This window comes from Pelobates fuscus, chromosome 9 (assembly GCF_036172605.1).
Source record: "Pelobates fuscus isolate aPelFus1 chromosome 9, aPelFus1.pri, whole genome shotgun sequence".
NCBI classification, from domain to species: domain Eukaryota; kingdom Metazoa; phylum Chordata; class Amphibia; order Anura; family Pelobatidae; genus Pelobates; species Pelobates fuscus.
The window spans coordinates 10,460,607-10,513,841 of record NC_086325.1 but is presented as its reverse complement, the minus strand read 5'-3'; the positions used below and the strand labels follow the sequence as shown (position 1 = coordinate 10,513,841).

General features: G+C 39.4%; 2 protein-coding genes across 2 annotated transcripts in view; both read left to right on the top strand.

Annotated features, from left to right (window-relative positions):
• The first annotated feature begins 5,326 nt into the window (after positions 1–5,326).
• Positions 5,327–31,455, top strand: LOC134572309 (cytochrome P450 2A5-like). The gene is made up of 9 exons (XM_063431193.1): positions 5,327–5,513; positions 14,481–14,643; positions 14,745–14,894; positions 17,133–17,293; positions 17,867–18,043; positions 23,289–23,430; positions 23,936–24,123; positions 27,769–27,910; positions 31,208–31,455. The coding sequence occupies exons 1-9, from the start codon at positions 5,343–5,345 to the stop codon at positions 31,387–31,389; spliced, it is 1,476 nt and encodes a 491-aa protein (XP_063287263.1). The 5' UTR covers positions 5,327–5,342; the 3' UTR covers positions 31,390–31,455.
• A 5,534-nt stretch (positions 31,456–36,989) lies between these two features.
• The window catches only part of LOC134572283 (cytochrome P450 2A5-like), a 22,912-nt gene continuing 6,666 nt past the window's right edge, over positions 36,990–53,235 (top strand). Inside the window, exons 1-5 of the mRNA XM_063431158.1 lie at positions 36,990–37,243; positions 43,791–43,953; positions 47,665–47,814; positions 51,474–51,634; positions 53,177–53,235. The exon at positions 53,177–53,235 is cut by the window's right edge and continues 118 nt beyond it. Of these exons, the coding sequence (XP_063287228.1) occupies positions 37,073–37,243; positions 43,791–43,953; positions 47,665–47,814; positions 51,474–51,634; positions 53,177–53,235 (704 nt within the window). The 5' untranslated portion in view covers positions 36,990–37,072. The remainder of the gene's footprint in view (positions 37,244–43,790; positions 43,954–47,664; positions 47,815–51,473; positions 51,635–53,176) is intronic.

The following is a 53,235-nucleotide window of genomic DNA, read 5'->3' as shown; positions in this document are numbered from 1 at the left end:
AACAAATAATATATTACATTGTAATAAAATAATAATCTATAGCTATACTGCAAGCTGTAACAAAGCCATATAATCAAGATTAATAATAAATTACATTGTAATAAAATAATAATCTATAGCTATACCACAATGTATTGCATTGCAACAAAATAAGAAACGTTAACAATGTAATAATGTGTAATTATACAATAAACTAAAATATTATAACAAACTGCAGTGATACAATAATCTGTAACAATACAACATGCTGTAATTAAATATTAAACTTTAATAATACAATAACGGGGCGATAATGTACAGTCTTTTTAATAGCGACTTAGCCACTGAACCTGGCCAACGTTTATTTGATTCCTTGTTTATATAAATAATAAGAATAAAAAACGTCAGCTTGATCAGAGAGCCCTCTGATAACACTGATACAAATGCTGCACAGTACTGCGATCAAACAGCAACAAAGGGGTTAAACAGAACCTGCTGTAGCTGATAGAAATGGTAAAAAAAAAGACATAACTTTTACACTAAAAAAAAGTATCAATAGTAGAAAGTTACTAATCACCCTAATCAGACTGTTTACCGGGATTCCACCCATTGTACAGTGCTACGGAATCTGATGGTGCTATATAAATAATAAAATAATAATTAATAATGTTATCTGCAATGAAAGGGTTTAAAAAATCCCATTTTTTTTTCACATTAAAAGTGATGTCTCTGCATATTTTGCCGAAAATCAAAGTGAGGGAAAAGAGGGACAGAGAACAGTGTCTCAGCCATGACTCGAATCGCCCGGAGCTGGATTGCTTGCAGGAGGACTGCCTGGGTTGTCATGCAAGTTCCCCCGATCGTGATCAGCACCTTGGGTAAGAAGGCGGGCCAGAGGGAGGGCCATATGGGTAGGGTGTGCTATGCTGCCCTAAATTCATTAAAAACCTCCTATTAGAGGACGTCATAGCACTCTCTAATGATTGGAAGGGGTTAATGATTTTTTAAAATTATTATTATTTTAATTGTGGCTGCCTTAGGTCTATTTTAAAGCAAATGTCAGGAGTTTCCACTCTAATTGATCCTATGTTAATCTGGCTGTAATGAAACAATAAGATACGCTAATACAATAAGCTGTAACCACCCAACAAGCTGCAGTAATACAATACGCTGTAACCACACAACAAGCTGCAGTAATACATTAAGCTGTAACCACACAGCAATGCTATAGTAATACTATCAGCTGTAATGACACAATAAGATACACTAATACGATAAGCTGTAATGACACAACAAGCTACAATAATACAATAAGCTGTAATCACATAACAAGCTATAGTAATACAATAAGCTGTAATTACACAATAAGATACAATAATACAATAAGCTGTAATGACACAATAAGATACAATAATACAATAAGCTGTAATGATACAACGAGCTACAATAATACAATACGCTGTAATCACATAACAAGCTACAGTAATACAATAAGCTGTAATCAGGCAACAAGCTGCAGTAATACAATAAGCTGTAACCACACAACAAGCTACATTAATACAATAAGCTGTAACCACACAACAAGCTACATTAATGCAATAAGCTGTAATGACACAATAAGATACACTAATACAATACGCTGTAACCACACAACAAACTACAGTGATACAATAAGCTGTAATCAGGCAACAAGCTGCAATAATACAATAAGCTGTAACCACACAACAAGCTGCAGTAATACAATAAGCTGTAACCACACAACAAGCTACAGTAATACAATAAGCTGTAACCACACAACAAGCTATAGTAATGCAATAAGCTGTAATGACACAATAAGATACACTAATACAATAAGCTGTAACCGCACCACAACCTACAGTAATACAATAAGCTGTAACATAGAAACATAGAAACATAGAAACATAGAATGTGACGGCAGATAAGAACCATTCGGCCCATCTAGTCTGCCCAGTTTTCTAAATACTTTCATTAGTCCCTGGCCTTATCTTATAGTTAGGATAGCCTTATGCCTATCCCACGCATGCTTAAACTCCTTTACTGTGTTAACCTCTACCACTTCAGCTGGAAGGCTATTCCATGCATCCACTACCCTCTCAGTAAAGTAATACTTCCTGATATTATTTTTAAACCTTTGTCCCTCTAATTTAAGACTATGTCCTCTTGTTGTGGTAGTTTTTCTTCTTTTAAATATAGTCTCCTCCTTTACTGTGTTGATTCCCTTTATGTATTTAAATGTTTCTATCATATCCCCCCTGTCTCGTCTTTCCTCCATGCTAGACGAGACAGGGGGGATATGATAGAAACATTTAAATACATAAAGGGAATCAACACAGTAAAGGAGGAGACTATATTTAAAAGAAGAAAAACTACCACAACAAGAGGACATAGTCTTAAATTAGAGGGACAAAGGTTTAAAAATAATATCAGGAAGTATTACTTTACTGAGAGGGTAGTGGATGCATGGAATAGCCTTCCAGCTGAAGTGGTAGAGGTTAACACAGTAAAGGAGTAACCACCCAACAAGCTACATTAATACAATAAGCTGTAACCACACAACAAGCTATAGTAATGCAATTAGCTGTAATGACACAATAAGATACACTAATACAATAAGCTGTAACCGCACCACAACCTACAGTAATACAATAAGCTGTAACCTCCCAACAAGCTACATTAATACAATAAGCTGTAACCACACAATAAGCTATAGTAATGCAATAAGCTGTAACCACACAACAAGCTACAGTAATACAATAAGCTGTAACCACACAACAAGCTACAGTAATACAATAAGCTGTAATGATAAAACAAGCTACAGCAATACAATAAGCTGTAATCACACAACAAGCTCCAGCTGTATAAATACAATTAGCTGAATACATTTTAAAACCATAAAACTCTGTAGTAAACTGTGAGGACACAATAGACTGTAATGATTCAATAAGCTGTTATTATATAATAAACTGTAATGGTACAGTGCTCAGATATTCCCTTTAATTTATCCCTGAGATGCAATATCTGAGGTCAGAAATAAATAAAATTGAGTTGATTAAAAGTTAACGATACGGTACACGAAAATCAAGAATCCTAGAATTGGAATAAAATAAACCGTAAACATTTTTAAAAACGATATCGCCAAACTGGTTATATTTCACTGGAGTGACTACTCATGGAAACATAGTTAGTGTGCACGTTACCCACCACTGGTCATTAGTGTGTATGTTACCCATCACTGGTCGTTAGTGTGTATGTTACCCATCACTGGTCGTTAGTGTGTATGTTACCCATCACTGGTCGTTAGTGTGTATGTTACCCATCACTGGTCGTTAGTGTGTATGTTACCCATCACTGGTCGTTAGTGTGTATGTTACCCATCACTGGTCGTTAGTGTGGACGTTACCCATCACTGGTCGTTAGTGTGTATGTTACCCATCACTGGTCGTTAGTGTGGACGTTACCCATCACTGGTCGCTAGTGTGCACGTTACCCATCACTGGTGGTTAGTGTGGACGTTACCCATCACTGGTCGTTAGTGTGTATGTTACCCATCACTGGTGGTTAGTGTGTACGTTACCCATCACTGGTCGTTAGTGTGTATGTTACCCATCACTGGTCGTTAGTGTGGACGTTACCCATCACTGGTCGTTAGTGTGTATGTTACCCATCACTGGTCATTAGTGTGGACGTTACCCATCACTGGTCGTTAGTGTGTATGTTACCCATCACTGGTGGTTAGTGTGTATGTCACCCATCACTGGTCGTTAGTGTGTATGTTACCCATCACTGGTGGTTAGTGTGTACGTTACCCATCACTGGTCGTTAGTGTGTATGTTACCTATCACTGGCCGTTAGTGTGTATGTTACCCATCACTGGTCATTAGTGTGTATGTTACCCATCACTGGTCGTTAGTGTGTATGTTACCCATCACTGGTCGTTAGTGTGTATGTTACCCATCACTGGTCGTTAGTGTGTATGTTACCCATCACTGGTCGTTAGTGTGGACGTTACCCATCACTGGTCGTTAGTGTGTATGTTACCCATCACTGGTCGTTAGTGTGGACGTTACCCATCACTGGTCGCTAGTGTGCACGTTACCCATCACTGGTGGTTAGTGTGTACGTTACCCATCACTGGTCGTTAGTGTGTATGTTACCCATCACTGGTGGTTAGTGTGTACGTTACCCATCACTGGTCGTTAGTGTGTATGTTACCCATCACTGGTCGTTAGTGTGGACGTTACCCATCACTGGTCGTTAGTGTGTATGTTACCCATCACTGGTCATTAGTGTGGACGTTACCCATCACTGGTCGTTAGTGTGTATGTTACCCATCACTGGTGGTTAGTGTGTATGTCACCCATCACTGGTCGTTAGTGTGTATGTTACCCATCACTGGTGGTTAGTGTGTACGTTACCCATCACTGGTCGTTAGTGTGTATGTTACCTATCACTGGCCGTTAGTGTGTATGTTACCCATCACTGTGGTCATTAGTGTGGACGTTACCCATCACTGGTCATTAGTGTGGACGTTACCCATCACTGGTGGTTAGTGTGTATGTTACCCATCACTGGTGGTTAGTGTGTATGTTACCCATCACTGGTCGTTAGTGTGTATGTTACCCATCACTGGTCGTTAGTGTGGACGTTACCCATCACTGGTCGTTAGTGTGGACGTTACCCATCACTGGTCGTTAGTGTGTATGTTACCCATCACTGTGGTCATTAGTGTGGACGTTACCCATCACTGGTCGTTAGTGTGTATGTTACCCATCACTGGTGGTTAGTGTGTATGTTACCCATCACTGGTCGTTAGTGTGTATGTTACCCATCACTGGTCGTTAGTGTGTATGTTACCCATCACTGGTCGTTAGTGTGTATGTTACCTATCACTGGTCGTTAGTGTGGACGTTACCCATCACTGGTCGTTAGTGCGGACGTTACCCATCACTGGTGGTTAGTGTGTATGTTACCCATCACTGGTCTGTACATTGCAAAGGTCTCTCTGCCATCTGTATCCAGCAGAAGGTCCATACCTTTAGTCATTGTTTGCCACCTGACGGACAGCCACGTTGAAGTCAATTAAAATGCAATGAAAAAATTGGGAGTCTTGAAGGCAATTTTAGCCGGAGTTTTGATATTTCAATTTCAATTCATAACAATTTAGAGATCAGTGAATAAACCTTTTACAGCTCTCAGAGGAGCAAATTAGGGAAACTGGCTAATATTTATCCACGCCTTCTATACACATCAGCTCTGAGTGTCTCAGATTTCATCACTCTCTAACAACAGACATACCTGAGACTGTCAACAGAACTGATTCAGAGACAACACTCACAGCCAACATGGACATAGTGACTCTTCTCCTCATATTCCTGGTCTCCTGCGTCCTGTGTTTCTACACCTGGAACAGCATGTACAGGGGACAAAACCTGCCCCCTGGACCTACCCCACTGCCCATTCTCGGGAACCTTCTCCAGCTGAAGTCAGGGCAGATGCTGGAATGCCTGTCAAAGGTTGGTAATCTAATGGGACAAGTGCCAAGCTATTGGCTCATTGATAATGCTTATATTGCAGGAAAGATAGTTACACTGAAACACTGCAAGTTATTGATCACTACTTCTGCTTTTTATAAATTATGGAAACTCTGAGCAAAAGTTATTTCAGTTGAAATAAGCACAATATAGATACTCAACTAAAAATAATGAGTTCTATAGGACACAATATGGCTAACAAACAGGGGGATCAGATTTTACACATTCTTTCCCCCCAGATTCTTCCCCTGTCCTCTTTTCCAAACACCAACACTCTTTGTTTTGTCTTCCACTAAACCCATATGCTTTCTCTGCGCTGCTTACTCATGAGCACCTGTGTGATTGAGATTGGGATCTTAAAGTGCGATGGAGCCAAGACGTACAAAGCATTCTAAATAAATCGCTATGGCTGCCAAGCACAAACAGCCATGTTTCCGTCTATAAAAAGGCAGAACACAGAGCCAAATGGAAGTAAATGAAAAAGGTTTAAGAAAACACCCTGAAAACAGACCAAAACTCCGCCACTTGCCTTTTATTTAGTCCCAACTCATGTATTTATTTTAACTCGGTTGTACCTGTTACATGAGTGTCTCAGAATGATCCCACCCAAAAGGCTCCAGAAAGAAAAAGCCAATAAATCACAGAAAACAAGTCACAATGTACAGAATACACAGCAACCCCAACGCATGTTCTCTGCTAGTGTTCTTGTGAGTGAGGTGTTACTGAGACACCAATAGGTTCATTGAGCAGCGGGTACAAGACTGTATTGCACTTGTGACTACTAAGATTATAGACAGATGAGCCGTGGTGTAAGAGATTACTGGAAATGGGTAAAAACTCAATTAGTTAGCCCACATGTATGAATGCTAGCTCCCTAGTAGATGGAAGTCTTGTGCAAGCTGAAAAATTGCATTTATTTCTGGACGTTTGGGATTTCCTCCAAGGGGCGTTCGGTTTGGATGAATTTCAATCACGTTGTTGTTTGGGGATGAATGATTCGGATCAGTGATTCAGAAGTAAAAAAAAAATATCTGTATTTATATATTTATGCATTATGTATTTACACTTCTCACTTCATCTGTGAATAAAAAAAAACCAGTTATTAACCATCAACTATCTTTTATTTTCCACTAAACATTTTCATAAAAGAAACAAAAAGGTTGCTTCACTGTCTGGCTCACTTGTTTCTTGATTTAATTATATGGCTATTTGGAACTTGGAACTTCGAATGATTAGCATACACCCATCTTAAAACTAATAAGAAGAGTTGAGTACTTGGGATAACAAATACAGTAAGACCTATCGTGATACTTTCTACGAGCCTTCTAAGCAATATTCTTATTTTATGCTTATTTCTAATTTTTCTGCAGCTTGAGAACAGAAAAAGCTTATAATATAATAATAGTGCAGTAAATTATAAACTGGATACCTGCCCAAGTAGAATGATGGATTGCTTACTCACATGGTAGAGAGCCTTTAAAACGTGCTCCCACTTGTACTCACATGTTACAGTCGCAATGCTGAATTTCATGAAACACAACATAAACCGAATAGGAACATCTCTCTAATACAATTGTTAGAAGTGTGTTTACATTGGGAAATTGAAACAGTTTTGTTTTAAAACATTCTTCCAATTCTAACTGTAGTCCCAAATCCCTTTCCCATGCTATCATAAAATCAGATTTAGAAGCAGTGACTGAAAAGATATAGGAATAGTATAAAGAGATTGTGCACTTCATCATCATTGGAAATTCTTGACTATTCCATCGATGAAATACTTGATAACAAAATCTACAAACTGGAATTAAGGCAACACTCTCCCCAAAATGTCCAATTAACATACCATTGGGGCAACTGTGAAAATGATGTTAGGAAAAAATATCTCCTTTTATTTCATATAACCTGAATTATTTAAAAACATTTTATAGCAGCTGTCATGTTAACATTTTTAATAATATTCTTCTCCTCCTCCTACTCCACCTTCTTCCCTCTCACTCTATCCACTACTCATTCTTCCATCTCCCCACCACCATATCTATATCCTTTATATGCTTCCTCCCTTCTTATTCCTTACCAATTTCCTCCACTCATAGACAACTCTGCCTCTACCTGACAACATTATATTTTGAAGAAAAGTTGCTCTGGCCACTCTTCCGCCACTTCCCAGGGGGGAATACCACACTGAAAGAACTGTTTTGGGCACTCTCAAGGAAATAGTGCGGCCCTGACCCAGATTCCCATGGAAGTAAGGGAGGTGGCTGTCCCTCATGTTTTTTCTTCACTAAGTCCCCAGAAATCTCATGAAAGGAACTTGACTCATTAGAACAAAACATGAACATTCAATTTACAAATCTCTACAGAGGGGGGTCAGCAAGAGAACTGTGAATAGAAAGACAAAGTAGCTTTACCAGATCCTGACTCCACTCTGTTTGCGGATAAAGAGGAAAGGTACCATACTGGATTTGCTGTTGCTACAGAAGATCAGGTACGTCAAGCACCTTCACTTTCCTCACTCACATCTGCTCAAGACGCTGAATTGACAGCCTTCTCAGTGGCATACAAAATGCCTGAAGGAAGACATGCCAATATCTACACTGACTCAAGACATGCCCTGGGTGCAGCACATTATTTTGGATCAATCTGGAAGATAAGAAGCACCACTCAGCTGACTAAAAGCTGCCAACCAAGCCACAAGTGCACCAAGGGAAGTGGACAGAATGGTGTCCGCTAAAGAAACTTCTATACTCACCATGTAGATCCTACCTACAGATCTCAAGCTTCTAAAAGAATGACAAAGCAGTTACTGACCCTGAAGAAATACAAAGCTGGAAAAACAGAAAGGGGCAACCCTTGAAGACGGGCTGTACTCCAACGCTCTTAAGCTCTGTTTACCCAAAAACATGTACTGGGCAGTGAGCCCATGGAACTTTATACCTATCCAAGACCCTCATGAACTCTTTGATCTCTAAAATACCCCTAAGCACCTAGCTAACTCTCAATATCCCTTTCAAGAATCCAGATGACAAAGAGCTACTGGGTCAAATATGCACTAGTTATCATAGACATTTTGTCAGGATGGCCAGAAGTTTAGCCGGTCATCAATGTGACATCCAAGACCATATACCCAGTAGTGCATTGTGAAAGTTGCAGAGATCACTCAGTGGATTCATTGTTCCAGATTCAAGACTCTCTCTGCAACATGAGAAGTGACATTTGTTGATTTTGACACACTTTTGACTCTAAAGAAAAAAATGACTTGTTAAATAAAAAGATACCAGCAAGTAGGTGTTTGATGGCCATAATAATGCCTGACCACCTGCCATCAATGGAAAGCCGAGGACCCCAAAAGGAGACCTCGTGAAGCTAAAGAGATCCAAACGCCAAGCTCCCTCAGGATTATTTGCCCATCCTGAGTTTGTGGTGATATTAATATTGACTAAATGATCCGAGTCCACCTACGCTGATGTAGCGTGGGACAGGTTTAATACTACAATGCATAAGCAAATGCGCCCTAGCCAAGGTTATTATGTCCATACACATAATACATGACAAGGTACTCTTGACACACCACATTCATGCTTCAGAACATAAAAAGGAGCACCCCTCTAAAGGGAAAGTTTGATATATATATATATATATATATATTGATGCCATAGGTGTGCCAAGGGGGGTACCAGATGATTTTGCAGTAAAGGGAAAGTTTGAGTCCATTTTCCCAACCGTCACTGCTAATAATAATAATAATATTTTGATTTGCATTTATTATATCTATTGCAACCAACAACGTTTACCTGTCACCATGACTTGTTGTGCCTATATTCCAGATAACACAGGTCCATATGGTAATGTAAGCTTGTCTATTTATGATGTCCCTCTGAAGAACTAAGAAGACTTTAAGAACCGTTACTTCATAGGGTTTTGTGCCTTTGGGCTAACCTGTCTTCTGAAACTAACTAATAAAGTTTATCTCTTAGAATATTAACATTTCATAGGGGGGACTGATGTAGAATTATTAAAAATCTTTATTGAACTTGTATTGAATTATTGTACTAACTCCATTTTAACTGCATACTGTGAATCCTCCATTTTGTCCTCCTAACCTGACTTCTTCAATCCTCCATTTTGTCCTCATAACCTAACTTGTTCATTTTAAAACTACATTACATGACAGAATTTCCCAGCACATCTAATACAATAGACAAAGACTGTATTCTCTATAAAGACATGATTAACTCAGGAACTGCTGACTTTACTGACTTTCCCCTAACTTGCAACATAGTATAATTTGAAGGCCACGAGAACACAGTAGTAATGAAATGTTCTATTCATAAGAGACCTTGCACCTGGACATGAGGCCCGATATCACTGACTGTGTAAAATGACGCTCAAGCCCCCCTTTCCACCGAGTAAACCTCATGCTGGGAAAGATGGCGCCTGAGCCTTCTGTCCACACCCTTGTCCAGAACAATACCACCTCCCGGTGGGAGGACACCTAGCTGGTCACTCAAATCCCTGAGCCAATTAATAATATTGATGGGTGGACACTGATATAGTCACATAACGTTTAATCCAATTAATGATGTTTATTTGTTATTATCTGATATTCAATGATGATGTCATTTTGCTTTTAAAAAGATCTACACAACTGTTTTCCAACCAGATTGTATTAAATTTTCTGAAGTGCTTTTAACCTGAACTCCATGTGTCAGTGTGAGCTTACTTCTGCGTATACGCAATTTAATCATCTCAGATTTGGACAGGAACAGATAGACATTTAAACATATTTGTTTATTTCTAAATTAATCTACATCATATATATATATATATATATATATATATATATAATTATACAATTTAATAATATAATTATTAATAATGTCCAATTAACATACCATTGGGGCAACTGGGAAAATGATGTTAGGAAAAAATATCTCCTTTTATTTCATATAACCTGAATTATTTAAAAACATTTTATAGCAGCTGTCATGTTAAAATGTTTAATAATATTAATAATAATAATATTTTATATATATATATATATATATATATATATATATATATATATATATATACAAAGCAAAGCAGAACCTCTTGCACTCCTACTCAATATATATAACCAGGTGCCAGGTCCCAAAAATATAAAAATCAAAAAGAAGTATTACCGGCACTCTTGGAGTAGATTCATTCAATTTATTTGTTAGTAGAACCAGTCAACGTTTCAGCTCCCGATCGGAGCTTTCATCAGGACACACAAGGCATAAAACATTGCAAAAAACAAACTTATGTAAGACATCTCATCCAATAATCACTCACCAAATTGTGAGGACTGAGTTATATAGGAAAGACAGAGACAGCTCTGTGCGAGAGAATTAGAGGCCACAGGTCAAGTATCCGTCTATCGAGATGGCAGATCGGTCAAACCTGTGGCCAGACATTTCTTGGAAAAGCAACATCCACTCTCTGCTTTGCGGTGTGTGGCGTTTGATCATATCCCATTGGCAGCAAGAGGGGGAAATCGAGGAAAGCTGCTCTTGCAGAGAGAGACTTATTGGATATTGGAGTTGGACACTTTGGCCCCCAAAGGCCTAAATGAAAAATGTTCCTTTGTTTCATTCTTATAATTTTTTAACCACGATTGTATCACTATATCCTTCGAAACTATTGGAGTTTAAGGAAACAGTTTTTTCTATAGGGACCTCGATAGGGAAGATGATCCCCTGGCGATGATCCCGTGGAGAAACTGTTTCTGTAGTTTTAAAGCTTAAAATTGTAATTATTTAGTTATAAATTTAGCCTATGCATTGATAATCTGTCAAATATGGCAACCTAACACTCACCAAAGGCTGTATATATAAACATTAGGGCAGGTAGGGGTTGTTTTAAGTTAAATATTTTGTATATCACATCTAGTAGTTCTAGATTGCACTTTATGAGAGGGTGTGTATTAAATAACATATAACCCCTCCTTAACCATTAACACATTATCATGAGAATAATAATTTATCACATTTATTAATTATGTGGAAATACACTATGTAATTCTTAGTAGGTTTATATATATTTTGTGATTTTATATTAGGTAATACAGTATAGAGTAATATTTAGAATTTAACCTAGAACACTATATGATAGTAGAATTGCTGCACTTATGATTAAACTTTAGTGGCACAGTTTATTAATTGGGTGATGATTTCACTGCATGATTGCTAGTTTAACTTGTTTATGTTCACTTTTTTATTTTATTGCTTAGCTGCTTTGTATCTATGTGCTACAAATTAACAGTAAGTTCCCCTTATTCTGTAACATAATTTGTATTTTGGCTCTGCTTGTTTCCATCCGCTCCTGCTGACACGGCTAGAGCCGGTTGCCATAGCAACTGTCCGTTACGTTATGTAGTGGGTGGCGTTATTTATGAAAGGAGATTTTCTCCTACCGGTGGTTTTAAAAAATAGTAGCAACCATTGCCGATTGCATCGGAGGTTGCTAAGATACTATGACGCCTCCTGGACTAATACATGGCTCCCCCTCCATCATGTGACACGGAAGTGTGGATTGCTTTGACACATGCGCTGTAATGCCGGGCACACGCCGTGCAGGATGAGCGATGAGCTTCAGCTGATTTGGTGAGTGATTATTGGATGAGATGTCTTACATAAGTTTGTTTTTTGCAATGTTTTATGCCTTGTGTGTCCTGATGAAAGCTCCGATCGGGAGCTGAAACGTTGACTGGTTCTACTAACAAATAAATTGAATGAATCTACTCCAAGAGTGCCGGTAATACTTCTTTTTGATTTTTTATATATATATATATATATATATATATATATATATATATATATATATAATTATAATATTTAATAATATAATTATTAATAATATGTTTTTTTATTTATGTACAAAATATATTTAAAATGTATGTACTTATAGATGGAACCCCCTTTCCCTTTCCTTTTGTTATCCCCCTTCCTATTGTATTCACAAATTGTAATAGTTATATTTCTATGTTTTGAAAAATCTTCAGTAAAAAATTACTTGAAAAGGAACCGTTTTGTTTAGCATGTAGTGGAGTTAGAGTAAACAGAAAGCAGACTCTCCATAGATTTGTAGATGTTCACACAGGATAGATGAGGTGGGTGGTATCTGCTTTTAAACACAGCAAGGCAGCGAGTAGTTAGGCAGCCCTATTCTGTAACAGGAGATCCAGCAGTTATCAGCAAAGCTCAAAGTGCCGTCAAACAGTCTGGTTCAGCAGCAGCCGATGCAACTGTTGAATAAGCAAACAGGAAGGATAGCCAGGTAGTTCTGTTCAGCAGCAGTGACACATGGGGAGACACGGGAAGACATGGGAAGACACGGGAAGGAAAGTCCTTATCTCCCTCATCAAGTTATTGAATCTTTATTTTTATGGGTTTATATGTATACCTTGCAAATCTGTTTTATAAATCAGCTTTAATAAAAATGTAATTTGTTTTTCTTCAACGAATGAAACGTTGTTCCTTACCTTTTTGTTGACATTCGGCTGCAACTCAATCACAATGTGAATATTACATGACAAATCAACCTTCCCATTTTTTGATCCAGGGCGGTAAGTATTGACAAATTAAAACAAAACAAAAAAATAGACTCCAAGTGAAAAGGGTAGGATTTCTAGAGCTTGTTTCTTATACGTGTGGCAACTTGATCTTCCCAAACCAGAGTCTCTTCTTTCTGGAGATGTTTTAGATAAAAAGGAGATGTAGGGAAGCAGCGTCTTCAGAAGTGTTCTCAGATTGAAGTGGGGGTAAACCAATATAGGGAATATAAGGAGAAAGAAGAATATAGTGTGGTATATTTGAAACTTACAATTTTCTGTTGAGGATTCCCTGATGACCGGGGGTTTTACGGTGGACCACCATCTCTTTACCTGGAGAATTGAGCAATATATGGACAGACCCTTGTTGATTCAACCAGTTGGGAAGAATAATCCAACCGACAAAAAGAGTTTCTGGTTCAATTTGACAATTTGTCAATTTATTAATAAAAGTTTAGTGTTTATAAAGATATAGTTTCAATAGATCTCTATGAGCAGATCAGAATAAAAATAATACTAACAATTCATTGGTTAGAAAGTTATCTTTCATCTTCCAGAGTTCTGACGTATACCATATGTTGTCTTTGCCAAATTATGGATGTTGTATAATGCTTAACCCCTTATTTGCTGATCACCAAATAAATGCTTAATACTCTTATATGTTTATTATTTTATTACTGGAAACGTATAACACTGCACTGCAAACATTCTGCTCTATCATTAGATATATCTAGGCTCATGGTATCTATGAAATATTACTTAGCTTACAGTTTATTCATATAGTTTGTTTATGTCTTAAATGTAATCTTTAATCTTATGTAGCCAAATGTTGTGGCAGATGGGTACAGGAGAAAAGGAGAAAAACAAGCTAGCTTAGGTTACATGAAGGTTTGTGTACGGCTATATGAAACTCAGCATGAGTTATCATATTTAGTCGTTTCACTTGATAACGTGTTCCTGATTATTACAAATGTGTATTCCTGACCCTATAGTTTTTATTCCCTCCCCCCACCCCCATAACACCCTTAAATATGGTTAAAACTCAGCTTTATGCCAGCCGCCCCTTTGGCTGAGATCTTCAAAATTCACAATCTCAGCCAATCCAATGCTTTCCCATAGGAAAACATTTTGGAGGCTAACGTGAACGCATGGTAAAACACCATGCTGGCCATAGATTCCTAAGAAGTTATTTAATTTAACCTAAAATAATTTTCATTATTTCTTTATTTTCCATAATTTCAGTTAAGCTGTGGGTTGATGTTATATGATTACTTTTGCCTTCCTGTAGTGATTTATGGGAGATATAGCCAGTATCTAGGTATTGACACAACAGAAGCCCCTGTGTTTGCATATTTGATAACATGTCACATGATTGACAGATGCAAAAGAAGTACGGGGATGTGTATACTCTGTATCTCGGGCCCCGGAGAGTGGTGGTGCTATGTGGGTACGATGTTGTCAAGGAAGCCCTGGTGGACAACAGAGACGAATTTGGAATGAGAGGCCTCTTGCCAGTCATAGACCCATATACTATGAGCCATGGTAAGTAAAACCTCCAATCAGAATTTGTGTTAGCCAGATTACATTACGCACTACTCCTTGGCTTCCTTAACAGCATACTGGATGCTTATTGTGTCTTGCAGGTGTTATTTTCAGTAATGGGGACCGCTGGAAAGAACTCCGCCGCTTTTCCATCCAGACTTTGAAAAATTTTGGGATGGGAAAACGATCCGTTGAAGGGAGAACCAAGGAAGAGGTGCAATACCTAATAGATGAATTTAAAAGAAACAATGGTAAACAATCATGAGGACGTTTACTCATCGGGTTTGGGAACAATGGTGTGAATATGTAGGAAGCTACTACCCTACCATCCCAACAATATTCATTATAAAGCACTGATACTTGAAAATTTGATTAGATATTATCTTCCCAAGACATAGATTTAATATTGTTTGATAAACTTTTTATTTTGTTTATTTCTGGCATTTATAAAGCACCACCATATATAGTATTGCTCCACGATTAGGGGATGGGGGAATGATTTAATATTTTTGGATAAACGTAATTTTTATATTAAAAAAATATATCATATAAAAAAGGTATATGAATACAGAAAATTAAAAAAAATATGAATATATTGTTTTCTTTTCAAAATATTAAGTTATTTTAAATGTTTATACAAACATATTAAATCATTTGAAAAGCTTAAACAAAAATATCAAATTGAGGCCCAGGTTTTTAACATGAATCAAAATAGTAATACAGGGTTAGTTGCTAAAGGGAAAGTTATGTGGAAAAGGTGAATTCAAAGTGATTTTCAAATGTAAGGCCAAAATAGTTGTGTGCAAACTTCCAGAAGTAAGGAAGTGAGGTGGCATTGCTGGTTCCTCTAGAACAGGGGTTCTCAACGCAGTCCTCAAGGACCCCTTACCAGTCCAGGATTTAGGGATTACCTAGGCGTGTCTAAGGTGTTTAGAAAAAGAAAGAAAAAAACACCTCAGACACACCCAGGTAATCCCTAAATCCTGGACTGGTAGGGGGTCCTTGAGGACTGGGTTGAGAACCCCTGCTCTAGAAGAATCCTTCTCCCCTCTACCCATGGACCCTTTAATTTTCAAACATTTTTACACCCACACAAGTGCTCCAAACATGGCATATGTAGTCTATGAAGATATAAGACCTATTGCTCGTCTGCGATTGATTAGTCATGACACTAATTAAAGGAGCCATAAATTTAGTGGATCTTAAAGTCTACCTACATACATTCTTAAATAGAATGTGAGACCCTAGTATTTCTCGCACCTTGATCCAAGACTGACTGTTGAGACTATGATAAAATACCATGTCCCACATTCACCTAATTCAATTTCATTTCTTTGAATCATCATCCGACATTTTGCTATCTATTCGAAAGAACTTTCCAAACGATTTGTTTTCAAAAATCCCATTATACTTTAATGGCTCCCTCCATAGATAAAACATTTAACAGATTGTGATCACTTGAAAAGCTTACCCGCATGTTTTAAATTAAGAACAAAGTATTTCCTCCCATTGCAGAGATTAATACAGTAAACAGGTTTCTATAGTTAAAGAACCACTTCATTTTTTTTCAAAAATATTTTCATACAATCTTTGTTATAATAAGACCATATCGTCCATTTTTTGATTCCTTTATATTGAAATTTGTGGAGAAATCGCTTGACTGCCTTTCCCACTCCCCTTTCTGACGGCCATCTTTACGCACCATTGATCGAATTTCCATTTATGTGGCAAAATGCTCACTATTTGCTTTTGTTGCGTTCATTTGAACCTTTTGTTTGAAAGACAATGCCGTTGGCAGAAAGATCCGTCATTTTAAAAGGCAGTGGATCGTTGTAAAACAATGAGCTGGTGGTCAGATAACTGACAGTCTGACCCAAGGTGCATAAAGATGGCTGCCAGAAAGGGGAGTGGGAATGGTAGGCAAGTGATTTTTTTCAAAAATTTCAATATATATATAAATTGGAAATAAAAAGGTATGGTATATGATAACGCAAATAATCTATCAAGCTGCTAATAAAATGATAGTATACCTTCAATGTTATTTTTCAGACATCACTAATATAAATTTAAAATACAATAAATTATAGGAGACAGTAAAAATAATATTAAGATCCCTGCTCAGTCTCCATTTAAAGCCCTGATGCTGCACGTTCCTCTATGTGTATTGTGGAAAATAAATTTAACATCTGGGGAGCAATCCATAGACAACCTTAGGTCAAAACTCCAATATAACATTACTGAACCACCAGAGGGGACACATTTAAACAAACTGAAAAAAAATATCTAGAACTGGTGGTCTGAAATTCATCCCAGTGGCATTTGACAACTTGCCAGTCATCCAAAATTCTGAGAAATCAGTTTGTTTGAAACAGAATACACAAGTCTAGTTAAAAGATAAATGAGTCGATGAGGTTGAGATGGCCAGTCCTGACTACATTCCCACTAGCTCTAAATAAAAGTAATTATGTATCCCCTTTACTTTCTTTTAGGAGAACTGATTGACCCTATCTATCACTTCAGCCAGGTGGCATCTAATATCATATGCTCCATTATTTTTGGGAATAGATATAAGTACGATGACCCTGATTTCCGAAGACTCATGCAGATCATAAATGAAATATTTATAGGAATGTCGTCACCCTGGGGACAGGTAAAGGGCACTGTGTATACCAGATAGAGAGCGTAACGTTTTTCTCAGTTCAGTTAAACAGCATTGGTCATTCTGGATCAAAAACACAAGATGCCAGTTGATTTTCAAGGAGATGACAATCTCGTCAGGTATCTCTGTAGATACTGAAGATGCTTTCTGGTTAATTCTTTTGTACTTTTTTAATTCATTGTTACTGTTATTGTATTGGTGCAGATATTAGGGGAGGAAAGTGGCATTAAATCAATATCCTAGTTATCAATATAAGAACTATTTCTTTAGAAAACTGGATCAAATTAGTATTTAAAAAAAAAAAAACTATGGAAACTACAAACAACTGCAGTTAAACATTATGGAAACGAGAGAAAATATATTTTTGGCTGAAATAAAGTTGGAGATTTAACCCTATAAATCTGTTTTATCTCAAAGCATTTATTTCTTACATTTAAATGCACTACAACCCCTGACTTTGAACAACCCAGAAACATGTGGTTTTAATGTTCTGTGAGAGATTAAACATTATCTGATCTATGAAATTTGTAGCAAATCAGATGTTTTTTCTCTGTTTACACACAGTTTTTCGACATGTTTAATGTAGTGATGAAATATTTACCAGGACCCCACCATAACGCAGTCAAAAGTGCCTACAAGTTGGAGAAGTTTGTTCAAGAAAAGTTGGAGATAGATCGTAAAACCCTAAACCCGGACTGCCCACGCAACATGATAGATAGTTTCCTTATAAGAATGGAAGAGGTACGTGTGGCAGAACCCCTGTCCATTTGTGAATTTCCCTTTCTGTATTTGTGTGTTTTTCCCTAGTATCTGTACTGCACCCTGCTCCCTGTTCAGGAGTGTTTCCACGAAGGAAATTCATTCCCCTCCAGAATGAGGACCACCGTTAGGTTAGAATGTTGACACCTCGCAACATAAGTGTCAAAACCGCAAACCGCAAGGGAAAAATTAATAAGTGCTTACCTGGGTGGCCGCCATTCGTAATGGTGAATGCCACCAGGGGGGGCATTCGTGGATTGTTTCCCGCCTTGTTCGTCTCCCGAACGAGGACCTCCCCGGTGCCCCAATGGAACATTAACAGCAATTAATCAGAATGTTCGCACTCGCAACATAGGTGTGAAACTGCAAGGGAAGTAATTAACCCCTTAAGGACAGATGACGGATATATTCCGTCATGATTCCCTATTATTCTAGAAGTTGTGTCCTTAAGGGGTTAATGAGTGCTTCCCTGGGAAGCCGCCGTTTGCATATGTGGCCAGGGGGAGCATTCATACCCCGAAAGAAGACGCTTCCTTTGTTTGGGTTTCACCCCAGGGCCTCATGAACGGAGTCTAGTCGATCGAGGGACCGAGGCGAGGGTCCCTGAGATTGTGTGGGCACTTTTGGGGCACTGAAGAGTTTGGCAGGCTCTCATGAGGGACAAAGAGACCTGCTCTTTTCCTGCAGCAGGCTTTTCTGGGAGACAAAGGGATGGTCCTTTTTTCCCGCGCCTAGTCTCCCAGGCACAGAGGCTCTTGGGAAGAAGACCCCTGGAAGTTGATGTGGTGAGCCCTGGGGATATAGTGGCCGTGCTTTGGGGACAAAGGAAATGGAGTCCCTTCCCACACTTGGACCCTGGGGAGGGGGAGGATCCTGGGAGGTGACCTTGTATGTTTTGTGTGATACACCCCTTGCATCGGGTTATGCATAGAAGTCATGTGTGGCCAATACAATTGTGTTTTACCTCCAGAACCGGGTATTTTCCAGTTACTAGGGGGAAATGAGTCCTGTTGCAGTTTAAGTGGTTCCTGACCTGCTGCAGGATGGGAATTAGCAGAGGTAACTGGCCGGGTTACCCGGAGTCCGCTACAGTACGCACCTATGGGCAATGCATCCATAATATACTATATGTATTAATTATTATTTTTATGATTATTATTATTATTATTGCGATTTATATAGTGCCAACATATTCCGTAGCGCTCTACAATATTATTAGAGGTGGGATTTGACTATAAATAGTACAATTACAAGAAAACTCACAGAAACTCACAGAAGGTTTGAAGAGGGCCCTTCTCAAACGAACTTACAGTCTATAGGAGGTGGGGTATAAAACACATTAGGACAGGGAATAGAAGTTAAATTAAGTGGGAATGGAGCAGAGCTGGAGGAGAGAGTAGAGTGCTGCCCTTTAGGAGAGAGCAAGAGGCAGGTATGTGAGGTAGAGGTTAGTCTGGGAGGCCATAGGCTTTCCTAAAGAAATTAGTTTTAAGGCACTTCTTAAATGATTGAAGACTAGGGGTAAGTCTGATGGCAGTGGAGCTGCCCGCGAAAAGTCCTGCAAGCGCGAGTTGACTGTACGGGTATGAGCGGCGGACAAAAGAAGGTCACGGGCAGAGCGGAGAGACCGAGAAGGGGCATACCTATGGATCTGTGAGGAGATATAAAAGGGCCTAAGATTATTCAGTGCTTTATAGGTATGGGTTAGCATTTTGAATTGACTCCTATAGGATACAGGAAGCCATTGTAAGGACTGACAGAGGGGTGAGGGTGAGAGGACCAACTAGAGAGGAAAATCAGTCTGACGGCAGCATTCATTACAGACTGTAGCGGGGCAATACGGCTATTGGGAAGACCAATTAGGTGAGAGTTACAATAGTCCATGCGAGAGATTACTAGAGCATGGACAAGCTCTTTAGTAGCATCTTGTGTAAGAAAGGGGCGGATGCGGGCAATGTTTTTTAAGGGGGAATTTGAATGATTTGACAACAGACCGGATGTGAGGCTCAAAGGTGAGGCCAGAATCAAAAGTAACACTAAGACAACGTGCTTGTAAGGATGGGCTCATATGGATACCACCAATCTGAAGGGAGAGCGAGAGAGGAGGATTAATATTAGGAGGAGGAAAGACAAGAAGTTCTGTTTTGGAAAGATTCAGTTTCAGAAAGCGGGAGGACATCCAATCAGAGATACAAGAAAGGCAAGAGGTGGAACGTTGCAGGACTTCAGGGGAGAGGTCTGGGGAGGAGAGATATATCTGTGTGTCATCAGCGTACAGGTGGTATTTGAATCCAAAAGAGGTAATAAGCTTGCCAAGAGAGGCAGTGTAAAGAGAAAATAGAAGGTGAACAAGGACAGATACTTGAGGGACTCCAACTGAGACAGGACGAACGTTGAAGGTATCATTAGAAAAGGAGATGCTGAATGAGCGTTGGGAGAGATAGGAGGAAAACCATGAGAGGACAGAGTCACAGAGACCGAGTGATTTAAGAGTTTGGTGAGGAGAACATGATCAACAGTGTCAAAAGCAGCGGAGAGGTCAAGAAGAATTAATATGGAGTAGTGACCTTTAGCTGTGATAAGGTCATTAGTGACTTTGATAAGGGCAGTCTTAGTAGAGTAGAGGGGGCGGAAGCCGGACTGAAGAGGGTCGAGGAGAGAGTAAGAGAGTTGAGGAAGCAGGCCAGACGGGTGAAGACTAGTCTTTCAAGAATCTTTGAGGAAAAAGGGAGCAGGGATATAGGACGATAGTTAGAGGGGGAGAATGGGTCGAGACATGTTTTTTTTAAGATGTATGATCTGCATAATGCCACATTGAATAATAGTAGTAATTATCCTAAAAACTAAATGTATAAATAATATATAAAATATTAATATAAAATTTTTAGATTAGATTTTATTGATTGTCATGTTAAGGTTTATCTAGACTAGTTAAATGAATATCATAACATTGGGTTATAAATTCCCAAGACCTAGTAATGATTATGGTGCCAGGAATCTCAGAGAGAATTTAGCTGTTAATATATCAAACTGTTTAGGAAGGGTTGGACACTTACCGTGCTGTTAATAAAAATAAAAATAGAGAAACAGCATGTACCCTGGTATCTGGTGTTGCCCATACACAAGTTCAGTGTCAACAACACATCTTTAATAACTTAGTCAGCGCTGTATTTAGCACAAGGCTGACAAGACATTTGCCTTGGGCGGCACTTTCAGGGGGCAGCAAAAAATGCCACCCCCAATCACCCTGGCAGATGTCTTGCCAGCCTCTGGTCCTGTGGGGCCCAGGAGCTGGCCGGCTGGCCACCCCAGGGTCTCTCTGAGGCAGGCATTTACTGATGTAGGAGGCGGGCGGCAATGGAGCACTATCCCCTGAGCTCCAACTGCTCCAGCTTCCTTGTGTGCACCGCAGTGATGCCAGAGCTGGGATATGATGTCACTGTGGCCCCAGCATTACTAAGAGGCAGGCAAGGGAGCTCAGCAGGAGGATCAGAGCTCCCTAAACACCTGTCTCCAATGTGAGCTTACCTGCCTGACTGCCCATGCCTGTGCCTGCCGAGCCAGCCCACCTGTGCCTGCCGAGTCAGCGCCACTGGTTGGGAGGCTGGCTGGATTGAAATGTAAACACAAAATAAAAAAAATTGTGAGTGTTAGTGTGTGTTAGTGTGTGTCTGTTAGTGACAGTGTGTCTGTGTGTGTCTCTTAGTGAGTGTTAGTGTGTGTCTGTTACTGAGAGTGTGTGTGTGTGTGTGTGTGTGTGCTAGAGTGTGTGTGTCTGTTAGAGTGTGTCTCTGTTAGTGAGAGAGTGTGTCTGTCAGTGAGAATGTATATGTGTCTGTCAGTCAGTGTGTATGTGTGTTTGTCAGTGAGAGTGTATATGTGTTTGTCAGTGAGTGTGTATGTCTGTCTGTCAGTGTGTGTGTATCTCTCACTGAGAGTGTGTGTATGTCAGTGTGTGTATGCATGTGTCAGTGTGTGTCTGTTAGTGAGTGTTAGAGTGTATCTGTTAGTGAGAGTGTGTGTGTGTGCTAGAGTGTGTGTGTGTGTGTCTGTTAGAGTGTGTGTGTGTGTCTGTTAGTGAGAGTGTGTGTATGACTGTTAGTGAGAGTGTGTGTCTGTCAGTGAGAGTGTATATGTGTCTGTCAGTCAGTGTGTATGTGTGTTTGTCAGTGAGAGTGTATATGTATTTGTCAGTGAGTGTGTATGTGTGTCTGTCAGTGTGTGTGTATCTCTCAATGAGAGTGTGTGTATGTAAGTGTGTGTATTCATGTGTCAGTGTGTGTATGCGAGTCTGTCAGTTAGTGTATATGTGTGTCTGTCAGTGAATGTGAGTGTAACTGACTGAGTGTGTATGGCTGTGAATGTTTCAGTGAAAGTGTGCGTTAGTTAAACAGTGTGTGAAAATTTATGTGTATCTGTAAGTGTATGTATGTCAGTGAAGTATCAATGAGGGTGTGTGTCTGTCAGGAAAAGAAATTTGGAGGTGGGGGTGGAAGAGGGGGGTGCACAACTTTTGTCATGCCTACAGCAGCACAAAACCAAAATCCACAACTGACCTTTAGTGTCCCTTTATTAAAGTGCACAGCCAATAGAGAGCTTTTTATCTGCTGTGCACTTTAATAGATGGACACTGAAATATTGAAGATTTACCTTGCTGTGTCCGTCCTTCTAGTCTGAGCTGGTCTGATAAAGTGTTCACACTTCTTCATTATCACGCCAATGTATACTAAGTTTAAGGAGTATTCTAACACAATCAGCTAAAGAATACTGTCCAAACCTAAAATGTCATTAGAGATATCTTTGCCAGAAGCTCAAGGAAGCAAGGTTAAGGATCAGTGTAGGACCAGCTTATGGGGGGTCTGCCTTGACGTTGGCAGGCGGGCATTCCCTCCAATGGCCATTGGAGCAACTAAATGACCTCCATTTGTCAAAATATTCATAGGGATTAAGGAGAGAGTAAGCAGGTAACTTTTTTCTTTGGTTTTTACTATATGTATTGGAGCTGATGTGTACTGTGGTCGTTGCTGCCGCCCAGGAGTGATGGGAGTGAGCGCAGGACTTCTCTTTGTATTTATATTTTTTTCTTTGGTTCAAACCTAAAATGTGTTGTAGTGATTATGCTGCCTAGAGTGTCCCCTCCACAAAAAATGTCTGTTAAAATATTTATTTTATGTCATTATAATACTTTTTTTTAGTTATTATTGGAATCACTTTGTTCACTTTATAGGAAAAAAACAATCCCTCATCTCATTTCACCCTGAACAACTTATATAAAAACATGACAAGTATTTTTGTTGCTGGCACAGAGACATTAAGCACGATGTTAAGGCATGGATTTCTGCTCTTCCTGAAAAATCCTCATATTAAAGGTAAGGCTAAGACCCAATGACCAAATTATTACTTGCAGTTGTGAAAACTGTGAAAATTTGACAAAGAAATTTGAAATAAAAATTCAAAGTAACTGAATAATACAAATTGTCCAACTCACCATTTGCTATTTTAATCTAAAATGTGCAGGACCCAAAGTTCTGCTGATGAGATTTTCTGGTCAAATGTAACCTTAATTATGGCTCTGTAGAAAACTCTAGTCTTTTCCCCGATTTAGTATTTTTGGATAAGCTTCAAATGATTACATTTTTTGGATAATATATAAAATGATTTAATATTATGAAAAATATTTTAATATTTAATTTTTTTCTATATATAATATATTTTGATATTGATATTGAAAAAAGTTAAAGTTTACTCAAACATATTAAAGATTATCCAAAAATGTTAAATCATTTGTAAAAATTAACCAAAAGTATTAAATTGAGGTCCATATTAGATGGCTTGGAGCTATACATAACTCTACTCTAATTTTTCTCACTGTAGAAAAAGTCCAAGAGGAGATTGATCGCGTCATTGGCCGAGACCGAGTCCCGGAACCAGAGGACCGACCTTCCATGCCGTACACGGATGCGGTCATACATGAGATCCAGCGCTACGCCAACGTACTACCCATGAACCTACCTCATGCTATAGCAAAGGACACACAATTCCGTGGCTTCACCATTCCCAAGGTATCTCCAGCCACAGATTTAATTCATTTTAGTATAAGGTAGACATGCACGCTGAAACAATTTGGTTCGCTTGGATAGTTTTATCAAACATTTCAGACCAATTTTGTCTGTTCACACTGCATAAAAAAAAAAAAAAAAAACATTTGATTGGTTTAATCATTTCAGATAGATCAAATCATGATGCAATGTTGCACTCAGTTGGCTTACGCTGTTTTTGTATGCCTATTTTTTCATTTTTTTTTTTAAAGGTGTACGAGTGGGCAGTTGGCAAACCACTCACCTGTTTGTTTCACCCCTCTGGGAATACTATTCCCCACCTTCAGCCCATAACCACAATCCTCCAGCATGGGACAGCATCACCCTAATATTTTGTTGGCAGTTTTCTATCGTAGCCTATAGTGGAGCGCTAGTCCTGACAAGGACTTTTCCTCACCTGGATATGTGAAGACAGTGTCACGTATTCAACATCACCTTATGGTATTTACAATGGAAATTGACTTCATGGCAATAATGGAGGTGCCGCTCAGCGGTCCTGTGCCAGTGGGCCTGTCTTCTGCAGCATGTCGGTGGCCAGCCGCTGTGGATCCACGCCATATTGTAGCCCCACATCTGCCCATGGCAATGATGGCATTGACGTGCGTGTGATGTCATGCAAAAGATGCGCACGCACGTTTTGGGGTCAAAGGCCAGTTATGGCCAATCGGATCTGCAGGAGGGTTATTTAAACTCATTTATCTATTTACTCATTGCCCTGTCATGGTTTCCCTTTGCTGGTTATCCGATAGTGTGTTCCTGATCGTATTATTCTGGTTTTTGACTTCCCTGATTTCTGGTATCCTTGACTTTTGGCTTTCCCTCATCGTTGTGTCTCCTTCTGTATCCCTGACCTCGGCAAGTATTCTGACTATTCTTGGATACGTTAAGTCCGGCCATTCTAAGGTCCGGTTAAATGTTATCCTTAGTCCTAGGTGTGATATAATTCTGCATGCTGGATCAACTAGTAACCATGACAGACAGGAACTCTGGAACAAGGCACTGAAATGTGAATAGCTCTATTCCCCCAGTAACTGGACGACATACAGTGCTGGGAGTACAAATGGTTTATTCAGCTCAAACACAGTCTTTTATGCACAGACCCCCAGCATGGAGTTTCCATAAAAAATATACACAAGCTCCTACCAGGCGACCCACAGTCTGAGAGATAATTGAGTTAAAACTGAGTAACTCAAGTATCTCTCAGTTACAGGGAAATATAGAAAACACACAAAAACACCCCAAAAACATATTCATATTTTACAGGAATCCAACATGTTAATGTACCGCTGCCTATGTTTGAGAGACAAAAATGACAGGCACTGGACCACGTGCATTTGGTTATACGAACGGCGGCCACCCAAGGAAAGCACTTGAGTTAATTACTTAATTTGTGGTTAAAAGCCAGGAGAGGTATAAAAGGGGGACCACTCACCATCCATTCAGGAGACGAACAAGGGGGTATGGACAACCGAATACAAGGGAATGATCTCCGCTACATAGTGAATCCAGGAAAAACAAAACAGCAGAGAGAAAGTGGACAATGGGCAACCCACTTACACTCCACACAGACCAACTAGTCCACATACACACTGCCTGCTGGCACCTGAGAAACAGCAAGCCTCAGCTCTCCAGCTGCAGCAGTCGGCAGGCACGGTGGGCAGGGATGGAGATCTTCCTTTACGTGTGATGGTGAGGTTCCTAGCGCTTGTTAGATCCGGGTATGGCAGCTGGTACTTCCCAAACTAGAATCTCTTCTATCTGGCAGTAACTAGGTATAGGTCAGGAAAGGATACAGGGAACCAGCGCCTTTTGGGTGTCCTCAAACTCATATGGTGGTGAGTCAGTATGGAAAATGTAAGGACAAAAAAACAGAATATAGTGTAGTGTATTTTTAGGTGGTGGGTAAAATAATAAAAATGCCACTTACAATTTTTTGGAGCTTATGTGCAGCTCCAGATATATGCACCTGGGCGGTATGATCCCCGTCTGTGGATATGTCGCTCAGTTTGGTTCCTTGTAGATGGTAGGTCAGGGTGAAGCGTCAGAGTGTCGAGCGTTCACAGGTATTTCCCTCCAAATTGCAGTATCACAGATATTCACCAAGTACATAAAATGAGAATAAAAACAGTAAATAGTGCTCTCTGTTTTGTTGTTATAAAAGCAAAATAAAAGGAGGTATACTCACAGAAGAAGAGCAAAAATTTGGTTTTTGCTCAATCCTGTGTAGCATAGGTGGTTTCCACCACACCAAGGGGGTAGAAACTGTGGCTCCTCCGGATTAAATCTTTAGGGATAAAATCAGGCTGCAAGAGGACTCCAAAGGTGGTGTACCAAGATGGCTGCTAATCACATGTAATTGACTGCGTTATCATGGAGATGGGGTGGGGCTATCCTCCTAGCTCAAGGGAGTTAGTAAAACTACTAGAGGGTGGGACGGGAGGAGAAAAAAAAAGGAGCAACCTACTGGGGAAAAGACAAAGGGGAGCATGAGGAATGTAGTAGGGGAAGGAAATTGTGGTAGTTAATACAAAATTATAAGATTAAAAACCAAAAAACCAAAAATAAAGATAAAAGAGTAAAAATAATAAAGGTAGTGTGGACCTTAATATAAGTGCTTAATAAATATAGCACAATAGGTAAAACTGACATTATGCCTGTGGGTAATAAAATAGATAGAAAAAAAAATGTAAGAAGTATAAAAAGATATAAGCAAAGAGAATAAAAATGCATTGGTAAATAAAGGGAAAGATGGCATAAAACGTGAGATATGCATAAATTAAATACAAAAGCACACAATAAAAAGGCAAAGAACAAGTTAAAAAGCTCCAGAAAATTGTAAGTGTCATTTTTCTTATTTTACCCCATCACATATCGAATATACTACACTATATTCTGGGTTTCTTTTGTCCTCATATTTTCTATACTTACCACCATACGAGTTTAGGACACCCAGAAGGCGCTGCTTCCCTGTACCATTTCCTGACCTTTATGGAGATCTTCCTTGCTGTTGCAGTAAGTCAGCCTTGGTACTCTATGTCATGAGACAAGTAAAGAAAAGAAAAGAGAAGCTAAAAAAAATAGAAAACACAGGAGATTGAGAAGGAGTGGATAGATGACGACCCACACATCTGTTTCACCTTCAGACAATGCCATTCTACAACTTAAGCCCATAACTGATGCCTGTCTTCCATTGTGGAATGTATCACATTTTGCCAGCTGCCGAGGCAGATGATACTAAGTGTTGTTACACCACCAATGCAGAGTGGGAAGTGGGTGACCCACCTACTCTCTCCTCACAGCAGCCAGATCACTTCTAGAGGGTGTTGTCAGAGAATGATCAATCAGTTGTAACAGCTTCATGTCTGAATCCTCAACCTAAGACAAGGAAAACAGTTTGAAGAAGTGTGACTGTTATATACTTTTACCCTGAAACCACTTTATGAAGCTAAAGTTCAGCTGGTTCAGAGTGTCCATTTGAAATCTAAAGATCAATGGTATCAGTATTGGTGCCACAGCTCAAATGATTCTGCACAATAAGATGAAGAAAGAGAAGATGCAAAAACTTTTTTATGAAATGCAGGCTCTTAACCAGTTATTTTCTTAACTCAGGGTACAGATGTATTTCCAGTCCTGGCATTTGTTCTGAATGATCCAAAATACTTCCCTGACCCATCCACCTTCAACCCTGATCGCTTCTTGGATGAAAACGGAGATTTTAAGAAGAATGAGGCCTTCATGGCTTTCTCTGCAGGTACGATCATAAACTGGGAAAAACTAAGCTAAATATACTCATTGTTATAACATTATGAATCCACCCAACAAATGTTAGAAAAGAACCTTTTGTCCACTTACAAAGGAAGTATGAATAGTTGTACATATGATCAATGTAAAAGAGTGATTCATTTAAAGCAGAACTCTCACTTTCCACGATTTGTAACATTATGTTTACTTAACCCTATATTTATTAAATTATGTGTTTGTCCGGTTGAAAATAAAATTAAATCTAGAAATCCACCCTCTATATCCTGCAACTGGGCGCCTCCATCTTAGCTCCCTGTCAGTCATTATTAAAAGCTCCGCCCATTACACCTGGCAGTCAGCATAGAGAGAGCCACCTCCATCTTAGCTCCCTGTCAATCATTGTTATAAGCTCCGTCCATTACACCTGGCAGTCAGTATACAGAGAGACACCTCCATCTTAGCTCCCTGTCAATCATTGTTATAAGCTCCGTCCATTACACCTGGCAGTCAGTATATAGAGAGCCACCTCCATCTTAGCTCCCTGTTAGTCATTGTTATAAGCTCCACCATTTACACCTGGCAGTCAGTATAGAGAGAGCCACCTCCATCTTAGCTCACTGTCAATCATTGTTATAAGCTCCGCCCTTTACACCTGGCAGTCAGTATAGAGAGAGCCACCTCCATCTTAGCTCCCTGTCAATCATTGTTATAAGCTCCGCCCTTTACACCTGGCAGTCAGTATAGAGAGAGCCACCTCCATCTTAGCTCCCTGTCAGTCATTGTTATAAGCTCCGCGCTTTACATCTGGCAGTCAGTATAGAGAGAGCCACCTCCATCTTAACTCCCTGTCAATCATTGTTATAAGCTCTGCCCTTTACACCTGGCAGTCAGTATAGAGAGAGCCACCTCCATCTTAGCTCCCTGTCAATCATTGTTATAAGCTCCGCCCTTTACACCTGGCAGTCAGTATAGAGAGAGCCACCTCCATCTTAGCTCCCTGTCAATCATTGTTATAAGCTCCGCCCTTTACACCTGGCAGTCAGTATGGAGAGAGCCACCTCCATCTTAGCTCCCTGTCAATCATTGTTATAAGCTCCGCCCTTTACACCTGACAGTCAGTATAGAAAGAGCCACCTCCATCTTAGCTCCCTGTCAATCATTGTTATAAGCTCCGCCCTCTACACCTGGCAGTCAGTATAGAGAGAGCCACCTCCATCTTAGCTCCCTGTCAATCATTATTAAAAGCTCCGCCCATTACACCTGGCAGTCAGTATAGAGAGAGCCACCTCCATCTTAGCTGCCTGTCAATCATTGTTATAAGCTCCGCCCTTTACACCTGGCAGTCAGTATGGAGAGAGCCACCTCCATCTTAGCTCCCTGTCAATCATTGTTATAAGCTCCGCCCTTTACACCTTGCAGTCAGTATAGAGAGAGCCGCCTCCATCTTAGCTCCCTGTCAATCATTGTTATAAGCTCCGCCCATTACACCTGGCAGTCAGTATAGAGAGAGCCACCTCCATCTTAGCTCCCTGTCAATCATTGTTATAATCTCCACCCTTTACACCTGGCAGTCAGTATGGAGAGAGCCACCTCCATCTTAGCTCCCTGTCAATCATTGTTATAAGCTCCGCCCTTTACACCTGGCATTCAGTATGGAGAGAGCCACCTCCATCTTAGCTCCCTGTCAATCATTGTTATAAGCTCCACCCTTTACACCTGGCAGTCAGTATAGAGAGAGCCACCTCCATCTTAGCTCCCTGTCAGTCATTGTTATAAGCTCCGCCCTTTACACCTGGCAGTCAGTATAGAGAGAGCCACCTCCATCTTAGCTCCCTGTCAATCATTGTTATAAGCTCCGCCCTTTACACCTGGCAGTCAGTATAGAGAGAGCCACCTCCATCTTAGCTCCCTGTCAGTCATTGTTATAAGCTCCGCCCTTTACACCTGGCAGTCAGTATAGCCAGAGAGCCGCCTCCATCTTAGCTCCCTGTCAATCATTGTTATAAGCTCCGCCCTTTACACCTGGCAGTCAGTATAGAGAGAGCCGCCTCCATCTTAGCTCCCTGTCAATCATTGTTATAAGCTCCGCACCATTACACCTGGCAGTCAGTATAGAGAGAGCCACCTCCATCTTAGCTCCCTGTCAATCATTGTTATAAGCTCCGCCCTTTACACCTGGCAGTCAGTATAGAGAGAGCCGCCTCCATCTTAGCTCCCTGTCAATCATTGTTATAAGCTCCGCACCATTACACCTGGCAGTCAGTATAGAGAGAGCCACCTCCATCTTAGCTCCCTGTCAATTATTGTTATAAGCTCCGCCCTTTACACCTGGCAGTCAGTATAGAGAGAGCCACCTCCATCTTAGCTCCCTGTCAATCATTGTTATAAGCTCCGCCCTTTACACCTGGCAGTCAGTATAGAGAGAGCCACCTCCATCTTAGCTCCCTGTCAATCATTGTTATAAGCTCCGCCCTTTACACCTGGCAGTCAGTATAGAGAGAGCCACCTCCATCTTAGCTCCCTGTCAATCATTGTTATAAGCTCCGCCCTTTACACCTGGCAGTCAGTATAGAGAGAGCCACCTCCATCTTAGCTCCCTGCCAATCATTGTTATAAGCTCCGCCCTTTACACCTGGCAGTCAGCATAGAGAGAGCCACCTCCATCTTAGCTCCCTGTCAATCATTGTTATAAGCTCCGCCCTTTACACCTGGTAGCCAGCATAGAGAGAGCCACCTCCATCTTAGCTCCCTGTCAGTCATTATTAAAAGCTCCGCCCATTACACCTGGCAGCCAGCATAGAGAGAGCATAGAGAGAGGAGGAGAAATGAAACAATGTGTCTATTTCTCCTCTTCATGCACAATGTTTTTCATGGCTTTGCCTTGTCTGAACTGGATTATGGTGTAATTTGTTAAATCCTTAATAAGAATTTAAGATGAAATGGAACGTAACAAAAACAACAAAAAAACTTAAAGTTAAAGGTAAATTTCTATTCAATGGTGTAAAGTCAAGAGAAACAACAATTCAAAATTAGAGAATAGACATGCTTTGGATGCAATATTAATCTGTATGTTTTCATTAAAACTTGTAATGTACTATGTATTGTTTTTCCATTGGCAAATTAGGAAATAAATTTGTATTAACTCATGTCGAGTTCAGACTCTATCTCCTGTATACTGTGGATGTAGGATCGGATGGGTTTTGTTTGAGGTCCTGGTAAAGGTCACGGGTTCATTCACCTTTCCATTTAGCTCTTCTTGCTTAAAATAATCATGGATTTAACTAACTGAGCTCTTTGTGTTGCCTAGGGAAACGAGTCTGCCTCGGGGAGAATCTTGCTCGTCTAGAATTGTTTATTTTCATCACTACCCTTTTGCAGCATTTCGATATCAGTACTCCAGAAAATCCAGAGGACATGGACATCTCCCCTCAGATGGTGGGCTTCTCCAATGTCCCCAAACCATACAATATCAGCTTCAGTCCACGATGAACCAGTAATGGAAACATGTAGAACAAAGTAATTATTGAATATTACACCAGAATAATCAAACACCAAAAAAAATGTTTATCTCGATCTATCTATTGACACTTGTATGTAGCTATCCATCTTCAGAGCCTTAATAATGTATGATGTTATGCTAAAATTCTTATTTTATGCCACAGCTTATTGGATTTGCATAATATACAATAAAAATCACAATAGGAAAAAAATCCAATATATATTAACGTTACCACGACAGTGGATCCCATTATATGAAAGCCCCTTTGTGACTGCCGGCAATATTTTAGCTTCTGGAACTGCCAGTTCCAATCACACTGTAGAAATCACTGTAAATAAGCAGGTGTCATCTAGTCATTGTCCCAGTCTTCACAACCTGATCCTACATTGCCTAGTGCCATTTCAATACAATTTTAATGCATGACCTAAAGTGTTCAACTTTCAAGCTTCTTGCTAAAGCCTTTCATGACATACGTGTCAATTATGAGAATAGCGGATACCTGTGTGACATGAAGCTCAATGAAAGTATTTGTGTCTGGAAGGGAAGAAGTTAGAGCTTCAAAATTTAAAAAATTCCTTGGTCTAGATTCTATTACAGGAGATACTCAGATGCAGGATTGTTACTGAGTTACCAGAGATAACTTTTTTGTTTAGTAACTAAATTCACCAATAAATGGAGATCCTCACAGTCATGGAAACACTGTGTTTATGGATTCTTAGCAATATTTAATGTACCACTCCAAAAGAAGGGACGTCAACAGCAATCTCAGCTTTATTATCGATACACACAGAAACTGTGAATACAGAAAAAACTATCAACTTTAAAAAAATGTAAAATATTAAAAGAAACCACTTTTAAACCTTGAGATGTTGGTAGACTTGTGGAGTCAGCCTCAAACAAACTGTGAATCCATAACTCTGAATTGTCATATGAAGGAATCACAAAACAAATCGAGTGACACATGACCAATAGAGAAAAAAAAAAGCAGAAGATGTAAACAAACTATATTTATTCATTTGTTGTATATTTAAAGAATATATAAATATATCAATATAGATTTTTGGGGGGGAATTTCTTTTTACAATGTGGTTTGTTTAAATTGTTTTCCTGAAATAATCACATGGTCGAAATGTGTCTAAACCGAAATACCACATGGTCGAATTTCAGACCACAAAACGAAAAAAAAAGAAATGTTTGATGACTCAATTTAGCCAATACAATTTTATTTTCCCACTGTGCACAAGTCTAGTTGTTAGAGCAGTTGTTGAAGCAGTCTGGCTAGATTGCAAGTAATTCATTGGTTTACATCCTTGAATACGTCTATGTAGCACTGTGCTTATACCGTGTGAAGATCATGCCTACCTTCCTTGTTGTATCAGCATTTCTCATGGTTTTAACCAACCCATTCTTCTTCCTGAGCACATGTCTCAGAGAGTTTGAAGCTTCTATTTCAGTAAAAATAATTAAATACGCTATTTTCCACCCAGACTGCCCTCAACGAGAGAATTACTGAGCTTTTTATATTATTGTCTCTTAACCAATACAGCCACTCCTCTGCACAGTCGAGTAGCACAGACTGCCGAGCCAGGGATTATAGCATCACGCATGACAGGTGTATAGTCGCCATTTTGGGCAGTCGGAATCCAGGACAAACCAAAACCATATCCTAACCCAATAACACACAGACACTAAGGAATATGGGGAAATTTGTCCACAGCTTTATTAACCAATAATAATAATAATATTAATAATAATAATAATAATAACGATAATAAATTAACAGATAAACATGGGTCATTGCACCCCATACTCCGCCCCCTCGCATCCTGTTCCTTCGGCTACCATACAAAAGGCAATGACCCCCATATAATAACACATATACATATTTATAACATACACCAACATTATTCCAATTCACCAATTGTAAAAGTGCCAACCATCCATTAACCACGGCAGGGGTATACCCGGATACCCCTGCCCCACCAGGCTCTGAGCCACCTCCAGGACTCGAAACCTCTCAACCACCGATGACCACAACTTGTTTATTCCACCTCACGTTCATCCTGGGGAGCCTATTTCCTCTCCTTCAGCTCCCCGTCCCGCCGCTGTGAAAGAAACGGGTAAATAGACACATAACAAACAAAGGGAGGGTGGGTGGGACAAACTCAACCAGGTAGAAAGTTAGAATGACTCACCTAAAATGGCTGCTCATTTAAATAGCCAATCCTACCTACCCATAATTCCCACCCTTGCTTACTTCCTCCTAAGCCCGCCTCCTAACCCCTGTCAAGGCCTTTTTCCGCTTAGCTGCGCTCTAGCTACATGGGGCTACAAAAAGAAGAAATGCATATTTATGTATTAATAGCCTGTTTATTTTAAATACGCATGATTCAATGTTTGTGCTAAGAGTATCCCTTTAATACTTTTAAGCACAAAATTAAACTAAATTAAAGCAATTATATCATATTGCTATAGCGATCACGTATTGTGTTTAACAATAACTGCACCAGCTGGTCTGGTACCCACATTATTTGTAACTTACAATCATTGGCATGAGCAGAACGAGTGCCAGATGGGTACCCACACGCAATACTAACTAAATGTGTCCTCCCCATGTGCACATGAGCTGAAACGGCTACTTTTTACAGACAAGCGTGGTAACACATATTATGTATTTTTTTTTTCATTTTTATTCCATATATAGGTTCTTTACATTTATCTGTGACACTTAGCACTTGTATGTAATTAATGTTTAATTGTTTCTTATACTACATAAAAAGGGGAAACTGTGGGATGTATTACAGTATATATTGATTTGTCATTAATCATTACTGCTATAATTTCTATGGAGACCTGGTTTTCACAATTCTAAGTATAGGAATGCTACCTGTGAAATTATAGAGGGGGTGTGGCACAAGTCTCCCCTATGCCTACACCTGTCATCAGAGGGTGGGGACTTAAAATTAAATTTTGTCTATAAAAGAGTTTGGTTTTATTTTGCTGAGTCAACTGCTCCCATAACAGACTGGTAGGAGAATGAGTGAGGTTGATAGATTTGTCAAACTTTATCAATATTAGACTTGTGAATGTAGGGAATGTTTGGCTTCTTTATAGCTGTGATGAATTGCACCTGATTGGAAGAAGGTCTGCATTGCTGGGGGACAGGATCGCTAGAAGGTTGGAAGAAATTTTTAATTTGCGTTGGGTGGGAGGTACATCGAAATCTACAAAATGGAGATAGGACAGAGAGAAGATGGGCTTTAGCTCAGTATAAGGGGGGTGGAGATGGGGGGGGGGAGCGGCAAGATCAGAACAGAGGTGGTATGTAATAGTTATAAAAATTCACATAAAGTAAAAGTGACACAGGATAATATTAAATGTATGCTTACTAATGCTAACAAAATGGGGAACTAAAGGCAATAGCATAGACTAAGCAATATGACATAACAGAAACATGGTGGGATGAGACACGTGACTGGGCAGTAAACTTAAATGTGTACACACTATTTAGGAAGGATAGAAAAAAAGAGTAAGGGTAAGGACGATTGTCTGGATCTAGTTTTAACAAACAATGTTATATAATGTGACGGCAGATAACCATTCGGCCCATCTAGTCTGCCCAGTTTTCTAAATACTTTCATTAGTCCCTGGCCTTATCTTATAGTTAGGATAGCCTTATGCCTATCCCATGCATGCTTAAACTCCTTTACTGTGTTAACCTCTATCACTTCAGCTGGAAAGCTATTCCTTGCTCCACTACCCTCTCAGTAAAGTAATACTTCCGGATATTATTTTTAAACCTTTGTCCCTCTAATTTAAGACTATGTCCTCTTGTTGTGGTAGTTTTTCTTCTTTTTCCAAGCTATGTTGATCTTTTGATCAATACTCAAGTAAGGGAGCACTTGGGAAATAGTGATCACAATATCGAGTCTTTTGAAATAAACTCAAAAAAGCGCATGGGTATACGAAAACATATCATTTTTAAATAAATGGGCCAATCAATTTTAAATTGGCATTAACTCTTCCGTAAAAACTGAGGATGAATGGAATATCTTTAAAAAAACAAATATTAGAAAGGTAAATTTCTCAATATGTCCCACTGGGTAATAAATATAAAAGAAACACATTGAAACCAATGTGGCTTAGTAGGAAAGTAAAACAGGATATTTAAAATAAGAAAAGGGCACTTAAAGCATTTAAACTGGACAATTCAAAGGTATCTAACATAAGGTATTAGCATTAGTATTTTGCAGTACAGCCTCCAATGGCTCGAATGGCACTTTGGAAATATGAAATTCAGCCAAACAGCATATCAGCCCAAATTTGTAAAGAAATTACAAGTCTGCCAAATCTGAATGCACACGCCTAGTGATTATGATGCTCGGGGTATGCTGGCATTGTTCCCCAGTAATGTTTTTTTTGGAAAAGTTTGTCTTCTTACCTTTCTCCTCTAACGCTGGAAGCCAGATACTGACTCCACCAGTCATTCCGTTGAGAGCATCTCAGCCAATGAATTGCCATCTTTACAAGGAATATTAATAGAACTGACATCAGCCGGCCCAGAACTCTCATTCCAAGCACAAAAACTACTTCAAATCTCTGATTTAAAGGATTAATCCAAGTGCTCATGGTGCTTGGATTAATCCTTTAAATTACAAATTAAATATTTTTATTCCCTTTACAATATACATTATATGATGTAAGCAAAACATTATGGCATGGAATGCTTGGAATGCTAAACTACCAAATGTAATGCTATTCTCCAATCTCAAGCGTTCAATGTCACAGGAAAAAAACTAAAGGAACAGAGACATCTCAACGCAAGCTCCTCGATGCTGATGACAATAAGACCCAATCCAGTTAGATGCTCTAAATAGCTTCACATACAACGAAAGGAAAATGAAGGAGCAGCGTTTTCCTCAGTTCTCTGCAGGATATTGTAGCGTTGACATTTTAACTGGTGACTTTCTCTCCTGACTGCTAACTCTTAAGCTATCTCGACGAGTACCAATGAACGCCTCCTCAGAAAAGAAGACTTTTGGATGCTGCCACTTGTGGGACTTCCGGGATGAAAAGTTGAACCTGGATCTCAGGAACAGCTACGCATTAAACTATAGAAAAACATCTAGTTGCATTTTTAATGATCTGAACATTTTGTCTACCACAAGCAACCAACTTAAATGCATTGAGGGTTCCTTCAATATGAAGGAGTTTCTTAAGTAGTATGGTTATATTATTTATATATTATTTTGAGTCTGAGAGAAATTAGATTTAGTTTGCTGACATTGTAACAAGAATTAATATAATAAGGTCAAGAAGTGCAGTTAAATAAAACTTTGATAGGTAAAAACAAGTATTGCCCAAATGGGTTATATTATACTAGACTGACAGAGCACCGTGGCAATTGTAGTATTAAAATATCTGAAGTCTGTATGTTACCCATCACTGGTTTGGACATTGAACAGGTCATCTGTTTCCAGCAGAAGGTCCATAAATCTAGTCATTAATTTACCACTCGATAACTACAGCTCTCACAGGAGCAAATAAGTGAAATTAGTTATTATTTACCGACACCTTCTATATACATTTGCTCAGAATTTACTGGATTGCACCACTCTCTTAACAACAGACATCCCTGGTACTGTCAGCAGAACGCATTCAGAGTCAGCCAACATGGACACAGTGACTCTTCTCCTCATATTCCTAGTCTCCTGCATCCTGTGTTTCTACACTTGGAACAGCATGTACAGGGAACAAAACCTACCCCCTGGACCTACCCCACTGCCCTTTCTCGGGAACCTTCTCCAGCTGAAAACAGGGAAGTTGGTGGATTGTCTGTCACAGGTTGGTAGATGGATTGCAATGTAATGGGAACAATGCCAGTGGAGATTTACATCTAATCTTTGTATTATTTATCTATTTATAAAATATTTTACCAGGAAGGATACATTGAGATTTATCTCATTTTCAAGTATGTCCTGGGCCCACAAACACTGCATTGTTACAATAGGGTACAATATAATATTACAAAAAGATTAATACAATATACTATACTTATATGCATACACACCTATATAAATCTAGCACATAACATGTAATAAATATAGTCAACAATGACAGAGGTATGTTGCCATAGATCTCTTAAAGGATTTTAGGTTGAGTGAAGATTTGACTGTGTCCCTGAGGTTATTCCATAATAATAATAATTGCGGTGCTCTGTAGGAAAATGAGGATTGAGCCTCTTTATTTTTGTATTGCGGTATGCTAAATATCGTGCTGGTACTGGATTGGAGGTTATAGTAGGTGGGAAAAGCTGACGAGAGCATTCTTCTCAGGTAGGGTGGGAACTTCCTAAAGGAGAGTTTGCCAGACTGACACACCACTCTATTGATCACTAAATATGCTTTTTCTTATTTAAACAAATGCATTCTAAGAGTTATGTTGGTTGAAGTAAGAACAACATAGACACAAAATAAAAAAATATTGTCTCAACAGGGCATGAGATGGCTGAAAAAACAGGAAAAGAAATCAGATTTTACATATTCTCTCCCCAACAGATCCTGGTCTTCTCCCTGTCCTTTTCCTAAACTCCAATAATCTCTCTGTTCTCTCTCAATACATGTACATGTTTTCTCTGCCCTCCAAACTTTCACTGACCTTGAACTTTGACCCTTTCACTCCATTCTCTCAATGACCCTTGACCTGTTTTTGAGCCGTTCACTCCTTTATCTCCATGTTCTCTGACCTCTGTCTTTGACCTTTTCACTCCATTCTTTTCATGACCTCTGACCTGTTGTTTTTTGACCTTTTCACTCTGTTATGTCCATTACCCCCTGACTTCTGTATTTAGTGCCTTCACTCCTTATGCTCCATGACTATCAGCACTCTCTTTGATTTTCTGTCTCATTCTTATCTAATAAGTGGTTTTATTGTGTTGCGCATATTAAGTACTTCACTTCCAGAATTGAGTGTACATAATGGTAAAGGAATATATTTCACTGTTATAAGCCACAGGTTTAATGGCTGCAAGTCTACTGAAAATGTCAGTTCACCCCCAGCTTTCAAAGACTTAAGGAAGTTTCATTGGGTCATACCATTCCAACAGTCAGGGAGGGGCGAATTTACTCTTCTATTTCAGTTTTAGGCAGGCATTCCAGAATTAGATTTTTAAAAAAAATTGCTAAAGCAGCTTTAAACACCTTTATTTTAGAACTATATGATTTAACTCTGTTAAAATATATCATAAGACAAGGTAAAGACTTGAAGGGGCAGCAACGACAGGAATCTGTAACAGAGTTACAGAGTTATTAACTAAAGAGAGAATTCACTTAAAGCATTAGATGATTTAGATAATTTTTCCAGTTTGACCATTTTGACCTTAAATTTGAAATTTACTTTAAATTCTCACTTCTTCTCACTAGTGAATAACCTTGTTTATCTCTAATTCTCACATGTACACCTGATGATTTTACTCAAACTCACTCACTATATATTAGCTGCCTTAAAGGAACACTATAGCATTAGGAAAACACATGTGTAGTCCTAACACTATAGTGCCCTAGTCACCATTTAGATAACTGCTGCATAAAAGGTGAATTTTACTTACCTTTTCTCCCTTTCAGCACTGGCCTATTTGGCTGAGATCATCGGTGTAGATGCTCTCAGCCAATCAAATACCCTCCCATAGTCAAGCATTCTGAGACCATCAGACTAAAATAGAGACGTTTTATTTCACCGATTCACAGAAGAGCCTCTAGGGGCAGTCAGTATGACAGATGTCAATGTTTTTAGGTGCAGAGTTGAAATAGGGGCAACATGGCACCAGATCACTTCATTAAGATGATGCGGTATGAGTGCTCATAGTATTCCTTTAATGTATGATAACCAGGTAATCTATAGTAGTTATCTAAAATATCCCAAAATGTCACGTCTGAAGAAGTTATTTCAAAAAGTATTCCTGGCTTTTCTCTACACCAAATACAAGCTCCATAGAAGGGGAAAATGTGATGTTCATGGCATGTTTACATCTTTAAAGATCAAAAGACTTGTCAGAAGAGAAAGTATTAGTATAAGAAACCATGTAATCAGGTGACAATAACCTGATGAGAACCTGTCCACCTGAAGACATTTCCTCATAGGCTCCAAGAAATGGCAGCATTCTCTGTAGGGTTCATAGATGAATTATCAACATGTGGTGGAAGCCACCATATACTCATCATCATCATCATCATCATCAATAAGCAGAATGAGAGTTCAGATGAAATAAAACCTTATAGAGTGAGCGTTATTTCCTAGAAATCAGTTTTCACCACACACTAACAGCATTATTTTGCTTATGTTATATTTTTTTTGTTTTTGTTGTCTTGTTTTGTTTTATTTTTTTATTTATATTTTTTTGTTACCTTTTGATTTTGATTTTTTTTAAACAACTTTCTGTCAATGTAGCCATTTGTACATCAGGCTACGCCTGATTACCACATAGCGGATGCTTTCAATCTGTTAACAAATCTGAGACTAGGAGATGTCACATGGCTTGGCAAACCATAGGCCGGGTGAGTATGATGGTGCCAAGAAATACTGCACTTTCTAGATGAATCAGTATGGCTGCCAACCTCTCTCTGTAGTAGGGCCAGGAAACAGGGCCAAAATTGCATTTCAAACACCTGGAGTTTGTCAGTAATAGAATAGACAGAGACATTTCATATTTCATGTAAAACTAAAACAGAGTGTAAGAAATTACAGAGAACAGACAAAAATTAATTTAGCTTGAATCAACCTATATATGGCAACTCTAACACAGACGGACAGAATGAAGAAGCCAGAAGGCATCTACGCAACATCGAGCAATACTTCAAGCGATGGGTGGTGTGCCAACCCGGCAGATCAGCTAGATGCTTATCTTCAGACGAGATTGACAGCACTGAGCTTGGTTATACAACATCTTTGCTCACGTGATCACGACTTGGAAAAACCAGAAGTAAAATCAGGTGATAATTTCTAATGTCAAGGGTCCCTCCAAACCATCTGTTCCTGCACCTCCAACTCGTCTTGCTGCAAACACATGTCTGTTAGTCTGACTATTGTACAGCGCTGTGGAATTTGTTGGAGCTGTCTAAATAATAATAATAATAATAACAACATTGCATGGCAGATAAACAGTTGTATTTTGCAACTCAGACTGCTGCACCGTTACTTAAAACAGTTTGACAATCAGGACAGAAGGATTGATATCAGATGATGTGATATCCATGACGTATCTGAAGGTGAAGAAAATGATTCTTCCACACTGGCAAACCTACTCAACTCCATATGAATTGCCCCGAAGACAGTCCTATCAATTTGGACGGAGCATATAGGACACTTAGTCATAATGGCAGACCCAGAGCAGGACTAAGATACCGTATCTGCTCCACATCCATAAAGCCTGCTGTAATGCTTTAGCTATGAGGAGCATCACATTCAAAATGCACTTTAGAAAGGTGCTGACTTCTGTGCGAAATTGTGACTTTTATAATTAAATAATTAAACACCCAGCAAGGTTTTTCTGGCTTCTGTTAGCTTGACTGAGTTAGCAGATGTGGCTCTACTCAAGCGGGCGGGCCTGCCTCTCTCCACATACCTCTCAGACCTCAGATGAGTCCAGCATTCAGAATGCACACTGTGCGCATGCACAAGGAAGAAGCCTCTGATTGGTTATTTCCCTGTAAAGGGACAGATCTGCAGCTTTTGCACACTCTTTTAAGATATACCCAAATTAATACATCCATGAAAATGGTATATCTATTAAACAGTGATCTTTTCACATGTATTTATGTATTTTTGAATTTGCAGTTTGGAGGGTTCCTTTAAGCTAGCAAGATACATTTCTGCACCACACCATAGAGGATTTATTTTCTAGAGCTTACAATTAAAGGAGAAAGTGATCCATTATAGTTGGGGTTTGCCCAATTCTCTGAATTAATCAGAAATCAGTGTTGATGGCACCATCATGACAATTGAAGACGTCCCAACTTTCACACTGTGTTGGAACACTATTTGTTATACAAAATATACCTGTGAAAAACTGGTATGGAGACCTTACAATCATGTTTGGTCTTCAACTACCACAACATCAGCACTGACAAACTATTTCTTATGAGAGAAGAGTGGATTCTAGAGTCTTGGGCGCCAGATATGAAGATTGAGATCCAAATAATGATACCAAAAACCATGGTAGATCATCCTTTTTATTCTGTTCATCATTCTTAGTCTGGAATTCTAGTTCCACAATATCTGTTTTACCGTACGTTTATGAAGATGGATTAACACATCTCTTGACCATATTTCATGACTTAGCCAATACTAGCTCCTGTTGTAAGATTGGCTGGGTATTGGATATCATCTCCCCATGGGACTGGTTACCTAACTCTACTTACTGACACTGACTTATGGCCACTTGTCATCAAACCTGCCTTACTAGTTATTGCATACTCTTTGTTGATCACTCCTACTTTTATTATGATTATTATTATATTGTCCCTACTTAACAGCAATATAAAGATCTTCACATGGCTACTGACCGCCCATCTAAAGCCAGTGTTTTCAAATAAACAGTGATGTCCCTTGCTTCACTCCCTGCACAGAAGCATTGAAGGTCAGACTATCAGTTCTCAAACACTGTCTGACCCAAGATGCATTTATATGACTGAAGGATCCTTTTATATACTAAAGGTGGGAATTAGTTTTTCTCATTCTTTTACAAATACTTCATTTAAAATATATATATATTTCCTTTTAAAACGTAAAGAAATGATTTTTATATTAGCATGAGAAAATAAAGAAAGCATAAAAATAATATTGCAGGATATCATGAAGTTGATGGATTGCAAACTCACATGGTAGAAAATCTTTAAAACGAAATCCCATCTAAATATAATCACCTTGTATCTATGTTACACGCGTACCTCCCAACAAACAGTTATTTTCATAAAGGTTTCCTTAAACTGATTGGAGTCTTAATTCAGTGCATGCATATAGACAGAGAAAAAAAAATAATGTAGTGTGGACTTAATAACATTTAAATGCTGGGGACAACATGCACATGATTTGGTCACTTACTTGCACTTGAGTGTTAACGGGGAACTCTACGCCGTATCTTATTGTATTGTTTATAGTACAAATCATCTTTTTTCCTCCCTCATTTTTGTCAAACAATTTCTGAGTGTAAAACACAGATTAGCTCACTCTGTGTCATTGTCATGGATGACTTGAAGAGAGTCAAGATGAATTGTGAGTTTTCTGATCGATGTGCCTTCTGTGTGAATTCCTTCCTAGAAACACAACCGATACATATTGTTTGGGTGGAAAATAGAATTGAATCTACCCTTAAATTCATGATCCTAACTTTATCAGACTTTAAACATCAATGGTCATATTAACGCAGGGCATACCACTCACCCATCCCTTTATGGGATACTGAAAAAGTAATCTGGGATTATATGTCTTCCTGACTGTCACTTTAAATTAGAAAGGGAGGTTCCAACAAAGTCAGTCATTATAACAGGCATGTGCTGCACTATTTTTCAGTCAAGCTGAGTTACGTTACATAGTAATTATGCTATTATTTGGGGTGTTGTTAATCGTTACCTATTAATCTTGCAGTCAACACGTGCTCAGGTCTAAGTGAATGTTAATACAGCCTACCGTCAGACAAAGCCTCATCTATACTCTTTGTGCTTTTATCACTTATTTTTGTAATATTTCTGAGCAAGACTTTACTCAGATGCAGGAATTTGAAACTTGAAGGATTACACAATTTTGCAATCTTTCTTTAATTTTGTTGTTTGTTTATTATTCTTTTCATTGACATTATAGTTATTAGGTTAGGTCATTTTTTCCAAAACTGGATTGACTGTGTTTTGTACACTGTTCCGTGTTACATAGACGACCGAAATGTTTCATCCTCTTTCTTGACTGTGAAATTTAGGCTCGAATATTTGATTTGGAAAAAATCTTTAATTCAGTCAAATAGTGATTTTCTATTGGAAGATTTTAATTTTGGTTCTATAAATAGTTGTTAATTGAATAGATTTCTAAGATATTTGATTTCACGGTGGAAATAATACTTTTAAGCTTACTCATTTAACTGAAATGGTAATGGTAATGGCGAGTTTTCATTTTAGAATGTCTCCATTTGACTTAAATTTTAATATTTCCTTGTCAGTTCTCTACAATTCTCAGTTAACTGAATAATTAAACATAATTTGCTACTTATCTGAGTGTCAATGTGATGGATTGACTTTACACCTTATGATGTCTTTTGACTTCCTGCAGTGTATTATGGGTGAAATAGCCCCATCATTAACAGCCCATCATCCTTTTTGTATTTATTTTCCAACATGTCACATGACAGATGCACAAGAAGTACGGGGATGTGTACACTCTGTATCTCGGGCCCCGGAGAGTGGTGGTGCTATGTGGGTACGATGCTGTCAAGGAAGCCCTGGTGGACAACGGAGAAGAATTTGGGTTCAGAGGCCAGTTGCCAGTCATAGATTTATATACTCGGAGGCAAGGTAAGTAAATCCTCCATTTATATAATGCACATAAGTCTCACTAGTTTTTATACACTTCACACGCTGACAAGCCACAGATTTCAATAATAATTTCAGCATGAATGCAGGGCTTTCCAGGAATTATTTTCTTCTTCATTCTATATTCCTACTTTTTCGCAAGTTCACTTCCCCATTTCTTCCTGTGGTCTGTCTTTTACTGCTTCTTGGGTCCAGGATCTTTTCATGCTAATGAACCATCTTCTCCCTGGGTATTGGATTTCTATATCTTCTCAAGTCAAAGCCAGTTCTTCTTGACTCCATATCCACATTTCCAATGCACACCCTTCCAACTCATATCTTGAACAAGGGTATTAAATATATTCTAAAAAAAGAAAAAATATAACAACATAGTGTAACACCACGTATTGCATATATATATAAACAGAAAAATGTCCTTCCATAAATCTGTGAGAGCCTTTTCTCTAGTAACCCACAACAATTGGATGCACGTTGCTACACATTGTCTTGTTACCAGCTGCACTCCAGTAGTGCAGGCTGTGATAGAGCAATGTTTAAGGCAAGCAGTCTAATAAATCATGGAGAGGAATTCAAATCAGAATGTTATATATTCATCCCCTCCTTCACTGGCTTTAATCTTTGTCACATAAACAGCTGAACCATGTCAGTGGGTTTGATTCATTATGCAGGTAAATCTCCTTAGTTTAATATGAGCCAAGTGTGATAGGTGGGTGATAATTAAAGATTATGCTAGCCTTAGTGCAGCAAATATACATATAGAAAACAAGAACCAATCAGAAACAAGCAATGTACATATGAGGCACAGTGAACCCAAGCACCTCCTCTTTGAAAAACTACCACAACAAGAGGACATAGTCTTAAATTAGAGGGACAAAGGTTTAAAAATAATATCAGGAAGTATTACTTTACTGAGAGGGTAGTGGATGCATGGAATAGCCTTCCAGCTGAAGTGGTAGAGGTTAACACAGTAAAGGAGTTTAAGCATGCGTGGGATAGGCATAAGGCTATCCTAACTATAAGATAAGGCCAGGGACTAATGAAAGTATTTAGAAAATTGGGTAGACTAGATGGGCCGAATGGTTCTTATCTGCCGTCACATTCTATGTTTCTATGTTTCTATGTTTCTTTATGTGACATCACAGGCAAAGCAGAGAAAACATTGAGCAAACATAAAAACATGAACTTCTAGAATTAGCATCCCGCAGAACAAGGATTCCAATCAAACAGGAACTGAAATACATTGAGGTTGGTCTTCCCCGGCAGATATTCCACCCTCAACGATATTTTGTGGGGAAGACAAATATCAAAATATCCTTTATGAGATCCAACTGAACATGGGAATGAGCACCATTGAGGTGATCAATGTAACACACTGCATATACATTATCAATCCAGAGCAGAATGCAACAGTTGTACCTCCCCTTCACCAAACTGCGGATGGTGAATTACGGTAACCCACCAGTTGTATCAAGCACTTGATTTGCATAGAGAGCTCTTGAGCCATTCACACTCCTAGTGTGGATAGACCAGCCTCAGTTACTCCCCAGCTCCAAAGGTTGGCACCCGACTCCAGTATGAAGTCTGGGTGATTGTCAAAAATGACACGGCTGTTCAAGGCTTCAAAATGCTCCAGTCACCACTGTAGTTAAGTCTACACCTCATTCCTGACCAGGACCGGTCAGGAATGCAGCGACTGAAGGCCAAGTTCCTTCCAAAGAATCACACTTATGACTACATAAGTGTGATTCTTTGGAAGGAACTTGGCCTTCAGTCGCTGCATAGCCCAGTAGTGCAGTGAACCCGTGATGATCATCTGAAATGAGAAAGATATCAGTCCCATGATCCCTGCAGGCATGCAGAGCATGATGGAGTCATGATGGAGAAACCTGCAAATAGACAAGCCCTTTCGAGGTATGTAGTCTCAGAGTACACAACGTTGAAATGATCTTGAAACCCAGGAACAGAACTGTCTGTGAGGGAACCAGCACGGATTTGGAGATTCAAGTAAATTTACGGTATATTGGGTATGGTCCCTCAGTCTTATCCTCCAGACAAATTATGCAGCGGACCCCTTGGGCTTGAAGATGGGCAACCACCAGCTTCAGGTTCTTTGTGAAGCACAAAAGGGCCAAACTGATTCGGAAGGAATGGAGGGCTGTTGGCATGAACAGGGACAGAGAGGTATGCATCCTTTATGTCCAGGAGTGTAAACCAGTCACCTTTTCGGAGCAGATCCTGCAATAGATGTATACCCTCCATCTTGAAGGGAATGTAAATTATGTGAGTGTTAAGGTCCCGCAGATTGATCACCGGTCAAAAATCTCACATTTTCTTCTGGACCAAGAAAATATTGCTGAAAAAGCCTCTGTCACCGGAGGTGAGTTGCATGGCACACTTTAGCTGCAATTCCTGAAGCTCCCGATCGATAAAGCAGGCGTCGGCTTACTTGAAAACTGATAGGTTTGGGCTGCCATTGCACAGGGACCTCCTCAAATTTGATCACATATCCCAGCACAGTCTGTAATACCCACATGTCCGAGGATAGGTCTTCCTAATTCTTGAAAACTAGTAAGACAGCCAGCAGTCGGAACAGTAGATGTTACACGAACAAAGAGGTCAATTAAAGAGGTCAATTGTCAAATTGCTCCATCTGTAGTATTTTTATTTACGGTTGGAAACATATATATCTAAATCTTAGTGGAAATAAGTAAAATGACTACAAAATATCTCACGAATAGATATGCATTTTCTCCTTTTACTTCTCTAATGTTTTCCTGGCATGCACTGTGATTTTTCATTTTTACTAATAATTTTCAGGAACTAAGCGGAAAAATAAAGGGAAAGTTGAACACTTCATGAATATGAGCAACCCATAAGTGAATAAAACATAACTTTTAATAGATTCAATATAACAACATTACAGCAAAATATACAAAAAAATCATTATATAATTGGAGAAAAGAAACGAATATAAAATCTAGTTACAGAGTCTACATCTTTTCCAATAGAAACAGATTTACGTTGTAGGGTGTAGTGTAGAATATATCCTATTATAAATAAAGAAACAATAGTAACCGCTATTAGAGTTAAATGGAGCAGAGGAATAACATAGTGAAATAGAGGGGAAAGGTAAACAGGCTAGATATCAGCCCAACAAGAATCAGAGATACTACGGTAAAAGTAGTGGAAAGAAAAATATAGAGGGGGGAATTATAAATTGCTCCTAATGTGCCTTCGTGGGCACCCCTTGAACAATCTAAACCCCCCCTTCCCTCCTAAATAGAGGAGAAAATCTGTAGATCAGCTACACACCCACCCCTCTAACTGCTACCTAATTAATAAATAGAACTTGAGATATGCAGGTCATGCAAAACAGTAATCTTTCTATTTGCACTGCGGGAGTTTGAGTGTGTTTGGTGTTACAACAACCTTTTTGAAACTTGCACACACATATAAAAAATTAAGACTAAAAAATTCTACTACCCATACCCAACAATGACCCTATTGGTCTTGCTCTGGTGTAGCTCATCATGTGTTGATTATGTCTCACTTTGTTCAGATTAAGAAGAGGGTGATAAAACATGTCCCATTCTGATACTTTTAGAATAAAAAGCCCAACATAGACTTTAATAAGAAGGTCAAGGTCTGGGTATGTTCTCTACGGACATACTGGATGCTTTTTGTGTCTTGCAGGTGTTATTTTCAGTAATGGGGACCAATGGAAAGAGCTCCGACGCTTCACCGTCATGACTTTGAGAAGTTTTGGGATGGGAAAACGATCCATTGAAGAGAGAATTAAAGAAGAAGCGCTATGTCTGGTAGAAGAATTTAAAAGAAAGAATGGTAAATACTCATTTTAAAGCAATAGTAAAGGTAAATTGTGGGGTATGCGGGCTCCCTCTGTCCTATTATACAGGTTTTTTTAAGCATTTTTTGAAAACCAGAATCAGAGCACAAATTAATGAAGAAGTGACTTTGCAACTCCCAACATGAAGCGCTGCCGATATAACACAGGGGGAGAGGGGTTAAATTATAATGTAATAGATGTCAGGAGGTTAAAACATGCTCTTTTGAAGTTGTGATGTCAACCAGTGCCTCTGCAAGGTATGAAATGTTGTGCATGACTTAGCTTCAATGTAGTATACCATATGCCTCCATCCTCTCATAGATAGTGTATTCCTTTGATATGCTAATGGACATTCAGGAAAACCATTGTCTGTCAGACTCATATCCAAAATAATCATTAATAATAACCCACAGATAAATAATCATGCCTCCTTTTGTGCATATTTAGAGCACAACCTATAGAAAGAATATAAATATGGCTAGCGCAGCTGAAACCAGTTGGGATGAACTGTAAAGTCTATTGTATTAGGTCACAAGTCTATCCTTTGTTCGTAATCCCACCTCTGATGCTCGCCTACAAGACTTCTCGAGGGCTGCACCGTTCATGTGGAACTCCCTTCCCTTTTTGGTTAGACGCTCACCCAGTCTCCACTCCTTCAAAAATTCATTAAAAACTCACTTTTCTACAAAAGGGTATCAATTAAACTGTTAATGGCATAAAAAAAACACACTAAGTCTTCATTAAATACTATTCCACCAATCTACTTCCCTAATACTTCTCTTACCTTTTGTATTACTTTACCCCACTCTCTTTAGCATGTAAGCTCATTGAGCAGGCCCTCAATCCCTCTGTTACTGTGTCACTATACCCCACTCCCTCCAACATGTAAACTCACTGAGCAGGGCCTCAATCCCTCTGTTACTGTGTCACTATACCCCACTCCCTCGAACATGTAAACTCACTGAGCAGGCCCTCAATCCCTCTGTTACTGTGTCACTATACCCCACTCCCTCTAACATGTAAACTCACTGAGCAGGGCCCTCAATCCCTCTGTTACTGTGTCACTATACCCCACTCCCTCTAACATGTAAACTCACTGAGCAGGGCCCTCAATCCCTCTGTTACTGTGTCACTATACCCCACTCCCTCTAACATGTAAACTCACTGAGCAGGGCCATCAATCCCTCTGTTACTGTGTCACTATACCCCACTCCCTCTAACATGTAAACTCACCGAGCAGGGCCCTCAATCCCTCTGTTACTGTGTCACTATACCACACTCCCTCTAGCATGTAAACTCACTGAGCAGGGCCTTAAACCCTCTGTTACTGTGTCACTATACCCCACTCCCTCTAACATGTAAGCTCACTGAGCAGGCCCTCAATCCCTCTGTTACTGTGTCACTATACCCCACTCCCTCTAACATGTAAACTCACCAAGCAGGGCCCTCAATCCCTCTGTTACTGTGTCACTATACCCCACTCCTTCTAACATGTAAACTCACTGAGCAGGGCCCTCAAACCCTCTGTTACTGTCACTGTACCCCACTCCCTCTAACATGTAAACTCACTGAGCAGGGCCCTCAATCCCTCTGTTGCTGTGTCACTATACCCCACTCCCTCTATCATGTAAACTCACTGAGCAGGCCCTCAATCCCTCTGTTACTGTCACTATACCCCACTCCCTCTAACATGTAAACACATTGGGCAGGGCCTCAATCCCTCTGTTACTGTGTCACTATACCCCACTCCCTCTTACATGTAAACTCACTGAGCAGGCCCTCAATCCCTCTGTTACTGTCACTATACCCCACTCCCTCTTACATGTAAACTCACTGAGCAGGCCCTCAATCCCTCTGTTACTGTCACTATACCCCACTCCCTCTAACATGTAAACTCACTGAGCAGGGCCCTCAATTCCTCCGTTACTGTGTCATTATACCCCACTCCCTCTAACATGTAAGCTCACTGAGCAGGGCCCTCAATCGCTCTGTTACTGTGTCACTATACCCCACTCCCTCTAACATGTAAACTCACTGAGCAGGGCCCTCAATCCCTCTGTTACTGTGTCACTATACCCCACTCCCTCTAACATGTAAACTCACTGAGTAGGCCCTCAATCCCTCTGTTACTGTGTCACTATACCCCACTCCCTCTAACATGTAAGCTCACTGAGCAGGGCCCTCAACCCCTCTGTTACTGTGTCACTATACCCCACTCCCTCTAACATGTATCCTCACTGAGCAGGCCCTCAATCCCTCTGTTACTGTCACTATACTTCACTCCCTCTAACATGTAAACTCACTGAGCAGGGCCCTCAATCCCTCTGTTACTGTGTCACTATACCCCACTCCCTCTAACATGTAAACTCACTGAGCAGGGCCCTCAATCCCTCTGTTACTGTGTCACTATACCCCACTCTCTTTAGCATGTAAGCTCATTGAGCAGGGCCCTCAATCCCTTTGTTTCTGTGTGTCAAACTTGTCTAGTTACAATTACATTTTGTTAGTTCACCCATTGTACAGTGCTATGGAATTTGTTGGCGCTATATAAATATAATAATAATAATAATAATTAGGAAGTGTTACATATGTATGAAATTGCAACACTTGGAGTAGGGTTCATTCGTGACATCCAGTGTAAATCCCTTTTAAAATATTTAACAGTTGAGATCATGATTCAGCTCAGTCCTGGCACATCCAAGGCACATTGCATTGGAGGAGGGGAGACAGAAACATTGTGTCTGTTCATCCTTCTCTCTCTATGACCTCAGCGGCGATGCCTGCCAGGTGCCAGTGCAGAGTTTATCTCAATGACTGACACAGAGCGAAGATGGAGACACCCAGTTCCAGGATAGAGCTAAATACAAGGATGTGGATTTCTTTATTTCTTATTTTTTATTTTCCAGATCCAATAAACACATATTTATTATATATAGGGGCTAGGTAAAAAAAAACAAAAAAAAAACAACAATACAATTCCTGGGAAGTGACGATTGCCTTTCAAAGACAGCAGTGACAATTCTGCAGGTTCCTCTAAACATATTGTGCAAACTGCATTTTGGGGGATGCTCCTCACACAAAGCATTGCAGCTTGTTGAAGTGCTTTGCGTGTGAGAAGCATCTCCTCTCAATTGCAGTTCATAGAATTGATGATTTCTACTTGAAATTAGCACTTTTATAGCTGTCAGAAACACCTTCATTGCTGTCAGACAGCTGGGAAAGTCCTCGTCCCTATTTTGTTAGCTCCACTTGACTAACGGAACGTGGAGAACTTGAACTGAAATCTGTGCATGCATGTCAGAGATTCCCAATGAAAGATTTTGGGAGAGCATGCAAAGGCTGCAGGCTCTTGTTGTTTCTGGATATACCCTCAATGACAAAATGCAGCAATATATCAACTAAATTGTTACAAACGTCTGTGTAGCACTCCTTAGGACGACAAAGACACCAATATAAGACAAAAGAAGACATATATAATTCAGTTTCTTTGTATGATGATCACGTAGGTGGAGACTGGGTGGTGGATCTTGAAGATCATAGTGGACACTGCACTTAAATGTTAAATACACCATTGAAGTTGAGATGGCCAGTCCTGACAATATTCTCCAATCACCCTGAATAATAGTAATTATATCTCCCCTTTGCTCTCTTTCAGGAGAACATTTTGACCCTACATATTACTTCAGCCAGGTGGCATCTAATATCATATGTTCCATCATATTTGGGAACAGATTCAGCTACACTGACCCTGATTTCCGAAGATTCATGCGTATCATTGATGAAATATTTATAGGAATGTCTTCACCCTCGGGACAGGTAAAGGGCACTGTGTATACCAGATATAGAGTGGAACATGCTTTTGGACAGATTGAACTAGAGGTGAAAGATAAGAGACATTTCATCATACTGTCTATGTCTGCAGTGTTAACATCAGGAGAGGGGAGAGGTATTTAATATTTAAAAAAAATACAAACCATAAAAAGTGCAGACAAATGGGGTTAATCATAATGTGGACTGTGGTAAATTGACGAGGTAATAGCAAATTTTAGGTCAAAATAAAATGTGTGATTCTCTTTTTTAAATGTAGCACATATCTTGCTTTTGTGAATAACCCAGAACTACAGCTGTGGTCAAAAGTGTGCATACCTTGGCAGAGTGTGAAATTGTGGCATTGATTTTAAAAATATGACTGATCATGCAAAAAAAAAAAAAAAAAGTATTTTATTGAAGGGTAGTGATAGTGATGAAGCCATTTACTATCACATATCTGTTTGGCTCCTTTTTAAATCAGAATGATAACAGAAATCATCAAAATGGCCCTGATCAAATGTCTACATACCCTTGAATGTTTGGCCTTGTTACAGACACACAAGGTGACACACCCAGGATAAAATTAATTTTCCACACCTCTGGCCCAGTTACAATATGCCCAACAACACCTTGACACGTCTCCCAGCTTCTTTCACACTGTAAATTGGAGTGACGAGACCAAAATAGAGCTTTATGGTCACAACCATAAGCACTTTATTGGGAGAGGGATCAACAAGGCCTATAATGAAGAGAATACCATCCCCACTGTGAAGCATGGTGGTGGCTCACTGATGTCTTGGGGGGGTGGGGGTGAGCTCTAAAGGCACAGTGAATCTTGTGAAAATTGATGGCAAGATGAATGCAGCATGTTATCAGAAAATACTGGCAGATAATTTGCATTCTTCTGCACGAAGACTTCAGATGGGACGCTCTTGGACTTCCCTGCATGACAATGACCCTAAGCACAAGGCCAAGTTGACCCTCCATTGGTTACAGCGCAAAAAGGTGAAGGTTATGGAGTGTCCATCACAGTCTCCTGACCTTAATGTCATCGAGCCACTCTGGGGAGATCTCAAACGTGCTGTTAATGCAAGATGATCAAAGACTTTGTGACCTGGAGGCATTTTGCCAACACGAATGGGCAGTTATACCACCTTCAAGAACTAGGGGCCTCATAGACAACTATTACAAAAGACTGCACGCTGTCATTGATGCTAAAGGTGGCAATACACAGTATTAGGAACTAAGGGTATGCAGACTTTTGACCAGGGGTCGTTCCATTTTTTTCTTTGTTGCCATTTTTGTTTCATGATTGTGCCATTCTGTTATAACCTACAGTTGAATATGAATCCCAAAGAAATAAAATAAATGTGTTTTGCCTGCTCACCCATGTTTTCTTTAAAAATGGTACATATATTACCAATTCTCCAAGGGTATGCAAACTTTTGAGAACAACTTTATATGGTTTTAGCATTATGTAAATGGGAGATAATGTATGACAGTTACATTTGATCTTGTGGTAAAGTGAGTGTTTTTATCTTCACACAGCTTTTTGACATGTTTAATGTAGTGATGAAATACTTACCAGGACCCCACCATTACGCTGC

Bases quoted from the DNA above. Each gene is read 5' to 3' on its own strand.
- LOC134572309 (XM_063431193.1), top strand. From the start codon at position 5,343: ATGGACATAGTGACTCTTCTCCTCATATTCCTGGTCTCCTGCGTCCTG. The intron at 23,431-23,935 runs GTAAGGCTAAGA...TTCTCACTGTAG, and splicing joins GAAAAATCCTCATATTAAAG to AAAAAGTCCAAGAGGAGATT. The intron at 27,911-31,207 runs GTACGATCATAA...TGTGTTGCCTAG, and splicing joins CTTCATGGCTTTCTCTGCAG to GGAAACGAGTCTGCCTCGGG.